The sequence below is a fragment of the Coregonus clupeaformis genome, unplaced genomic scaffold (assembly GCF_020615455.1).
Source record: "Coregonus clupeaformis isolate EN_2021a unplaced genomic scaffold, ASM2061545v1 scaf0663, whole genome shotgun sequence".
Taxonomy (NCBI): domain Eukaryota; kingdom Metazoa; phylum Chordata; class Actinopteri; order Salmoniformes; family Salmonidae; genus Coregonus; species Coregonus clupeaformis.
The window spans coordinates 97184-169272 of NW_025534118.1; the positions used below are offsets into that span (position 1 = coordinate 97184).

General features: G+C 42.0%; 2 protein-coding genes, 1 long non-coding RNA gene and 1 pseudogene across 3 annotated transcripts; 3 read left to right on the forward strand and 1 right to left on the reverse strand.

Annotated features, from left to right (window-relative positions):
• Positions 1–7127: 7127 nt before the first annotated feature.
• LOC123485375 (zinc finger protein 501-like) lies at positions 7128–18417 on the forward strand. The gene is made up of 2 exons (XM_045216283.1): positions 7128–7324; positions 16893–18417. The coding sequence occupies exons 1-2, from the start codon at positions 7216–7218 to the stop codon at positions 18158–18160; spliced, it is 1377 nt and encodes a 458-aa protein (XP_045072218.1). The 5' UTR covers positions 7128–7215; the 3' UTR covers positions 18161–18417.
• Positions 18418–25351: 6934 nt separating this feature from the next.
• Positions 25352–33367, forward strand: LOC121546329 (gastrula zinc finger protein XlCGF57.1). Its single transcript, XM_041857528.2, has 2 exons — positions 25352–25443; positions 31160–33367. Exon 2 carries the CDS (start codon positions 31264–31266, stop codon positions 32530–32532), a length of 1269 nt encoding a protein of 422 aa, XP_041713462.1. The 5' UTR covers positions 25352–25443; positions 31160–31263; the 3' UTR covers positions 32533–33367.
• A 14958-nt stretch (positions 33368–48325) lies between these two features.
• Positions 48326–67276, forward strand: LOC121546336 (annotated as a pseudogene).
• LOC123485372 lies at positions 49203–57324 on the reverse strand. Its single transcript, XR_006658986.1, has 3 exons — positions 57223–57324; positions 56861–56917; positions 49203–49272 (listed from the first exon to the last, which is right to left on the reverse strand). It is a non-coding gene; the product is annotated as an uncharacterized LOC123485372 (long non-coding RNA).
• Positions 67277–72089: the final 4813 nt, after the last annotated feature.

Below are 72089 nucleotides of genomic sequence, written 5' to 3' on the forward strand. Positions count from 1 at the left end.
TCCAAAATAGTACAAGCACAACATCACTATTAATCATAAAACACCTCAAGTTTATTTGAAAATTCTAAAGAAAAAGAACACACAAACACACAATGCCTCAGTGATTCACATAACTGTTTCACAGATCACAGAACTATATCAGGATGTCATTTCTCAGGCAGAAATGTAGATACAAATAATGAAATCCTGTTCCCCAAACAAGTGCAAGAACCACAGAGTCAAGAATAGGTTAAATATACAAATAAAATAAAATCAATTAAAAACAATAGCACATCAACATAAAAACATATAAACATAAAGCTGGAGCCTGAGGACAGTGTGTCCAAAAGCACAACATCACTATTAATCATAAAACACCTCAAGTTATTTGAAATTCTGAGGACAAACAACACACAAACACACAATGCCTCAGTGATTCAGAGAAGTATATCACAGATCACAGAACTATATCAGGGTGTCTCATGCAGCACTTTAAGTGGGGTTGCATAGTTTATTTGACTCCTGATACCTGGCATCTTTTAGCTTTCACCAGCGCATCAATATCAGGCATCACATCCTGAGTGGCAGCCAACTTCAGGATGTGATTAAAGTGCTTGTGCGTGAGCCTTGAGCACAGCTTTGTTTTATTTATGCTCATTACAGAGAACTTGCTCACAAAGATATGTGGTTCCAAACATGCACAACAGTTTTGCAGCGAGGGCTGTCAAGTTGGGGTAACCTGGCAAGAGATTCTGATAAAATGTGTCCAAGCCAGCTGCGGCAAATTTGCCCTTCAAATCCGAGTCACACTGCAAGTCTATTATTTCAAGTTGGATGCTGAAGGGCAGATCAGAGGGATTCATGGTGAATGGCGAACAAAAAACGTTGAAGTCTTTCTCCAGTTCACCAAAAATCTGAAAGCGTTGCTCAAACTCCCTTAACAGTCCCGTTATTTTATCTTTGAACCGCTTCATGTCTGCCACATGTTGGGTCGCGCACACATTTTTCAGACAGGGGAAGTGAGCTGCATCACCACCGGCGAGTTGCGTCTCCCACAATGACAGCTTCAACTTGAAAGAATGTATGCTGTCATAATACTGCGTGGCAACTTTGTTGCGCCCTTGCAGCTGTTTGTTCAAGTTATTCAGGTGCTCTGTAACATCCACCATAAATGCAAGGTCCTGCATCCATTCTGCGGAATTAAATTCTAACACTGGTTTGCCCTTTTCTTCCATGAACTGTTCAATTTCTTTCGTAAATCAAAGAAACGCCTCAGCACAGCACCTCGGCTTAACCATCTTACCTCAGTGTGGTATGGCAGGCCATAGATGTGGTCTTTCTCTCTGAGAAGGCTGTCAAACTGACGGTGATTCAGGCTTCTGGATCGGATGAAATTAACAGTTTGGATGACCACCTTCATGACGTTATCCATCTTTAATGACTTGCAACACAAAGCCTCCTGTTGCAAAATACAGTGAAAAGTCCAAAAATCACGTCCTCCATTTGCAGATTGCACTTTCTCTCTGAACTTTGTCACAACGCCTGCTTTTTTCCCGATAATTGAGGGCGCACCATCTGTTGCCAGGCTGACAGCGCGGGACCAGTCCACTCTGACCCTGCCCAGCACGCTGACGAGTGCAGTGAAAATATCAGCTGCTGTCGTTGTATCTGTCATCGGCACCAACTCCACGAACTCCTCGGTGACGGTCAATGTGTCATCAACTCCGCGGATGAAAATGGCCAGTTGTGCAACATCTGTAATGTCTGTGCTTTCATCAATTGCAACCGAAAACGCAATAAATGACTTTACTTTTTGCTTCAACTGGCTGTCCAAATCCACTGAAAGATCGGAAATCCTGTCTGCAACTGTGTTTCTTGTCAGGCTGATATTTGCAAAAGCCTGGTGCTTTTCAGGGCACACAATCTCTGCTGCCTTCATCATGCATGTTTTTGCAAATTCACCCTCACTAAATGGTTTTGAAGCCACTGCGATTTCATTAGCAATGAGGTAGCTAGCTTTCACTGCAGCGTCACTGATGTCTCGGCTGTGAGTAAACACAGACTGCTGTTTCTTCAGACCCACCAACAGTTCATTCACCTTCTCTCTTCTCCGCTGTCCTTGAAAGTTGTCATATTTGTCGGCATGAAGACTCACATAACGAAGGTTATATTCTTTCAGCACTGCAACATGCTGTGAACACACCAAACATACAGCTTTCCCATTCAATTCCGTGAATAAATAGAAGGATGACAATTTTTCTTGGAACACTCTGCACTCTGCGTCCACTTTTCTCTTTTTTGACAGAGACATATTGGGGCAATGAGGGTGCCAAAGCACATAATGTTAAAAGTAGAAGCCGTAATAAATATCGCGGGCAAAACAAAGTAGCTCATCCGGACTGGCTGCACTTGCTTGACCTATTTGCTCTGCCCCGGTATAAACAGTTTGCGTCGTGAGGGAGCTTGTTCCACCCCAATGGTGGAACAAGCTCCCTCACGACGCCAGGACAGCGGAGTCACTCACAACCTTCCGGAGACATTTGAAACCCCACCTCTTTAAGGAATACCTGGGATAGGATAAAGTAATCCTTCTACCCCCCCTTACCCCAACCCCCCTAAAAAAACAACAAAAAACAACAACAAAAACATTGTAAAGTGGTTGTACTACTGGCTATAAGGTGAATGCACCAATTTGTAAGTCGCTCTGGATAAGAGCGTCTGCTAAATGACGTAAATGTAAATGTTAACACAATTGCTATTGCGCCATCCAGTGGACACAATTGGAACAGCAGTTTCTTTTATTGAAAAATTGCAGCTAATTTTTATACTTTACAAAATCATCTCACGGGCCGGATTAAACCCGTTTGCGGGCCTGATCCGGCCCGCGGGCCGGACGTTTGACACCCCTGATCTAAATTGATATTGTTTTATGATGATACCATCTATCTTTTCATATTTGTGCAAATCTTTCTAAAACAGAAAATGGACACAATTCAATGGATATCAATCAACAAAGAGGTAAGAATATGTGTGCTATAAGAATATGTTGAAGGCTGCTGTATTGGGCGCAGATGACTGAACTGCCCACTTCTGTGTCTGCAGGTATACAGACAAGGAGGCATACAAAGGTATGTCAGTTGGTATTGGCATGTTATGCAGATCACATTAACCATCCTCCTTCCTTACCTCGTCAATGAATAGGCCTCAACAAGGTATATGTATGAAAACCATTATCAAAACAGTTTTTTTTCATTTACATTCAAGACAAAAACCTAAGTATGAAAACTGTCACATGCATGTTTTGTTAATCATCTGTATAATTCGTATTTTTTGGATTTACAGACTTCCCTCCCTACACCTCTGATGAATATAACAGGAAACCTCTTCGATCACCATACACTGCCAAATCATTCTGGCTATGGATACGGAGAACATCAACACATTAACATCAACAATAGATAGCAGGGTAATTTGTATTATTCTACCACAAAGTATAATGGTTCTATTCTCCGGTCCAGTTGGAGGCAGTAATGCAACATTGTATTGGATTCCAACTACCGTTAAACCCCACCAAAGAAGAAGAAGGTACGCTAGCTAGAACAACAAGAGCTGCCAATTCAAAGTCAGGTGTCAAGGTAAGATCAAGATTTCTAAAATATTCTGTAACGTTTCCATAAGTAAACATTAGTAGTCGGATTATCTGTCCACCAGATCATGTGTAAACAATAGCCATTTGAGCTAACCTTAGCTAGCTTGCTTACTGGCCATTAAAATGACTACCCAAGCTAACTAGCTATCTATCATACCAAGCAACTTTATTTACATTAAAGACGCTGTTGTGAATGTTAACGTTATTTGTTATTAAGACAGCAATGTCAACTTTGTGATGTGTGAATTGTCCATCTTTAAGATGGCATAAATCTATTGGCAACCCTTAGCTAGTAAATTAGCATGGCTAGTTAGCTAGGCTGTTTGTTATCGAAGGCTGGCTAGTTAGCTAGTTAATTTAATTTCAGTAGCTAATCATTAACTAACTGGTCATTTAGAGATTACAAATAAAATGTCATTTTGGTTCGCCATTACTTCAAACAAACTTATTGCTGGTAATTTGGCTATCTAGCTAGATCGCTTCATCCTAGTGAGAAAGGTGACAGTAAAATTCGTCAGTACGATAAAGCTAACCCAACTAGGTCAACATTGCTAACGCTAGCTGTACGATCGCCACAGCAATGCTAGCTAGTGATATGGATTAGTAGATTGCTAGTGGATGGAATATTTAGTTCTATTCCTTTATTAACTAAGCTGTTCCAGTATTTTGTGAAACTCACCTTACATTTTTTTGTGCCTCTTTTGAATCCATTTATAGCCTTCCATGTCTGAACCCAAGTCCCCGGGTTCTTACTGTGGTCTTCCAGCACAGAGAAGCTCACAGTGGGGTCCAGAGATGGTCTTAGTGAAGCTGGAGGACTGTAGTCAACCACTGGAACTCAATGTGATAGTCAAAGAGGAAGAGGAGGAGAGAGAAGTCAAAGAAGAGGAGCTAGGGATTAAAGAGGAGGTGGAGGAGAGAGCAGTCAAAGAAGAGGTGGAGGAGAGAGCAGTCAAAGAAGAGGTGGAGGAGAGAGCAGTCAAAGAAGAGGTGGAGGAGAGAGCAGTCAAAGAAGAGGTGGAGGAGAGAGCAGTCAAAGAAGAGGTGGAGGAGAGAGCATTCACAGAGGAGGAGGAGAGAGCATTCAAAGAGGAGGTGGAGGAGAGAGCATTCACAGAGGAGGAGGAGAGAGCATTCAAATCAAATCAAATCAAATCAAATTTTATTGGTCACATGCGCCGAATACAACAAGTGCAGACATTACAGTGAAATGCTTACTTACAGCCCTTAACCAACAGTGCGTTTATTTTAAACAAAAAAAAAAAAAGTAAGAATAAAACAACAACAAAAAAAAGTGTTGAGAAAAACAAAGAGCAGAAGTAAAATAAAGTGACAGTAGGGAGGCTATATATACAGGGGGGTAACGGTGCAGAGTCAATGTGCGGGGGCACCGGCTAGTTGAGGTAGTTGAGGTAATATGTACATGTGGGTAGAGTTAAAGTGACTATGCATAAATACTTAACAGAGTAGCAGCAGCGTAAAAAGGATGGGGTGGGGGGCAGTGCAAATAGTCCGGGTAGCCATGATTAGCTGTTCAGGAGTCTTATGGCTTGTGGGTAGAAGCTGTTGAGAAGTCTTTTGGACCTAGACTTGGCACTCCGGAACCGCTTGCCGTCGCGGTAGCAGAGAGAACAGTCTATGACTAGGGTGGCTGGAGTCTTTGACAATTTTGAGGGCCTTCCTCTGACACCGCCTGGTATAGAGGTCTTGGATGGCAGGGAGCTTTGCCCCAGTGATGTACTGGGCCGTACGCACTACCCTCTGTAGTGCCTTGCGGTCAGAGGCCAAGCAGTTGCCATACCAGGCGGTGATGCAACCAGTCAGGATGCTCTCGATGGTGCAGCTGTAGAATTTTTTGAGGATCTGAGGACCCATGCCAAATCTTTTTAGTCTCCTGAGGGGGAATAGGCTTTGTCGTGCCCTCTTCACGACTGTCTTGGTGTGCTTGGACCATGATAGTTCGTTGGTGATGTGGACACCAAGGAACTTGAAGCTCTCAACCTGTTCCACTACAGCCCCGTCGATGAGAATGGGGGCGTGCTCAGTCCTCTTTTTTTTCCTGTAGTCCACAATCATCTCCTTTGTCTTGGTCACGTTGAGGGAGAGGTTGTTGTCCTGGCACCACACGGCCAGATCTCTGACCTCCTCCCTATAGGCTGTCTCATCGTTGTCGGTGATCAGGCCTACCACTGTTGTGTCGTCGGCAAACTTAATGATGGTGTTGGAGTCGTGCCTGGCCATGCAGTCATGGGTGAACAGAGAGTACAGGAGGGGACTGAGCACGCACCCCTGAGGGGCCCCCGTGTTGAGGATCAGTGTGGCAGATGTGTTGTTACCTACCCTTACCACCTGGGGGCGGCCCGTCAGGAAGTCCAGGATCCAGTTGCAGAGGGAGGTGTTTAGTCCCAGGATCCTTAGCTTAGTGATGAGCTTAGAGGGCACTATGGTGTTGAATGCTGAGCTGTAGTCAATGAATAGCATTCTCACGTAGGTGTTCCTCTTGTCCAGGTGGGAAAGGGCAGTGTGGAGTGCGATAGAGATTGCATCATCTGTGGATCTGTTGGGGCGGTATGCAAATTGGAGTGGGTCTAGGGTTTCTGGGATTATGCTGTTGATGTGAGCCATGACCAGTCTTTCAAAGCACTTCATGGCTACAGACGTCAGTGCCACGGGTCGGTAGTCATTTAGGCAGGTTATCTTAGAGTTCTTGGGCACGGGGACTATGGTGGTCTGCTTGAAACATGTTGGTATTACAGACTCGGTCAGGGACATGTTGAAAATGTCAGTGAAGACACTTGCCAGTTGGTCAGCACATGCTCGGAGTACACGCCCTGGTAATCCGTCTGGCCCAGCGGCCTTGTGAATGTTGACTTGCTTAAAAGTCTTACTCACATCGGCTACGGAGAGCGTGATCACATAGTCGTCCGGAACAGCTGGTGCTCTCATGCATGCTTCAGTGTTGCTTGCCTCAAGCGAGCATAGAAGTGGTTTAGCTCGTCTGGTAGGCTTGTGTCACTGGGCAGCTCGCGGCTGTGCTTCCCTTTGTAGTCTGTAATAGTTTTCAAGCCCTGCCACATCCGACGAGCGTCAGAGCCAGTGTAGTATGATTCAATCTTAGACCTGTATTGACTCTTTGCCTGTTTGATGGTTCGTCGGAGGTCATAGCGGGATTTCTTATAAGCTTCCGGGTTAGAGTCCCGTTCCTTGAAAGCGGCAGCTCTACCCTTTAGCTCAGTGCGGATGTTGCCTGTAAACCATGGCTTCTGGTTGGGGTATGTACGTACGGTCACTGTGGGGACGACATCATCGATGCACTTATTGATGAAGCCAGTGACTGATGTGGTGTACTCCTCAATGCTGTCTGAAGAATCCCGGAACATGTTCCAGTCTGTGCTAGCAAAACAGTCCTGTAGCTTGGCATCTGCGTCATCTGACCACTTTTTTATTAACCGAATCACTGGTGCTTCCTGCTGGAGGAGGTGGAGGAGAGAGCATTCAAAGAGGAGGCGGAGGAGAGAGCATTCAAAGAGGAGGCGGAGGAGAGAGCATTCAAAGAGGAGGTGGAGGAGAGAGCGTTCAAAGATGAGATGGTGGAGAGAGCAGTCGCAGAGGAGAGAGCAGTCGCGGAGGAGAGACTGGTCACAGAAGTGGAGAACAGGGAAGAGGAGGAAGAAGTAAATGGTAACACTGACCCAGGTAAGTTCAGTTGTGTAGGATGGAGAGAGGTTGGTGCATTGGCAGCCACAGGGGATTCCAGAACTATTATTGGGTCTTTCCACTAATCTGGTGCCTTTTTCTGAAGAGTAACTTGGTTTCATCTAATGTTAAAGGGGCAGTGCAGTTAAAAACGTGATGTTCCTGTTTTGAAAATAATTCCTGGACTTTCAGCCTGTTCAGGTGGGATGGAGGTTTTGGCCCAGATCATGGCCTCACAATCTGATATGAATGATCAGTCATATTTTATTTGCATATGTATCCTCCTACATTGAAGGGGTAAGCGGGGTTGGCTCTGTTTGCCAATCAGGGCTGTATATGTAAATCTTTTTTAATTTGTATCAACATGCCCACAAGATCAGACTGAACATTTAAATGTCATAAGGAGGGTCTGGGAAATCAATGATAAAAAAATATATTTGGAGTTATTTTCATTAAATAAACACACGCAGTGATTTATTAGACATACAGTGATGATTTAAAAGTACTGCATGGGGCTTTAACATTCTGGGCTCTGTTTTCAGCTGGCGGTTAGGAGGCCCAAGTGTCAAACACACGTTAGTTTGGAATTTCATCATGTAAGAACATGAGCACTGGCATTTTCCAGCCCTAACGCCAGGTTTGGCAATTTACCTGTCTAACATCAGCTGACTTGCTCTGAGGTGGGAGGGGTGACAATATTTGAGGCGTGTCCTTTAAAAACACATGCAAAATGGACAGTTTCATGCAGCACTAAAGGGAACGTTTATGACCCACAAACAGCAGGTCTTCTAGGTAATGCTGTTGATTTGGAGAGCGGAAGCGCAGCCTATCCAGCCATGACACACAATGCCCATGGAAGAGAGATGTTCAATTTATGCTGGTGAGTCTCGTATTTAGAAACAGCAAAATATTATTGGATCCCCTCCCATTTCGCTTAATTTGACTAAAAAACAAGCATAGCCTACCCTCCCCTAAATCATGGCTGGTTTAGCAGCATCACATACAGTGGCTTTCAAAAGTATTCACCCCTCTTGGCATTTTTCCTATTTTGTTGCCTTACAACCTGGAATTAAAATTGATTTTTGGGGGGTTTGTATCATTTGATTTACACAACATGCCTACCACTTTGAAGATGCAAAATATTTTTTTGTGTGAAACAAACAAGAAATAAGACAAAAAAACTGAACTTGAGCGTACATAACTATTCACCCCTCCCAAAGTCAATACTTTGTAGAGCCACCTTTTGCAGCAATTACAGCTGCAAGTCTCTTGGGGTATGTCTCTATAAGCTTGGCACATCTAGCCACTGGGATTTTTTCCCATTCTTCAAGGCAAAACTGCTCCAGCTCCTTCAAGTTGGATGGGTTCCGCTGGTGTACAGCAAATTTAAGTCATACCACAGATTCTCAATTGGATTGAGGTCTGGGCTTTGACTAGGCCATTCCAAGACATTTAAATGTTTCCCCTTAAACCACTCAAGTGTTGCTTTAGCAGTATGCTTAGGGTCATTGTCCTGCTGGAAGGTGAACCTCAGTCCCAGTCTCAAATCTCTGGAAGACTAAAACAGGTTTCCCTCAAGAATTTCCCTGTATTTAGCGCCATCCATCATTCCTTCAATTCTGACCAGTTTCCCAGTCCCTGCCGATGAAAAACATCCCCACAGCATGATGCTGCCACCACCATGCTTCACTGTGGGGATGGTGTTCTTGGGGTGATGAGAGGTGTTGGGTTTGCGCCAGACATAGCGTTTTCCTTGATGTCCAAAAAGCTCAATTTTAGTCTCATCTGACCAGAGTACCTTCTACCATATGTTTGGGGAGTCTCCCACATGCCTTTTGGCGAACACCAAACGTGTTTGCTTATTTTTTTCTTTAAGCAATGGCTTTTTTTCTGGCCACTCTTCCGTAAAGCCCAGCTCTGTGGAGTGTACGGGTTAGTGGTCCTATGGACAGATGAAAAATGTATGCACTCACTAACTGTAAGTCGCTCTGGATAAGAGCGTCTGCTAAATGACTAAAATGTAAAATACTCCAATCTCCGCTGTGGAGCTTTGCAGCTCTTTCAGGGTTATCTTTGGTCTCTTTGTTGCCTCTCTGATTAATGCCCTCCTTGCCTGGTCTGTGAGTTTTGTTGGGCGGCCCTCTCTTGGCAGGTTTGTTGTGGTGCCATATTCTTTACATTTTTTAATAATGGATTTTATGGTGCTCTGTGGGATGTTCAAAGTTTCAGATCTTTTTTTATTACCCAACCCTGATCTGTACTTCTCCACAACTTTGTCCCTGACCTGTTTGGAGAGCTCCTTGGTCTTCATGGTGCCGCTTGCATGGTGGTGCCTCTTGCTTTGTGGTGTTGCAGACTCTGGGGCCTTTCAGAACAGGTGTGTATACATACTGAGATCATGTGACAGATCATGTGACACTTAGATTTCACACAGGTGGACTTTATTTAACTAATTATGTGATTTCTGAAGGTAATTGGTTGCACCAGATCTTATTTAGGGGCTTCATAGCAAAGGGGGTAAATACAGATGCACGCACCACTTTTCCGTTATTTTTTTTTTTTATTCCACCAATTTGGACTATTTTGTGGATGTCCATTTACATGAAATAAAAATCCATTTAAAGTACAGGTTGTAATGCAACAAAATAGGAAAAATGCCAAGGGGGATGAATACTTTTGCAAGGCACTGTTGGAGCATCTTTTTATCCTGGCCAGTAGCCCAGTAGCCTGAATAAAGAGGGTTTAAATAGTTTACTGAGATTGCCTTGAAATATTTGCCTTAATGTTTTTCATTATTCACAATTCACATACCAGCGTACTTCATTTTGCTCATTTTGAGTAAGCTATCCAGCCCCATTTTCAAAGAGCGCTCCTGGTCCGATTACCAAAGTCACGGCGCTCCTCCAAACCATTCCATCCTCCTGTAATGCCATAAACTATTGATAGGAGAATAATATTTTTTTATAGACGTGCAAATGTTATGTGTAAAGGCATTTAGGCATGTTCACGGAGAAGCGATTTATGAGTTTATGTTTCTGACCCAATCCTATTTAGAAATATTGTTTTTGTTTGAAAAGGTAGATTGATTGTTTTCTGTTTCATTTTATTAAAACCCAAACCTATTAGAAAGGTTCACCGTTTATGGTGCAATGCAATCTTAAGATGGTTGAATGATGTTTCTAAAAACATTACATTTCCATATTGAAGCAATGCAATTAGAACAATGTGGACTGCAAACATGTTCAACATATTTAGCAAATATTGGGCATGCTATTTAACGAACTAGGCTATAACGGACTAATATTTAAATTGGAGTTGATGACAACGCAATAGATAAAAGACCTTAACTACACAACTTGAAGCAACCACATATTTAGCCATGGAGCACTTACTGATTGGCCAGTGAGGGGCCAAGCCTCGAACACCCACAACTTGTTTATTCATCAAAACCCAGCTATTTTGCTCCACCACAAGCTACTGGGCCCATAATTCCAGTTCTGAAAATTGCAAAAATATTTCTGACAACCCCCCGAAACTATAATTCTACCGCCAGCGCTAATATTTACCATTGCATTAAGTTTGTTAAAATAGAGCCCTCTGTCAAATTTGAAGTTTAGGAATGGCCTATTCAATGTCCAGACCTAATCCCAATTGAGATGTTGTGGCAGGACTTGAAAAGAGCAGTTTATGCTTGAAAAGTTAAAGTAGTTCTGGATACAAGAGTGGGCCAGGATTCCTCCACAGCGACGTGAGAGACTGATCAACAACTACAGGAAGGATTTGGTTGCAGTCATTGCAGCTAAAGGTGGCGCAACCAGTTATTCAGTGTAAGGGGCCAATTACTTGTTCTTACTTTGTTGTTAAATAAATAAAATAAGTATCACATTTTTTTTGGTTATTTGTACACTCAGGTGCCCTTTATCTGATATTAGGTTTTGGTTGAAAATCTGATAACATTCAGTATAAAAAATAGGGAAAATCAGAAAGAGGGCCAATACTTTTTCACGGCACTGTATGGGTAACAGGGTTGACATGTTGTGCTCAACCACTCAGTTTTCCACCACAAAACACCAGAAAATGGCCAAAAAGAGTAGAACCAGCTCACCTGCTTTTACACTATGATTTAACTATTACATGGTCAATGTTTCTTTTGATAAAATATTTCAAAGGAATAGTGTGTGTTATTTAAGCAAGGTTAACCCTCGTGTTGTCCTCCCAAATGCCTTACGCCTTTTGTCCTCTGGGGTCAAAAATGACCCCGCCTGGTTTGACTGTTTATAAAGCATACAGTATACATTTACAATCACTTCTCTGTTTCAACTTTTCAGTCAACTTTATTCCAACTTATTACCTGACATATAACACATGTTATAATTCATTTCCAAAACATTTTCAACTTCAAAACCTAACTTTTTAGTCTGAATGAGCCCTCAGTTGCATGCGAGGCAGGTAGTAATGGCGTGATCTTTGCAGATGTATGCATTGCATTTTTGGCACATTTTGGATGTTTTGAAATCACTTCGGCGAGGGCAGAATTTTCACCTACTCCTTTTGGGTAATGGGCGAGGAAGGGCTGGTCGGCATGAGGGAACTGGGAGAGGGGGAGCTGCTGCAGAGGTAGAGCTGGAGGAGACCTGCTGGATCTCCTTAACCAATTTGACAGCGGCTGACGTGCGGGGAATAACCTTGCATCGCTTGATGTGAGGTATCACCAGTTGTCGCCCAAGCTCCTCCATGAAGAGCCTTCTCTTGTTGTACTTTCCCTGATTCCAGGCTGGCTTGATTTCAGACCATAGGACAAAAGAGTTGTATGCAGACACGTCGAGAATGTTGTATAAGACAACGAGTGGCCAACGGGCTGTCATTCTTTTGCACGTGTACACACTGGTAACTTTGTCAAGGTTATCAACACCACCTTTGTTGTGATTGTAATCTTCAATGATTTTGGGCCTTTTGTCATCCCTGTTGCTCACAGCAGCATCCCGATGCAGAGTGCTCATCAGAAGAACATTTTTCTGTTTTTTGGGGTGATATGACACTAGAGCATGGGTCTCGGTGAAGGCAAACTTCGATGAGAACCGTGCCCGGTCCTTTTTGACACCAGAGCAGGGGGGAAGCTCAGGCTTATTCCTCCGTACTGTTCCCACCATGTACAGCTTTCTTTTCAGCAGCTGCAAGCTAAGAGCATGTGAAGTAAAAAAAGTTGTCACAGGTGATTGTTTTCCCCCGAGACCTTCTGTCATGTCAAGGACAACTCTCATGCCCTGATTTTTTTTCTGACTGCGCACCAGCCGGTTTGCAAGTGTACCTGCATGTTCCATGCATAGCTAGACCTGGCATCGCATGCTACCCATATTTTTATCCCATATTTCCCTGGTTTACTCGGGATGTACTGTTTGAATGGACAGCGACCTCTGAAGGGGACCAGGCGCTCATCCACAGTCACATCAGTACCTGGATCGTACATCAACGGCAGGAGAGACACCCACTTGTCCCATACATCTCGAATGGGAGCAAGTTTGTCTCGTGCACGGCGATTTTCTCTTGTGGCTTTATCATCAAATCTAATCACTCTTGAGATTTTATGAAACATCTTGAGTGTCATGGTAGCACGGAAAATTGTCCTACCAGACTCGGCATGCCATAAACTAGATGTAGCTTCCTTACTAGATCGGTACACGCCAGCAAGAATCAACACACCCACATATGCCTGCAAATCCATTTGATCCATCTTTCTCCACTTGTTGCCATAAACGCGCGCCCTCCTTGTTTGTCATGCTCAGCACTGCGTCTTCAATAGGCTTTGGCAGAAACAGGTCAAAAGTGGACTTTATGTCATCAATCCGAGACCTTGCATATGCAGTTGGACCATGGTGGCTTGTATCTCTCTCTGCTGTCAACATGCGTCGTCGGGTCACTGGGAGGGATGGAAGACCAGATCAATGTTTCATCCTTTGACTGGAAATATTCTTCCATCTCAGCTGGGTCCTCTTCCTCAGATTCTACCTCATCTGTTGATTCTTCGTCTTCATCATAATAGATGATGTCCTCCACTTCTGACACTTCTTCCATTTCAACTTCAGATTCTACCTCATCTGTTGATTCTTCATCATAATAGGTGCAGTGCTCCACTTCTGACACTTCTTCCATACCAGCTTCAGATTCTACGTCATCATCACGTTCATCCATTTCCTTATATTCATAATCATCTTCCATTTCTGCAGCAGGAGATGTGGGGGAATCTTCGGAGGTCCTCCTGGTCATTATTTTCTTTTATTTCAAAAATTATCTTGCAAGCCTCCTGTGCATTATAAAACTTCTGCCTCCTCATTGTGCTGCCTGTCTCTCTCAGACTAAAATGTGAAATGCCCAAACACCTGTGAGAAAATACTTTTTTTGTTGTTGTTGTTGTCATAACCATTGCTTGACCCCACACATCAAAGAAACATGATCAAAGATGTTTTGCCAAGCAGTATGTACTCTTTGTGCTGCGGGGTCTTTTTGACCCCAGAGGACAACAGAAGTTATTACATTTAGTAAAACACCCATAATTCAATCAAATTACTTCAAATTTGTTTGAATCATAAAGAGCATAGTATTAAACAACTACCGTTATTTTCAGACCAATTGATGAATAAAAAACATATTTTGTCGGCAAAAGATTTAATTTGGGGTCAGAATGACCCCAGGACAACAGGAGGGTTTTTTAAAGATAAACGTTTCGGCCTTCATCAGAATAATCACTCAAAGGGAAGTGCCAGTGTTATGTCTTTTCCTTTGCAATGATGATTTGTTTTTTAGGTTGCACCTCGACTCACGTTGGTTGAGCACCCTCTTCCTCTTTCCAAAACGAATAGTTTCACCATATTAAAACGAGAGTTCAGTTTTATGTAACAGGGTTTCCCTTAGAATGAGGGACAGACGTAAACTAATCACATGAAATAAATAATAATCTTCAGAAATGACTTTCTCAAAGCAACAAAATCACTTTACAATTATGGTTAAAATGTTGATACATTTTGGTGTTAGATGGGTTAAAATCTTCCTAGAAGTCACTGAGGGTGCACAAGAGTGATTTCGTCACTTCAGATTTATTGAATTTTCTGTGGTCTGTATTAAAGGGCACTTCATTTAATATAATAAGCTTTTAAAATGCAATATTGGTGCACAATTTCTACTTAAAATATCAAAGTGATGCAAAATGCACACTTTTCCTGGAACTACCCTGTTCTGTTTGTTTAAAGAGGCGGCAGTTAGCCTAACGGTTAGAGAGGTGAGCCACCAACCAAAGGATTGCCCGTTTGAATTCCGGGTCCTGGAGAGAAGTTGGTGGCAACGGGATTCCAAAACTATGGCTGGAAAAGATGTTGAAGTGAGCTGTCAACTGGAAGGTTGATGGTATAAAATCCTAGATGTCATCGCCCGCTGTTGTTCCTTGAGTAAGGCACTTAACCCCTCCACAACAACTGCTCCACAGGCGCCATAGTATGGAAGTCCCCTGCTCCAACCTCTCCTATCTCCAAATCTAGAATCCTGAGTTGCTACATCCATTTTTGGACATTGAAATGAATGATATATATACTCATTGATTCTTGAAGAATATAACTTAGAAATGGCTCATGAGTCTAGTTCAACGGTCGTTCTCCATCAGAACCAACATATAAGCTTGTTTTACTCCAATGTTTGTAAACAAACACTGTATAGGCGCAAAACATGTTGATATCATGGATGGTCAGTCCTTGCATCTTTAGATCTGTCTATTAATTTGAGAGTGGTTACATTTCTCAAAGCCCATCCCTCAGATCTTTACCGAATCAGAGATGGGGTGGTTCTTTGTCATTAGTTTAATTGAGGATTCTTGCTTCAAGACCAAGTGCAGAAAAAATTCTGTTTTTCCTGTGTTTTATATCATATTGTGCGACAGCTGATGAAACTAACATTGTAAAAGTGTGATTTTTTTAATACGTTATTTCCAGATAGTTGCTGGTTGAAAATACAATTTCCACAGGACCTTCTAATCAGCAGGCTTGCATGGGTGGGAGTTTAGGCTTGCCATGGTGATGTCACCATGTGGTAAATTGTGGCAAAGTTCTTGCTGGAGAAATAGTTTATTTTGGCTAAAAATCATTTTTTTCCCCAACTTCAATGGAAATCTACACTGAACAAAAATATAAACGCAACATGTAAAGTATTGGTCCCATGTTTCATGAGCTGAAATAAAAGATCACAGAATATATGCATATGCACAAATCATTACACAGGTGCACCTTGTGCTGGGGACAATAAAAGGCCACTCTAAAATGTGCAGTTTTGTCATGCAACACAATGCAACAGATGTGAAGTTTTGAGGGAGCGTGCAATTGCCATGTTGACTGCAGGAATGTCCACCAGAGCTTTTTCCAGATAATGTAATGTTCATTTTTCTACCATAAGCCGCCTCCAACGTGGTTTCAATTAATTTGGCAGTACGTCCAACCGGCCTCACAACTGCAGACCACATGTAACCACGCCAGCACAGGACCTCCACATCTGGCTTCTTCACCTGCAGTTTGCACAACTGAAGAATATCTGCACAAACTGTCAGAAATCATCTCAGGGAACCTCATCTGTGTGCTCATCGTCCGGTGTCGTAACCGACTTCAGTTGGCAAATGCTCACCTTCGATGGCCACTGCCACGCTGGAGAAGTGTGCTCTTCATGGATGAATCCCGGTTTCAACTGTACCGGACAGATGGCATGTGGACAAGCGGTTTGCTGATGTCAACGTTGTGAACAGCGTGCCAATGATGGCGGTGGGGTTATGGTATGGGCAGGCACACGCTACGGATAATGAACACGATTGCATTTTATTGATGGCAATTTGAATGCCCAGAGATACCGTGACGAGATCCTGAGGCCCATTGTCGTGCCATTCATCCACTGCCATCACCTCATGTTTCTGCATGATAATAAATGCATGTCGCAAGGATCTGTACACAATTCCTGGAAGCTGAAAATGTCCAAGTTCTTCCATGGCCTGCAAACTCACCAGACATGTCACCCATTGAACATGTTTGGGATGCTCTGGATCGACGTAATGACAGCGTGTTCCAGTTCACTCCAATATCCAGCAACTTCGCACAGCCATTAAGGAGGAGTGAGACAACGTTCCACAGGCCACAATCAACTTCCTAATCAACTCTATGCAACAGAGATGTTGTGCTGCATGAGAAAAATGGTGGTCACACCAGATACTGAATGGTTTTCTGATCCACATTCCTACCTTTAAAATTTTTTTTATCTGTGACCAACAGATGCATATCTGTATTTCCAGTCATGTGAAATCCATAGATTAGGGCCTAATGAATGTTTTTCAATTCACTGATTTCCTTATGAGTATAATTTTTGAATGTGCATGTTGTGTTTTATATTTTTGTTCAGTGTATTAAAGTAAGGTACCTAATTGTTACCCAATAAATGATTTGATATTGATATAAAAACGTATGCATTGGGCCTTTAAACAAGCATTTTAAAGACCATTTCAATGCTGTTCCTGATTGCAACCCCATATTTGTTCATTTTCCCACAGGAGAGAGCTCCAATCCAGGCTCAGATAGCGATCCCAGTACCACAGCATCAGGAAACCATAAACAACACAGACAGAGGAACTCAAGACAGAAACATCACCACTGCATGGACTGCTTCACTAGTTTCTATGAGCCAGAGGAGTTGAGAAGGCACACTTGTAGGCCCCACCCCTGCTCAGATTGCAGAGGCAGCTTTATTTGTCCAACTCACCTCAAATCAAAACAGGCTCAAAAAAGGAAGACGACATACCCGTGTGGTCAATGTGGGAAGATATGTGAAACACCAAGCAAACTCAAGACGCACCAGATAACTCATACAGGAGAGAAGCCATACCACTGCTCTGTTTGTGGGAAGGGTTGCAGTAATTCGGACCATCTAAAGACACACCAGAGAACTCATACAGGAGAGAAGCCTTACCACTGCTCCAAATGCGGAAAGAGTTTCAGTCAGTTATCAACTCTGAGAAACCACCACCTAACTCACACAGGAGAGAAGCCTTACCTCTGCTCTCATTGTGGGAAGAGTTTCAGTCAGTTAGCCAACCTAAATACACACCAGTTAATTCACACAGGAGAGAAGCCTTACCTCTGCTCTCAATGCGGGAAGGATTTCAGACATCCAAGAGAATTAAAGTCACACATGAGAACTCACACAGGAGAGAAGCCGTTCCACTGCTCCCAATGTGGAAAGAGTTTCAGTCAGTTATCAACTCTGAAAAAACACCAGCTAACGCACACAGGAGAGAAGCCTTACCTCTGCTCTCAATGTGGGAAGCGTTTTACCACATTATGTGAACTAAAGGCACACCAGATAACTCACACAGGAGAGAAGCCTTACCACTGCTCACAATGTGGGGATAGTTTCACCAGTTTATATTTCCTAAAGAAACACCAGCGAATTCACAAGGGAGGAAAGCTGTTCCACTGCTCCCCGTGTGGTAAGAGTTTCAGTCAGTCATCAACTCTTAAAAAACACCAGATAACGCACACAGGGGAGAAACCTTACCACTGCTCTCATTGTGGAAAGAGTTTCAGTCTGTCAGGAAACCTAAAGAGACACCAGGTAACCCACACAGTAGAGAAGCCTTACCGCTGCTCTCATTGCGGGAAGAGTGTCAGTCAGTTACAACACCTAAAGACACACCAGTTAATTCACACCGGAGAGAAGCCATACCACTGCTGTCAGTGTGGGAAGAGTTTCAGTCAGTCATCAACTTTGAAGAAACACCAGAGAACTCACACAGGAGAAAAGCTGTGTCATCAGATCTGAAGACACCAGCTTGTTCACATAGGGGAGAAGCCTTAACTCCACTTTCAATGTAGGGATAGTTTCACCAGTTTTATATATTTTTTTAAAACACCAACTAATTATGACTAACAATAACTTACTTGGTTAAATAACAAGGGGGGGGGGGGTGACTTGCAAAGGAGTGTGGCACCTGCTCCCTGTGTGCTTCTGTCACCAGGTGAAAAAACCTTTCCAAGCCAAACCTTCATATGATGACCGCTAACCGCTACACACAGTCTACATCATTGCCTACTAGAACTAACGTGTTAGTAAACCTGCTACAATCATGCAGTACAGTGTACAGTCAGAAAGCAGTTTAGCAGTTACACCGGCGGGCCCCGGTGGCAATAAATTAATAAAATCATAAGCTTAAGTTACCTTGACTTGGAAGAGTTCCAGTGTTGGATAGCCATAGCCAGCTAGCTAACCTAGCATCCCTCTCTGTTTAAGCCCGGTGTTTGAGTAGGCAAAACTAGCTAGCTGCTTTTGCTAGCTAAGTGAAAATGAAAAAAAAAAAAATACAACCAGATACAGCTAGGTCTCCCTCTCTCTCTCTTCTCCTTAATTTTGGAAGAAATTAATTTGTTAACTGTTCAACTGTTGTCTTTGTCTCTCTTTGAGTCAACTACTCACCACATTTTATGTACTATGTACTGCAGTGCTAGCTAATTGTAGCGTATGCTTTCAGTACTGGATTATTTATCTGATCCTTTGATTGGGGGGACAACATGTTCGTTCATGTTGCAAGAGCTCTGATAGGTTGGAGGGCGTCCTCTGGAAGTTGTCATAATTACTGTGTAAGTCTATGGAAGGGGGTGAAAACCATGAGCCTCCTAGGTTTTGTATTGAAGTCAATCTACCCAGATGTGGACAGAACCTAGCTGTCCTGCGGCTACTCCATGGTGTGCTGAGGCTACTGTAGACCTTCATTGCAAAACAGTGTGTTTTAATCAATTATTTGGTGACGTGAATATATTTAGTATAGATTTACCTAAAATGTTTCACTATTTAGATTTGTCTGAAATTCACTGAAGAGGTGGCTCCTCCCCTTCCTCCTCTGAGGAGCCTTCACTACTCTATGGGGTATAAACTTCCTTCTTAACCTCTGATGACACATTCTAACCAACACAAAATATTGTTTCCTACTATCAATAAAGTACATTTCTGTTTCAAAACTATACTGTAAGTCCTACATACACATGCTTAGTACTCTTAGAAAGGTAAGAACTGTGGGATTCAGAAACAATGTGACTACTACAGAGCCCGAAATACAGCAGATATTAAGAGGTTTGAAAGTCTAGGTTTGAGATCAAATATGTCACCAATTAGTGTTCCAAAAGGAATTTTTAGCAATCAGGGCTTTCCACTTAAGGAGTAAGAAAGTAATAAATAAGACACAGAAAGGTGAAGAAACTTCAAACTTGTTTTCCCATTCACTTTTCCTATTGTAAACGATGAGTTAGCTAAACGGCGAATGTGGAGGATGCATTCAAGGTAATGTGGATGGAGAAGGAAATGCATTGTGAAGGGGTCTCAGACCAACGCCTACGCACCTGCTCTACTGAGTCCCTGTGACTGGCACAGACATCCAAGCTGTCTGGTTCTGTGAAAAGAGGACGCTGCGCCTAACCACAGAAAAATCCCCTTCAGCTAGAAGATGCTTACTTCTCCCTCATCAAATGTAAAATGTCGCAAGATGATATTGTCCAGTTCCTGTATGAGAAGTCAAGTATCGGTCAAACCCATGTTTTTGAAGCTATTAAAATACTGACAAGATGATTGGCGCTTACGGGGATAGGTAGATGTATTAAGCTGTTAGGGGATGTCAAGCCAGGAAGGGTTGGGGAGGCTTTATAAGTTACAGGATGTCTTAGACACCTCTCAGAACTTGGGGAGAGCTATCAATATTGTACTCTGTACCAACTTCTGCCTGCAATTGCATTAACTAAAGAATAATCTGAATACTTTGACGAAGAGTCAGTGTTTCCTTCTTACCACCACATATTGATTTGAGCATCATTACACCTGATCATCAGTGGAAGAATTTGAGCCAACAATTGCTTTACAATGACCATCAGGGTGGATCCTTTCCATGCATACTAAATGGTTGCACTTTTGGTGACTTGACCTACATTGCATACTCTATGACTACGTCCATAGCACATGATTTATGGCCTTTATTGGGGGGGGGGGGGGTTCTTATGACATTCCCAGCAGTAAGATTTTAGTTAGATTTCCAAAACGACAAGGCCTGTAGCTTTCAGATGTCACTTTCTATTTTCTGATGTATTTTTTTTTTGGGGGGTGCAGTTAATATGTGGAACAGTAACCGTGAGTAACACATGACAGATGGTAATGATCACAGTAATGGAGTGAAAATGTAAAGGTAAAATAAATTATATAGTAATTAATGATGAATTAGATAATCAATCAATCAAAAATATTTTTAACAAATGAACATATTGTTAAGTGAAAGTGCTGAATAGTACCAGAGCTTAAACCCTTATAGACCCTAGCATGTCTTGGGGATCCCCTGTTATTGGTAATGGTGAGAGGTTAGCATGTCTTGGGGATCCCCTGTTATTGGTAATGGTGAGAGGTTAGCATGTCTTGGGGATCCCCTGTTATTGGTAATGGTGAGAGGTTAGCATGTCTTGGGGATCCCCTGTTATTGGTAATGGTGAGAGGTTAGCATGTCTTGGGGATCCCCTGTTATTGGTAATGGTGAGAGGTTAGCATATCTTGGGGGTCCCCTGTTATTGAGCTCAGGTGCATCCTGTTTCCAATGGTTCATCCTTGAGATGTTTCTACTACTTGATTGGAGTCCACCTGTGGTCAATTCAATTATTTGGACATGATTTGGAAAGGCACACAGCTGTCTATATAAGGTCCCACAGCTGACAGTGCATGTCAGAGCAATAATCACACCATGAGGTCGATGGAATTGTCCATAGAGCTCCGAGACAGGATTGTGTCGAGGCACAGATCTGAGGAAGGGTACCAAAAAATGTCTGCAGCATTGAAGGTCCCCAAGAACACAGTGGCCTCCATCATTCTTAAATGGAAGAAGTTTGGAACCACCAAGACTCTTCTTAGAGCTGGCCACCTGGCTAAACTGAGCAATCGGGGGAGAAGGGCCTTGGTCATATATATAAATATATATATTTTTGTGTGTGTGAGTGTAGTGTTAGATAGTAGGGTATTTGTTATTTATTTTTTCAAGCAAAGTATAAGGGAGTTATACTCCAGTCTAGTAGGTGGCGGTAATGCAACATTTATTGGATGCCAACCGCCGTTAAATCTCATCGAAGAAGAAGTTAAACCCCGGGATGACCCTGTAGGGGAGATGGAGGAGGAATGGGACGCTGACAGAAAGACGGCGGAACGTACAAGTGGATTCTGATTCCAATGGCGGTAGAATCAAGGAGAGTTGGAGTCTTGTTCAAAAGAATGGAAAACGGAGCCAAGTAGTGAACAGTGAAGAGAAGGTCCCTTCATATCTAGTAGGAGGACGGTTTGTTAATGAGGAAGTACCAATATTGAAGAATCCATTTGAGATATCCAAACTGGTGGAGAGAGTGTTGGGTAAATTGAAGGCTGTGAGGATCACGAGAGGTGTGCTTGTTTTGATATATTGTGCTTCTGCAGATCAGAAGGATCACGCGTTGTATCTCACCTGATTTGATAAGTTTGAAGTGTCGTGTGTGTCTCTTCGGAACAGGGCACCCCTCAAGGGGGTTATATCTGGCGTCTCGTGGGAAGTCGATTTTTGAACAGATTACAAATATTCGTTGTAAAGCTTTTGGTCATGTTTCAAGTGTTTGCAGAAGGGAGAAGCCAAGATGTCCAAGTAGTGGAAAATATAATATCATGCGTTATAAAAGTGAGGAAAATGTGACATGTTGCAATTGTGGTGGGAACCATGAAGCTACATCTTTCGATTGCCTGACAAGGGTGAAAGAGAATGAGGTGGCCAAAGTCAGGGCAGTCCAGAGCATTTCATATGCAGCAGCTGTTAAAAGGGTTGAGGGTTTGAATGGTTCTCTTGAAGAGTCCATGGTGGTGGATGGGCCTTCACTGCAGGCTGCAGGGGTTGCCTTTCACCAGCAGGACCCTGATATTTTAAAGGTTAAGAAGGTGGACTTTGTGGCCTTTATAGCTATGGTGATTAAATGGCACTGCCAAGGTGGACAGAAGGTCCAGGAAGATGGATATCATTGTGGATGTGGCAGAGCCATAGCTATAAAGCGGTGGAGTTACAGGGAATATTGTCACAAGCCGTACCACCCTCTCAGGCCCTAGAGCCTGAGAAATTGAGATTTGAAAGAAGGACGAAGTGGGAGTTTTGTTTTGTTTTTGTCAATGTACCTAATTTTATTTAGGTGAATTAAGTTAGTTTCCCTATCACATATGGATTTTCTTTTTAACTTGTTTAGGTTTTTCAACCCGTCCAGTTGGTGGCAGAAAATACACATTTTTGGGTTGTAGACTGCCATAAAACCCACAGAAGAAGGGGAGCTGGCGGAAGCAGAAGTGTCGTTTGAAGCTGAAAGCACGTCGAGTACAGTTAGCGAAAAAGATGAGTGGACAACAGTGAAGTCCAAGAAGGAGTGGTATGGTGTTGATATCATAGTAACCAGGAGTGGTATGGTGTTGATATCATAGTAACCAGGAGTGGTATGGTGTTGATATCATAGTAACCAGGAGTGGTATGGTGTTGATATTAAGTAACCAGGAGTGGTATGGTGTTGATATCATAGTAACCAGGAGTGGTATGGTGTTGATATCATAGTAAACAGGAGTGGTATGGTGTTGATATCATAGTAACCAGGAGTGGTATGGTGTTGATATCATAGTAACCAGGAGTGGTATGGTGTTTATCATAGTAACCAGGAGTGGTATGGTGTTGATATCATAGTAACCAGGAGTGGTATGGTGTTTATCATAGTAACCAGGAGTGGTATGGTGCTGATATCATAGTAACCAGGAGTGGTATGGTGTTGATATCATAGTAACCAGGAGTGGTATGGTGTTGATATCATAGTAACCAGGAGTGGTATGGTGTTGATATCATAGTAACCAGGAAGTGGTATGGTGTTGATATCATAGTAACCAGGAGTGGTATGGTGTTGATATCATAGTAACCAGGAAGTGGTATGGTGTTGGTATCATAGTAACCAGGAAGTGGTATGGTGTTGATATCATAGTAACCAGGAGTGGTATGGTGTTGATATCATAGTAACCAGGAGTGGTATGGTGTTGATATCATAGTAACCAGGAAGTGGTATGGTGTTGGTATCATAGTAACCAGGAAGTGGTATGGTGTTGATATCATAGTAACCAGGAGTGGTATGGTGTTGATATCATAGTAACCAGGAGTGGTATGGTGTTGATATCATAGTAACCAGGAAGTGGTATGGTGTTGATATCATAGTAACCAGGAGTGGTATGGTGTTGATATCATAGTAACCAGGAGTGGTATGGTGTTGATATCATAGTAACCAGGAAGTGGTATGGTGTTGGTATCATAGTAACCAGGAAGTGGTATGGTGTTGATATTGTGTGTGTGTATCTAAAGAGCAAAAGGAAGCATTGTGGCTCGCGGAATTCATTCTGGCTATGGATACGGAGATCATCAACACATTAACATCAACAATAGTCGGCAGGGTAATTTGTATTTTCCTATCACAAAGTATAATGGAATATGCTCCGGTCCAGTTGGAGGCGGTAATGCAACATTATATTGGATGCCAACCGCCGTTAAACCCAACCAAAGAAGAAGAAGTTACGCTACCTAGAACAACATGAGCTGCTAATTCAAAGTCAAGTGTCAAGGTAAAATCAAGATTTCTAACATATTCTGTAACTTCTATGAATAAACATTAGTAGTCGGATTATTTGTTCACGTCATCATGTGTAAACAATAGCCATTTGAGCTAACGTTAGCTAGCTTGCTTACTGGCCATTAAAATAGCTACCCGAGCTAACTAGCTATCTGTCTATCTGACATACCAAGCAAGGTTATCTTAACGACGCAGTTGTGAATTATACCGTTATGTGTTATTAAGACAACAATGTCAACTATGTGATGTGTGAATTGTCAATCTTTAAAATGGCATAAATCTATTGGCAACCCTTAGCTAGTAAGTTAGCATGGCTAGTTAGCTAGGCTGTTGGTTATCGAAGGCTGGCTAGCTAACTTGTTAATTTAATTTCAGGAGCTAATCATTAGCTAACTGGTCATTTAGAGATTACAAATCAAATATCATTTTGGTTCGCCATTGCTTCAAACGAACTTCTTGCTGGTAATTTGGCTGTCTAGCTAGATTGTTTCATCCTAGTGAGAAAGGTGACAGTAAAAAGCTAAAGCTAACCCAACTAGCTCAACATAGCTAACGCTAGCTGTACGATCGCCAAAGCAATGCTAGCTAGCTATATGTATTAGTGGATGGAATATTTAGTTATAATCCTTAATTAACTAAGCTGTTCCAGTATTTTGTGAAACTCGCCCTGTTTGTGAAACTCACCTTACATTTTTTTGTGCCTCTTTTGAATCCATTTATAGCCTTCCATGTCTGAACCCAAGGCCCCGGGTTCTTACTGTGGTCTTCCAGCACAGAGAAGCTCACAGTGGGGTCCAGAGATGGTCTTAGTGAAGCTGGAGGACTGTAGTCAACCACTGGAACTCAATGTGATAGTCAAAGAGGAAGAGGAGGAAGAGAGAGAAGTCAAAGAAGAGGAGCTAGGGATTAAAGAGGAGGTGGAGGAGAGAGCATTCAAAGAAGAGGTGGAGGAGAGAGCATTCAAAGAAGAGGTGGAGGAGAGAGCATTCAAAGAAGAGGTGGAGGAGAGAGCATTCAAAGAAGAGGTGGAGGAGAGAGCATTCAAAGAAGAGGTGGAGGAGAGAGCATTCAAAGAAGAGGTGGAGGAGAGAGCATTCAAAGAAGAGGTGGAGGAGAGAGCATTCAAAGAAGAGGTGGAGGAGAGAGCATTCAAAGAAGAGGTGGAGGAGAGAGCATTCAAAGAAGAGGTGGAGGAGAGAGCATTCAAAGAAGAGGTGGAGGAGAGAGCATTCAAAGAAGAGGTGGAGGAGAGAGCATTCAAAGAGGAGGTGGAGGAGAGAGCATTCAAAGAGGAGGTGGAGGAGAGAGCGTTCAAAGATGAGGTGGAGGAGAGAGCGTTCAAAGATGAGGTGGAGGAGAGAGCAGTAACAGAAGTGGAGAACAGGGAAGAGGAGGAGGAAGTAGATGGTAACACTGACCCAGGTAAGTTCAGTTGTGTAGGATGGAGAGAGGTTGGTGCATTGGCAGCCACAGGGGATTACAGAACTATTATTGAGTCTTCCCACCAATCTGGTGCCTTTTTCTGAAGAGTAACTTGGTTTCATCTAATGTTAAAGGGGAAGTGCAGTTAAAAAGGTGATGTTCTTGTTTTGAAAATAATTCCTGGACTTTCAGCCTGTTCAGGTGGGATGGAGGTTTTGGCCCAGATCATGGCATCACAATCTGATATGAATGATCAGTCATATTTTATTTGCATATGTATCCTCCTACATTGAAGGGGTAAGCGGGGTAGGCTCTGTCTGCCAATCAGGGCTGTGTATGTAAATATATTTTAATTTGTATCAACATGCCCACAAGATCAGACTGAGCATTTCAATGGCTAAAGGAGGCTCAGGGAAATAAATGATAAAAAATATATTTGGAGTTATTTCATGAAATAAACACACGCAGTGATTTATTAGACATACAGTGATGATTTAAAAATACTGCATGGGGGCTTTTACATTCTGGGCTCTGTTTTCAGCTGGTGGTTAGGAGGCCCAAGTGTCAAACACACGTTAGTTTGGAATTTCATAATGGAAGAACATGAGCACTGGCATTTTCAAGCCCTAACGCCAGGTTCGGCAATTTACCTGTCTAACATCAGCTCACTTGTGCTGAGGTGGGAGGGGTGGCAATATTTGAGGCATGTCCTTAAAAAAACACACAAAATTGACAGTTTCATGCAGCGCTAATGGGAACGTTTAAGACCCACAAACAGCAGGTCAGTTGATTTTGAGAGCGGAATAACAAAAATATTTCTGACCCCCCGAACCTGTAACGCCAATTGAGATGTTGTGGCAGGACTTGAAAAGAGCAGTTCATGCTTGAAAAGTTAAAGCAGTTCTGCATTACAAGAGTGGGCCAGAATTCCTCCACAGCGACATGAGAGACTGATCAACAACTACAGGAAGGATTTGGGGCAGTCATTGCAGCTAAAAGATGGCACAACCAGTTACTGAGTGTAACGGGGCAATTACTTTTTCACACAGGGGAATTGGGTGTTGCATGTCTTTGTTATTACATAACCCCAAAAATTTGATACTTATTTTATTTATTTGTAAACTCAGGTGCCCTTTATCTGATATTAGGTTTTGGTTGAAGATCTGATAACATTCAGTATAAAAAATATGCAAAAATAAAGAATATCAGAAAGGGGGCCAATACTTTTTCACCGCACTGTATGGGTAACAGGGTTGACGTGTTGTGCTCAACCACTCAGTGTTCCACCACAAAACACCAGAAAATGGCCAAAAAGAGTAGAACCAGCTCACCTGCTTTTACACTATGATTTAACTATTACATGGTCAATGTTTCTTTTGAAAAAATATTTAAAAGGAATAGTGTCTGTTTTATTTAAGCAAGGTTAAAGATAAACGTTTCGGCCTTCATCAGAATAATCACTCAAAGGGAAGTGCCAGTGTTATGCCTTTTCCTTTGCAATGATTTATTTTTTAGGTTGTACCTCGACTCAGGTTGGTTGAGCACCCTCTTCATCTTTCCAAAAGGAATAGTTTCACCATCTTAAAACAAGAGTTCAGTTTATGTAACAGGGTTGACCTTAAAATGAGGTAGAGACATAAACGAATCACTAATCACATGAAATAAATAATAATCTTCAGAAATGACTTTCTCAAAGCAACAAAATCACTAGGGCTTTACAATGATGGTTAAAATGTTGATACATTTTGGTGTTAGATGGGTTAAAATCTTCCTAGAAGTCACTGAGGGTGCACAAGAGTGACATGTCAAAATGCTAAATTTCGGCACTTCAGATTTATTGAATTCTCTGTGGTCTGTATTAAAGGGCACTTCATTTAATATAAGAAGCTTTTTTTAAATGCAATATTGGTGCACAATTTCTACTTAAAATATCAAAGTGACGCAAAATGCACACTTTTCCTGGAACGACCCTGTTGTGGTTCTGTTTGTTTAAAGGGGCGGCAGGTAGCCTAATGGTTAGAGAGGTGAGCCACCAACCAAAGGATTGCCCGTTTGAATTCCGGGTCCTGGAGAGAAGTTGGTGCATTGGTGGCAACAGGGGATTCCAAAACTCTGGCTGGAAAATATGTTGAAGTGAGCTGTCAACTGGAAGGTTGATGGTATAAAATCCTAGATGTCATCACCCGCGGTTGTTCCCTTGAGTAAGACACTTAACCCCTCCACAACAATTGCTCCACAGGCACCATAGTATGGAAGTCCCCTGCTCCAACCTCTCCAACCTTTGTCTTTCAGGGATAAAGTGGAAGTAGACATTCTTGAATCTACAATCCTTAGTTGCTACATCCATTTTTGGACTTTGAAATTAATGATATGTACTCATTGATTCTTGAAGAATATAACTTAGAAATGGCTCATGAGTGTACAGTGAGGGAAAAAAGTATTTGATCCCCTGCTGATTTTGTACGTTTGCCCACTGACAAAGACATGATCAGTCTATAATTTTAATGGTAGGTTTATTTGAACAGTGAGAGACAGAATAACAACAAAAAAATCCAGAAAAACGCATGTCAAAAATGTTATAAATTGATTTGCATTTTAATGAGGGAAATAAGTATTTGACCCCCTCTCAATCAGAAAGATTTCGGGCTCCCAGGTGTCTTTTATACAGGTAACGAGCTGAGATTAGGAGCACACTCTTAAAGGGAGTGCTCCTAATCTCAGTTTGTTACCTGTATAAAAGACACCTGTCCACAGAAGCAATCAATCAATCAGATTCCTAACTCTCCACCATGGCCAAGACCAAAGAGCTCTCCAAGGATGTCAGGGACAAGATTGTAGACCTACACAAGGCTGGAATGGGCTACAAGACCATCGCAAGCAGCTTGGTGAGAAGGTGACAACAGTTGGTGCGATTATTCGCAAATGGAAGAAACACAAAATAACTGTCAATCTCCCTCGGCCTGGGGCTCCATGCAAGATCTCACCTCGGAGTTGCAATGATCATGAGAACGGTGAAGAATCAGCCCAGAACTACACGGGAGGATCTTGTCAATGATCTCAAGGCAGCTGGGACCATAGTCACCAAGAAAACAATTGGTAACACACTACGCCGTGAAGGACTGAAATCCTGCAGCGCTCGCAAGGTCCCCCTGCTCAAGAAAGCACATATACAGGCCCGTCTGAAGTTTGCCAATGAACATCTGAATGATTCAGAGAACTGGGTGAAAGTGTTGTGGTCAGATGAGACCAAAATCGAGCTCTTTGGCATCAACTCAACTCGCCGTGTTTGGAGGAGGAGGAATGCTGCCTATGACCCCAAGAACACCATCCCCACCGTCAAACATGGAGGTGGAAACATTATGCTTTGGGGTTGTTTTTCTGCTAAGGGTACAGGACAACTTCACCGCATCAAAGGGACGATGGACGGGGCCATGTACCATCAAATCTTGGGTGAGAACCTCCTTCCCTCAGCCAGGGCATTGAAAATGGGTCGTGGATGGGTATTCCAGCATGACAATGACCCAAAACACACGGCCAAGGCATCAAAGGAGAGGCTCAAGAAGAAGCACATTAAGGTCCTGGAGTGGCCTAGCCAGTCTCCAGACCTTAATCCCATAGAACATCTGTGGAGGGAGCTGAAGGTTCGAGTTGCCAAACGTCAGCCTCGAAACCTTAATGACTTGAAGAAGATCTGCAAAGAGGAGTGGGACAAAATCCCTCCTGAGATGTGTGCAAACCTGGTGGCCAACTACAAGAAACGTCTGACCTCTGTGATTGCCAACAAGGGTTTTGCCACCAAGTACTAAGTCATGTTTTGCAGAGGGGTCAAATACTTATTTCCCTCATTTAAAATGCAAATCAATTTATAACATTTTTGACGTGCATTTTTCTGGATATTTTTGTTGTTATTCTGTCTCTCACTGTTCAAATAAACCTACCATTAAAATTATAGACTGATCATGTCTTTGTCAGTGGGCAAATGTACAAAATCAGCAAGGGATCAAATACTTTTTTCCTTCACTGTAGTTCAACGGTCGTTCTCCATCAGAACCAACATATAAGCTTGTTTTACTCCAATGTTTGTAACCAAACACTGTATAGGCACAAAACATGGTTAAAACTATCATGTTGATATCATGGATGATCAGTCCTTGCATCTTTAGATCTGTCTATTAATTTGAGAGTGGTTACATTTCTCAAAGCCCATCCCTCAGATTTGTACCGAATCAGAGATCTGGTGGTTCTTTGTCATTGGTTTAATTGAGGATTCTAGCTGTAAAGAGTGTAGGCAAAATAATGTTTTTCCTGTGTTTTATATCATGTTGTACCACTGCTGATGAAACTAACACTGTAAACGTGTGATTTCTAATCAGTTATTTCCCGATAGTTGCTGGTTGAAAATACAATTAACACAGGACCTTCTAATCAATAGGCTTGCATGGGTGGGAGTTTAGGCTTTCCATGGTAATGCAACAGATGTCTCAAGTTTGGAGGGAGCGTGCAATTGGCATGTTGACTGCACGAATGTCCACCAGAGCTGTTGCCAGATATTTTAATGTTTCATTTCTCCTCCATAAGCCGCCTCCAACATAGTTTTAAAGAATTTGGCAGTACGTTCAACCGGCCTCACAACCGCAGACCACGTGTAACCACGCCAGCACAGGACCTCCACATCCGGCTTCTTCACCTGCGGGATTGTCTGAGACCAGCCACCTGGGCAGCTGATGAAACTGTGGGTTTGCACAACTGAAGAATTTCTGCACGAACTGTCAGAAACCGTCTCAGTGAAGCTCATCTGCGTGCTCGTCATCCTCACCAAGGTCTTGACCTGACTGCAGTTCGACGTCGTAACCGACTTCAGTGGGCAAATGCTCATCTTCAATGGCCTCTGGCATGCTGGAGAAGTGTGCTCTTCACGGATTAATCCTGGTTTAAACTGTAATGGACAGATGGCAGACGGCGTGTATGGCGTCGTGTGGGCGAGCGCTTTGCTGATGTAAACTTTGTGAACAGAGTGCCAATGATGGCGGTGGGGTTATGGTATGGGCAGGTATAAGCTACGGACAATGAACACGATTGCATTTTATCGATGGCAATATGAATGCACAGAGATACCGTGACGTGATCCTGAGGCCCATTATCGTGCCATTCATCCACCGCCATCACCTCATAATGCAAGGATCTGTACACAATTCCTGGATGCTGAAAATGTCCCAGTTCTTCCATGGCCTGCATACTCACCAGACATGTCACCCATTGAGCATGTTTTGGGATGCTCTGGATCGACATGTATGACAGCGTGTTCCAGTTCCCGCCAATATCCAGCAACTTCGCACAGCCATTGAAGAGGAGTGGGACAACGTTCCACAGGCCACAATCAACAGCCTAATCAACTTTATGGGAAGTTGGGCAAATGGTGGTCACACCAGATACTGACTGGTTTTCTGATCCATGCCCCTACCTTTTTTAAAAGGTATCTGTATTTCCAGTCATGTGAAATCCATAGATTAGGGCCTAATGAATGTTTTTCAATTTTTGAAATTGTTGCATTTATATTTTTGTTAAGTGGATTAAAGTAAGGTACCTAAATGTTACCCAATAAATTATTTGATATTGATATTATGAACGGCTGCATTGGGCCTTTTAAACAAGTCTTATAAAGACCATTTCAATGTTTTTCCTGATTCTAACCCCATATCTGTTCATATTCCCACAGGAGAGACCTCCAACCCAGGTTCAGACAGTGAGCCCAGTTCCACAGCATCAGGAAACCATAAACAACACAGACAGAGGAACTCAAGACAGAAAAATCACCATTGCATGGACTGCTTCACTAGTTTCTATGAGCCAGAGGAGTTGAGAAGGCACACTTGTAGGCCCCACCCCTGCTCAGATTGCAGAGGCAGCATTTTATGTCCAACTCACCTCAAATCAAAACAGACTCAAAAAAGGATTACGACATACCCGTGTGATCAATGTGGGAAGATATGTGAAACACCAAGCAAACTCAAGACGCACCAGATAACTCATACAGGAGAGAAGCCATACCACTGCTCTGTTTGTGGGAAGGGTTGCAGTCATTCAGACCAACTAAAGACACACCAGAGAACTCACACAGGAGAGAAGCCTTACCACTGCTCCCAATGTGGAACACGTTTCAGTCAGTTATCAACTCTGAGAAAACACCACCTAACTCACACAGGAGAGAAGCCATACCTCTGCTCTCATTGTGGAAAGAGTTTCCGTCAGTTAGCCAACCTAAATACACACCAGTTAATTCACACAGGAGAGAAGCCATACCACTGCTGTCAGTGTGGGAAGGATTTCAGACATCCAAGAGACTTAAATTCACACCAGAGAACTCACACAGGAGAGAAGCCTTACCACTGCTCCCAATGTGGAACACGTTTCAGTCAGTTATCAACTCTGAAAAAACACAATCTAACTCACACAGGAGAGAAGCCTTACCTCTGCTCTCAATGTGGGAAGAGTTTCACCAGGTTATGTGAACTGAAGGCACACCAGATAACTCACACAGAAGAGAAGCCTTACCACTGCTCTCATTGTGGGGATAGTTTCACCAGTTTATATTTTCTAAAGAAACACCAGCTAATTCACACTGGAGGAAAGCTGTTCCACTGCTCCCAGTGTGGGAAGAGTTTCAGCCAGTCATCAACGCTGAAGAAACATCAGATAACTCACACAGGGGAGAAGAAGTTCCCATGCCATCAGTGTGGGAAGAATTTTGGTCATTCATCAACTTTGAAGAAACATCAGATAACGCACACAGGAGAGAAACCTTACCACTGCGCTCAGTGTGGAAATAGTTTCAGTCTGGTGGGAAACCTAAAGAGACACCAGCTAACCCACACAGTAGAGAAGCCTTACTGCTGTTCGTATTGTGGGAAGAGTGTCAGTCAGTTACACCACCTAAAGACACACCAGTTAATTCACACAGGAGAGAAGCCATACAACTGCTTTCATTGTGGGAAGAGTTTCAGTCAATCATCAACTTTGAAGAAACATCAGGAGAAAAGCTGTGTCATCAGATCTGAAGACACCAGCTTGCTCACAGGGGAGAAGCCTTAACTCTACTATCAATGTGGGGATAGTTTCACCAGTTAATATTTCCAAAAAACACCAACTAATTATAACTAACAAAAACTTACCTGGTTAAATAAAGAGGGGGAAAAATAACTTGCAAAGGAGTGTGGTACCTGCTTCCTGTGTGGAAAGCTTCAGTCAGTCATCAAATTTGTAGACACCATTTAACTCGCACAGTAGAGTAACCGTACCACTGCTCTGTTTGAGGAAAAGGTTCAGTCACATAGGAGACGTAAAGAAACACCAGCTTACTCGTACTGGAGAGAAGCTTTACCATGTTCTGGAGTTGTTTGAATATTGTTTATTGAAATAAAGCTGGTTTGATAACGGTTTATTGTGAACATATCAATATTTCAGGAATCACCAAAAAGGCAGCACTGCAGAGAAAATGCAGTTTTACAGAAACTGTATTGATTTAATTGGTGATTAGGGGACATGGTTTGTCATTTTCAGTATTTCCACTAAACAGCTGTCTGTTTGGGACTGCAATACTTCTATAACAGCAGACCTTCAGCAGCAGACATCCAGATGATTTTCCAGAGGACGCGGCCACAACGGACAATTCAGTGAAGTTGTATTTGCATTTGCCGTTATGGAATCCATTGCTAATATCTGTCCATAGAGAATCCTCAGTAATCACAGACATCATATCCATAGCTAATATCTTCTAGTAGGATTTCTATAATCTTTTTTTTCTTCCTAAAGTTAAAAAAATAAAATGCAATTTAGTCACAAATATCTGCAACAAAAACTTCTAAATGGCAGAAAATAACCAAAAATGAATAAACATATTGTATTTCAATTACCAAGCTCAGTCTCCTGTCTCACTTTATTATGGAGGGTTGAAGGTTCATTATTTCTGGTGCTTTACAGGTAGGCTATACTGTAAGTATAATATACAGTCTAAGGCAGTGGCGGTCGGTGCTGTTTAAGATGAGGATTATTATTTTTTATGAGCATGGCCTTATTTCTATTACAGCATATTGGATGACTGTCATTCATATTCCATTCACCCAGGTCAATGTAACATCGATAGGTTTAGGCTACTACAACATTTAATATGTGGAACAGATAACATGTGGAACAGTTAATGTGGAACAGATAACATGTGGAACAGTAACCGCAAGTAACACATGACATATGGTAATGATCACAGTAATGGAGTAAAAATGTAAAGGTTAAAGCAATTATATAGTAATTAATGATGAATTAGATCATCAATCAATCAAAAATATTTTATACAAATGAACATATTGTTAAGTGAAAGTGCTGAATAGTACCAGGCCTTAAACCCTTATAGACCCTAGCATGTCTTGGGGATCCCCTGTTATTGGTAATGGTGAGAGGTTAGCATGTCTTGGGGATCCCCTGTTATTGGTAATGGTGAGAGGTTAGCATGTCTTGGGGATCCCCTGTTATTGGTAATGGTGAGAGGTTAGCATGTCTTGGGGCTATGATCTTTGTACCATTTATATTTATCTTGTCTCGAATGAAAAGTTCATGTTTTGCTATCTCCCAAAAGAAATGCCATCTCTGATGAGAGACAGGCTCCTCTACATCTTGCGTTACAAACACTATACTTGTCCGTTCAGTAGCAGGGTAAGACTTTGTCTTGGGGATCCCCTGTTATTGGTAATGGTGAGAGGTTAGCATGTTTTGAGGGTATGATCTTTGTGGCTCTGTAATTTTCACTCACCATTATTCACGATTTGTTCAGCATGATCTGTAACCATGGTAGCATCCACATTAATGTAAAAGTGTTTAGAAACATATTCTATTCTTATTTACAATAAAAGTGACTCCAAAATTAAACAATACATTATTTACCATTTATTTCTGTTGGGCACAAAATAATCAGAAACACAACTAAAACAAACTGCAAATGCATCCAACAAGTTTGTAGAGTCACATGCTTGATGTAGTCTTTGCATGCTAGTAATATAGGACCAAGTACTAAACCTTTGACTATTTTAATACACATAAGTGATTTTGTCCAAATACTCATGACACCTTCAAATGGGAGGACTAGATACATAAAGTGCTTCCATTTCTAAATTGTAAAACAGATATGTATGCGTATTTTTTTGCCTGCCATTACAAAGGTTACTTAACCTCGTACAACCATCCGGAAGTCTTGCGAGTTTACATTCTGTTTCGGTACACGGATTCCAGCGGTAATCAGTCTGGGCCTGGTTTCCCAAGAACAATGGAATCTAAGCCTTGTTCACATTACCCATAATGTTGATCCCTTTTGTATTTTAAAGTATTGTGGTGGCAGCATCATGTTATGGGTATGCTTGTCACCGGCAGGGAAGTGGATTATGAACAGGTTCTGAAAGAGGAAACATTAACTACGGTACTTGAGAAAGGAATGTTTGCTAGAAAGTCACAGTCTGTATGCCACATGAATGTAGCTATTAGAAAGCTATTGGGGTGATTCCTCTCGAAAATTTAACAAAAATTGATTTTCATGACATTTAATCCATAGAAGGGTCCTTTGGAGGAAGGATTGTTGACATATATTTGACATTTGTATCTTAAAGCATAATTGAGAATAACTAATTGAAGTTGGAACATTCAGTAAAGGCTGAACGGAACATGACGAGAGGCGGGGGTGTGTTGTGTACTTCCATTCAAGTTGATTGGCGAAGTTACATTTAAATTGTTGTCATATTGGCTTAGATGTGATGGTAGAAAGACTTGAATTTAACATAGAGCATTGATTAAAGCCTACTTAAGAAGCCGGTGGCCGCCCTGATTCTGATCCAACAAATTACATACAACATTATTGAGATAATTGCGAAATTAAAGTTGACTGTTTGACGTATTATGACTTTTTGGTACATGGCCCTGTCTGTGGGATAAATTGCAGGAGTATAAAGCAGAGGCTCCTATCATCAGGTCTTCAGTCATCCCAGATATAACAGCTGCCATAGAGGTCAAGGCTATTATCAAAGCAGCAGTTAAACTGGACAACCTTCTATTCAACTCATTCACTGGCTGACAGGAACACTCCATTTTTCCCATGATTTAAATCAGTCTTCCAATTGTGCGACTGAATGTGAAGTATTTTATTTCTAAATCATTGGTGAGGTCATCTAGTGGATTGGGCGGTCACATTTCCTTTCTCTTCCAAAAGGCTTGGCTAGGACGAGTCCCCTGCTCCCCCAGAGACGCTTGTGTTCCAACAGCTGCAGCTGAAGGGAGGGTGTGGGATTCCCAGTTTTATTGATGTTCTCTGTTATGGACTTCACTTTTCTTGTCCTTGACTGTGTGTTCCTGCAATTTCTGTTGGTTTTACATTTGAAAGTCTAAAAATGAAGCTGTCCAAAAAGAAGCAGGTATTTGACTGGTCCGTTTAATAATGGCTATAACAGGTATAAGTCTGTTCCATATATGGTCATATCCTCTGGTGCACAGCTCAAATGGCATCAGATCTGCCAATATAGCAAAACCAAATTACCTTAGATATGTTGCTGTGGAAGCTGGATGTATTTCTGACACACCCGTTTCTGAACATGGCCATATTGGGATTGTAAATGATCTGTTGCTTTGGCACGCTTCTTGTACCTCTGCTATCGACTGTATGGGATCAAATTGGAGTTTAAAGAACCGCTCAGCAGATGTGGTTTGATACCATCTCTATGGCGGAGGGTCATAAAGCAATCCTAAACGACTTTAGGCTGCATGTATTTCTGACACCCAGTTTGGAACATGGCCATGTTTGGAAAAGGTCACTGTCAGGGGGGTAATCATTTTGGAGTTGTTTGTCTTAAGATCTTTAAAGCTGAAAAACACAACAGCTCCACATTTGATCCAAGTGTTTATCCTTGTAAATGTATTAGATTAATATTAAATTTAACCCTCCATTAACTTAACACTGCATGCTGAAAGGTGAAGACCTCATACCTACAGTGGGGAAAAAAAGTATTTAGTCAGCCACCAATTGTGCAAGTTCTCCCACTTAAAAAGATGAGAGAGGCCTGTAATTTTCATCATAGGTACACGTCAACTATGACAGACAAATTGAGAAAAAAAATCCAGAAAATCACATTGTAGGATTTTTAATGAATTTATTTGCAAATTATGGTGGAAAATAAGTATTTGGTCACTTACAAGCAAGCAAGATTTGTGGCTCTCACAGACCTGTAACTTCTTCTTTAAGAGGCTCCTCTGTCCTCCACTCGTTACCTGTATTAATGGCACCTGTTTGAACTTGTTATCAGTATAAAAGACACCTGTCCACAACCTCAAACAGTCACACTCCAAACTCCACTATGGCCAAGACCAAAGAGCTGTCAAAGGACACCAGAAACAAAATTGTAGATCTGCACCAGGCTGGGAAGACTGAATCTGCAATAGGTAAGCAGCTTGGTTTGAATAAATCAACTGTGGGAGCAATTATTAGGAAATGGAAGACATACAAGACCACTGATAATCTCCCTCGATCTGGGGCTCCACGCAAGATCAGACCCCGTGGGGTCAAAATGATCACAAGAACGGTGAGCAAAAATCCCAGAACCACACGGGGGGGACCTAGTGAATGACCTGCAGAGAGCTGGGACCAAAGTAACAAAGCCTACCATCAGTAACACACTAGCCGCCAGGGACTCAAATCCTGCAGTGCCAGACGTGTCCCCCTGCTTAAGCCAGTACATGTCCAGGCCCGTCTGAAGTTTGCTAGAGTGCATTTGGATGATCCAGAAGAGGATTGGGAGAATGTCATATGGTCAGATGAAACCAAAATAGAACTTTTTGGTAAAAACTCAACTCGTCGTGTTTGGAGGACAAAGAATGCTGAGTTGCATCCAAAGAACACCATACCTATTGTGAAGCATGGGGGGTGGAAACATCATGCTTGGGGCTGTTTTTCTGCAAAGGGACCAGGACGGCTAATCCGTGTAAAGGAAAGAATGAATGGGGCCATGTATCGTGAGATTTTGAGTGAAAACCTCCTTCCATCAGCAAGGGCATTGAAGATGAAACGTGGCTGGGTCTTTCAGCATGACAATGATCCCAAACACACCGCCCGGGCAACGAAGGAGTGGCTTCGTAAGAAGCATTTCAAGGTCCTGGAGTGGCCTAGCCAGTCTCCAGATCTCAACCCCATAGAAAATCTTTGGAAGGAGTTGAAAGTCTGTGTTGCCCAGCGACAGCCCCAAAACATCACTGCTCTAGAGGAGATCTGCATGGAGGAATGGGCCAAAATACCAGCAACAGTGTGTGAAAACCTCTGAAAACGTTTGACCTGTGTCATTGCCAACAAAGGGTATACAACAAAGTATTGAGAAACTTTTGTTATTGACCAAATACTTATTTTCCACCATAATTTGCAAATAAATTCATTAAAAATCCTACAATGTGATTTTCTGGATTTTTTTTCTCAATTTGTCTGTCATAGTTGACGTGTACCTATGATGAAAATTACAGGCCTCTCTCATCTTTTTAAGTGGGAGAACTTGCACAATTGGTGGCTGACTAAATACTTTTTTTCCCCACTGTATACTGTGGAACACAGAGGGATCCGATACAGGCCAGCACATTATTCTGACCTTATTAGTCAACCATGAGGTCCTCACATTGCTGACACCGTAATATATTTAAAGCGAGATATGTGATCTGGGAAATAAGATCTGTATTAACTGAGCCAAGATTGGTTGTTTTGTGGATCCATGCCATAGCATGTGACATTTCATTTCCAGATTTAGATTTTTACTGGCTGTGACATTTTAATGGATTGAATCATGGAGGAAAAAAATGCTGATGTGAGCTAAGGCTCTGGGGTGTCTCAGGCAAACTCCTGCCTGTGGTGATAAAACTACTTTGCGATCATTTAAAGCACCCTTAAAATGTATTGGATCAAGAGTTACTATCCTTTCCTCCCAAGGCCCTGATAAAATACATTTAAAATGTCAATAACAGATTTATAATGAGAGTTTACTCAAGTGCTTAATGACATTTGTCAGTTAATAACAGTATATAAGGGGCCTGCAACTCCTGTTCTGGACAGCCCATCCACATGGTGTGCAGGTTCTTGTTCCACCCCAGCTCTAACACAGTGGGTTCAGCTAAATCAGAGAGGAAGTGGCGAAGTGAGAGGTTTTACTCCTCTCAAAATATGCCCACGAACATAAGTCCACAATGAGAGAGTGTTGAATTTGGTCAACAAAAAATTGAATTGATCATTTGCTACGTAAGGCTTATTTGATCTAATAAAAGTTTTGTAATGGTTAGGTTGTTGAGAACGCCCTGATATAAGTGGACGCATGTGGCATTTCAGTTGTGCCTGTTGTCATAGAGATAGATAGAGGACTCATCATGGATGTAACTTGTTTTAGCATGGACATTGCCATTGAGAGCTTCCACCATTTTAAAGTAGTCAACTGGGTGGGGATTCCTATGAGTTGGGAGCCATCAGCCAATGAAGAATAATACAACTGATACTTTAAAATAGATATAGCCTCAATGACGCTGTGCATGCTGTCACAGATGCTATAATGACACAGATAGATGTATGTATATATGTTAATTCTTACATTCATGCCCTCAGTTTAGGCTAAATGCTATTGCTCCTTTCTTATGTTTATCCTGGTAGTCTCCTAAATGTGTAGCTATATGTTACGTCCATTCCCTTTACCTGGTCACCTGGTACTACCTGGTCATTCATTCACCTGTGTTCCTAATATGTTTCCCTCTTGTTTCCCTTCCAGACCACCACATCCTTCCACAACCTAACCTTCCTACCAGCCTTTCAAGCCCCAACTCTTAAACCTCAAACCTTAATGAAAATCCATTCCAAACCCTCTCCCCATGTGCTCTGGGTTAGTGTTCAAATGTGTTTAATAAATACCCTAAACCTGGATTCCTCCTCTCCATCTCCTCAATGCATTATTCTTGCCGATTCGCCATGTTGGCAGCAACAATCCTAAACCAGTCAGTCATATAGAAAACGTCCTAATACAGTTTGTTTTAGAAACTCATAATCCTAAACATCATCTTTAATTTAGCGATTAATTTCTTGAAATCAGGTTCAGTATGTTAGAAATACAATTCAGTTAATTCAGGAAGTAAACTGAAATTCAAATGTTTCACAATACTTTTAAATGACTTATAATTTTAGTTCACTTCCTGAATTGACCTGAAATGACCCCAGCCCTGATCTCGATACAGTGTTCACTGCATTGTGAGGAGACCCATGGCTGTAAAGTCAGTTGAGGTCTTTGAGGCAAAAATCACAGTTGTCTCGTTGGGTATGACAGCTGTACATATTCCTCTGTCACGGATCTAAGGTCCGTTTTATCCCAGAGGGTATCTTCTGCCCAGAGTAAATAATATAATAATATGCCATTTAGCAGACGCTTTTATCCAAAGCGACTTACAGTCATGCGTGCATACATTTTTGTGTATGGGTGGTCCCGGGAATCGAACCCACTACCTTGGCGTTACAAGCGCCGTGCTCTACCAGCTGAGCTACAGAGGACCACAGTAAGTTTGGAGCTTAGAGAAACATGTCCCTCAAATAAAAAAACACAAGTCATATATCACGCAAGATCTTTGCACATTAAAATCAATATCATACATGTTTAGTCTGCATGGTGCGAATGTTCTCTCCACCCACAAACACGTCAAGTAAATATCTGGTCTAATAACAGTGGCATCGGTGCCAGTATTAGGCTGTGTTGGCAGATATACCAAACAATAAACCTTGGCTGCAGTGAAGACGAGAGCACAGTCCAAGAAATGAAAAGGCCTTGATGGGGTCCTTCCAGATAGCCAGCTAGTATCCAGTAACTCCCCCATATGGGGCTTCTTTTACTGATGTACTCGGTGGACACTGATGTACTGGGTGGACACTGATGTACTGGGTGGACACTGATGTGCTGGGTGGACACTGATGTGCTGGGTGGACACTGATGTGCTGGGTGGACACTGATGTACTGGGTGGACACCGATGTGTTGGGTGGACACAATGTACTGGGTGGACACCGATGTACTGGGTGGACACCGATGTCCTGGGTGGACACTGATGTGCAGGGTGGACACTGATGTACTGGGTGGACACTGATGTGCTGGGTGGACACTGATGTAATGGGAGGACACTGATGTGCTGGGTGGACACTGCACCCCAAACAAACAGGGTGTATTCAGTGAGGTGAAATGTTCTGAACATTGCTGATAGAAATGTATTGACTAGAGCTGACATGATTCCCTATTCTATCTGACAGACAGTCATACCTGTTCTTCACAATGCATTTCTTTGTTTTTATAGTAAATAGTGAATGTAGATTATGTAAATCAGCTAAGGAGTTAGGTAGTTAACTGTTAGCTATGCTGATGTAACAATGTAACTACTCTTTACCTGATTGGAGTTAGCTAGCTAACTGTTAGCTATGCTGATGTAACAATGTAACTAGTCGTTACCAGTGATTTGAGTTAGCTAGCTAACTGTTAGCTATGCTGATGTAACAATGTAACTAGTCGTTACCAGTGATTTGAGTTAGCTAGCTAACTGTTAGCTATGCTGATGTAACAATGTAACTAGTCTTTACCTTATTGAAGTTAGCTAGCTAACTGTTAGCTATGCTGATGTAACAATGTAACTAGTCTTTACCTGATTGGAGTTAGCTAGCTAACTGTTAGCTATGCTGATGTAACAATGTAACTACTCTTTACCTGATTGGAGTTAGCTAGCTAACTGTTAGCTATGCTGATGTAACAATGTAACTACTCTTTACCAGTGATTTGAGTTAGCTAGCTAACTGTTAGCTATGCTGATGTAACAATGTAACTACTCTTTACCTGATTGGAGTTAGCTAGCTAACTGTTGGCTATGCTGATGTAACAATGTAACTAGTCTTTACCAGTGATTTGAGTTAGCTAGCTAACTGTTAGCTTTGCTGATGTAACAATGTAACTACTCTTTACCTTATTGAAGTGAGCTAGCTAACTGTTAGCTATGCTGATGTAACAATGTAACTAGTCTTTACCAGTGATTGGAGTTAGCTAGCTAACTGTTAGCTATGCTGATGTAACAATGTAACTAGTCTTTACCTTATTGAAGTTAGCTAGCTAACTGTTAGCTATGCTGATGTAACAATGTAACTAGTCTTTACCTGATTGGAGTTAGCTAGCTAACTGTTAGCTATGCTGATGTAACAATGTAACTACTCTTTACCTGATTGGAGTTAGCTAGCTAACTGTTAGCTATGCTGATGTAACAATGTAACTACTCTTTACCAGTGATTTGAGTTAGCTAGCTAACTGTTAGCTATGCTGATGTAACAATGTAACTACTCTTTACCTGATTGGAGTTAGCTAGCTAACTGTTGGCTATGCTGATGTAACAATGTAACTAGTCTTTACCAGTGATTGGAGTTAGCTAGCTAACTGTTAGCTTTGCTGATGTAACAATGTAACTACTCTTTACCTTATTGAAGTGAGCTAGCTAACTGTTAGCTATGCTGATGTAACAATGTAACTACTCTTTACCTGATTGGAGTTAGCTAGCTAACTGTTAGTTATGCTGATGTAACAATGTAACTAGTCTTTACCAGTGATTGGAGTTAGCTAGCTAACTGTTAGCTATGCTGATGTAAAAATGTAACTAGTTTTTACCAGTGATTGGAGTTAGCTAGCTAACTGTTAGCTATGCTGATGTAACAATGTAACTACTCTTTACCTGATTTGGAATTTATTCTGCTGCTAACATCTGTGTTCTAGGCCTACTAAAACAGTCCAACCCTTCCCTGTCCCTGACCGTGAGAGACGACGTACAACTCAAAAGGTAGCGAGGCGCCGGTAGCTTCTGCTTGTGCAGCAGGAGGAGGACGGGGACAGTGGGCCCTCGCCTGGGGGGGGTGGAGGAGGATGAGTGCAGTGGGCCCTCGCCTGGGGGGGGAGGATGAGTGCAGTGGGCCCTCGCCTGGGGGGAGGAGGAATTTTACAAGATTCAAAAATGAGAAATTGGCTAGTTTGATCTGCAATTCATTACAGAACAGGAGAGAAAATATATGTATAAAATGTATTAATGAAAAAAATGCTACCAATCTGAAAGGGCAGTTCTCATAGGAGGACCGAGTTTGGGAAACCATGGTCTAGTTGGGTAATTATTTAAAGAATAATGTGTAAATATTGTACAATCCAGGTGTGCAAAGTTCTTAGAGACATACGCATAAAGACTCACAGCTGTAATTGCTGCCAAAGGTAATTCCAACATGTATTGACTCAGGGGTGTGAATACTTTGTAAATTAGATATTTTTGTATTTCATTTTCAATAAATGTGCTAAAATTTCTAAAACATGTTTCCACTTTGTCATGGAGTATTGTGTGTAGGTGGTTGAGACAATTCAGGCTGTAACACAACAAAATGTTGAATAAGTCAAGGGGTATGGATACTTTCTTCAGGCACTGTATCATGCAAGATCTTTGCACATTCAAATGTCATAAACATTTAGTCTACATGGTGCGAATGCTCTCTCCACCCACAAACACGGCAAGTAAATATCTGGTCTAATAACAGTGGCATCGGTGCCAGAATTAGGCTGTGTTGGCAGATATACCAAACAATAAACCTTGGCTGCAATGAAGATGAGAGCACAGTCCAAGAAATGAAAAGGCCTTGATGGGGTCCTTCCAGATGGTCAGCCCCCTGCTCAACTACTGCATCCGTCAGCTATAGGGCTTCTTGTACTGATGTGCTGGGTGGACTCTGCACCCCAAACAAACAGGGTGTGTTCAGTGAGGTGAAATGTTCTGAACATTGCTGATAGTAATTAATGAATAAGTATTGAATAGAGCTGACAGGATTCCCTATTCTACCTGACAGACAGTCATATCTGTTCTTCACAATACATTTCTATTTGAATGTTTCACCCTATTGAACATTAATTTATGTGCACCATATTAGACACAACAAACATTTAAACAACTATTTGAATGCAGGTTTGAAAACAGAAGAGGTGATCGACATTGAAAAATGTGAAATGCCTGACTTGAAAGAAGAACTTGCTCAATTACATGTATAAAAAATAACTTTAACTAATGTCTCTGCTGATGGTGACTCCTTCACAAGTTGCTAGAGCTGTCTTTTAGGAAGATATACAAACTGTTATGTAAAGGATTAATCAGGGCCGGTCCTTGCAGTTCTGCCACCATAGGTGAGACCAAGAAATGCAGCCCCTCGCAAAAATAGAATCGTCCCAGTAAGCAGAATGTCTTTGAAAAGATGTCTAAAATACTTATATTCCAGACGTTGAAGTTAGGTTCAATTTAGGTGAAAATTTGAAAAGGAATTTTCCGTATGTTTAAAATACATATTTTCCAGAACGTTGAAAAGGCATATTTTACAGATGTTGAAAATATGTATTGTCCGGATGTTGAAATCAGGTTCATTTTTCGTTTTCAATGAAAGTTGAAAAGAAACAAAATAATTGATAGATGTCTGTGTTTGGGCCAAATCAAGGCTGGTCCAGACCAGACTAAATCTGAACCAAACATAGCCGTCTATGATTGGTTCAGATTTGGTCCGGAGCAGACCAGAAACCAATGTCTGTGGATGTGGAAATCAAGGCCAGTCTGGAACTGCACCAAAAAAAGAAGTCCAAAAGACATCAAACTTCGGTCCCTGCCTACTGAGGTGTAGCCTACAGTGTTGCCTGAAATTGAATTTTATGAATGCCCATATATGTACAATTGAAGTAGGAAGTTTACATACACTCAGATTGGAGTCATTAAAACTAGTTTTTCAACCACTCCACAAATGTCTTGTTAACATTTTAACATTTACATTTTAGTCATTTAGCAGACGCTCTTATCCAGAGCGACTTACAGTTAGTGAGTGCATACATTTTTCATACTGGCCCCCCGTGGGAATCAAACCCACAACCCTGGCGTTGCAAGCGCCATGCTCTACCAATTGAGCTACAGGAGGCCTTGTTAACAAACTATAGTTTTGGCAAGTCGGTTAGGACATCTACTTTGTGCATGATTTTTCCAACAATTGTTTACAAATTATTTCACTTATAATTCACTGTATCACAATTCCAGTGGGTCAGAAGTTTACATACACTATGTTGACTGTTCCAGAAAATGATGTCATGGCTTTAGAAGCTTCTGATAGGCTAATTGACATTATTTGAGTCAATTGGAGGTGTACCTGTGGATGTATTTCAAGGCCTACCTTCAAACTCAGTGCCTCTTTGTTTGACATCATGGGAAAATCTAAAGAGTCAGCCAAGACCTCTGAAAATAAATTGTAGACCTCCACAAGTCTGGTTCATCCTTGGGAGCAATTTCCAAACGCCTGTAGGTACCACGTTCATCTGTACAAACAATAGTACACAAGTATAAACACCATGGGACCACGCAGCCGTCATACCGCTCAGGAAGGAGACGCGTTCTGTCTCCTAGAGATGAACGTACTTTGGTGCAAAAAGTGCAAATCAATCCCAGAACAACAGCAAAGGACCTTGTGAAGATGCTGGAGGAAACAGGTACAAAAGTATCTATATCCACAGTAAAACGAGTCCTATATCGACATAACCTGTGGTCCTCTGTAGCTCAGTGGTAGAGCACGGCGCTTGTAACGCCAAGGTAGTGGGTTTGATCCCCGGGACCACCCATACACAAAAAAAAATAAAAAATGTATGCACCCATGACTGTAAGTCGCTTTGGATAAAAACGTCTGCTAAATGGCATATTATATTATTATAACCTGAAAGGCGGCTCAGCAAGGAAGAAGCCACTGCTCCAAAACTGCCATAAAAAAGCCAGACTACTGTTTGCAACTGCACATGGGGACAAAGATCATACTTTTTGGTCTGATGAAACAAAAATAGAACTGTTTGGCCATAATGACCATCGTTATCTTTGGAGGAAAAAGGGCGAGGCTTGCAAGCCGAAGAACACCATCCCAACTGTGAAGCACGGGGGTGGCAGCATCATGCTGTGGGGGTGCTTTGCTGCAGGAGGGACTGGTGCACTTCACAAAATAGATGGCATCAAGTCAAGGTATTGGAGTGGCCATCACAAAGCCCTGACCTCAATCCTATAGAAAATTTGTGGGCAGAACTGAAAAAGTGTGTGAGAGCAAGGAGGCCTACAAACATGACTCAGTTACACCAGCTCTGCCAGAAGGAATGGGCCAATATTCACCCAAATTATTGTGGGAGGCTTGTGGAAGGCTACCCGAAACGTTTGACCCAAGTTAAACAATTTAAAGGCAATGCTACCAAATACTAATTTAGTGTATGTAAGCTTCTGACCCACTGGGAATGTGATGAAAGAAATAAAAGCTGAAATACATCATTCTCTCTACTGTTATTCTGACATTTCACATTCTTAAAATAAAGTGGTGATCCTAACTGACCTAAGACAGGGAATTGTTACTAGGATTAAATGTCAGGAATTGTGAAAAACTGAGTTTAAATGTATTTGGCTAAGGTGAATGTAAACTTCCGACTTCAACTGTAGTAAGTCTACCGTTTGTAAAACACCAAAAAACGACATCCGGACTGGACCAAAAAAAAAGACATCCAAAAGAAGTTGGCTCGTACTTGTTGGGATGTAGCCGACCATGTCGGCCAGCAATAGGATTTTATAAATGCCCATCACTGTGGTAGGCCCACTGTTTGTAAAACAGGCCGTTACATTGGCTTTATTAGTCCTGATTCCTGTGACTAATCAATTTGGCTATTTAAGCTCTGAATATCAACTACCCAACTTTATCAGGAGTCATCATGAGCCTATTTGCAATGTGTTTACACAGCGGGAAATGCAAAAGTATTTTATTTTTTGCTATGATCAGCTTGTCAAAACCACTGATCATGACAATGGGGTGAAACTCCTGTGATTGTCCATTGCATATTGTCCATTTTACTTTGAACAGTCCTGTTTATATGATATGTTTGTTAACATTACAGATCATTTTGAGCGCCATTTAGGTTGGCTATTTGATCGGAGAAACCTGCATGATGTAAAAAGTGTCTGTCTCATTACATTGTCATACATTTTATCTCCAGCCTGTAGGCTACAGAAAAGGCCACATACTCTTTCTACCATATCCTATATCTGCTACATGATTTATGTTAGATAAACATTTTTATGGAACGTTGGTGGAGTGCTGTCTCTCCAACAGCACCCTGGAGAGGCGCGCTGGGAATGGACCAGCAAAATATTTTGCACCCCTGCAAAAGTGGGGGTGCAACGCTCACCTAAAAAGCCCATATGCCACTGGTTGAGAGACATTGTCATGGTTTTTGGGCAGAATGATGTGAGGTTTTATGTGTTGCTGGAGGTACATCCTGGTCAGTTTAGAAAATGCCGCCCTCGTCAATCTGCAGCCTAATCCTGCCTAATGGGATTCATTGAAATGTAATGTAAATGTAAATGTAAAGGAATCTGTTACTTTATTGTAACTATTCCCTAATAATTTTATATCAGTTTTATTCAAGCCAGCTCAGCTGCTAAGCGGTTTACTTCAGAGTGTAATAAAAGTCTGAGGCAGTTATATCGCTGTCAGCAATATGGATAAGATGGTTGAAATACTGGTATGGTGTTATGTAAGTCATAAGAATCCTACTGGACTATTTTAGCCAACTGAAATGTGAGACAAATAAAAGCTCCTCCTGAATCTTCATTAGATCAAATTGTACATAAATACACATTAGATGTAATAGTTTTATAAGCTGTTATTGAAAGCCTAAAATCTGTTCTAGTTTTATTTAATATGGTTCTACCAGAGTAATTAATCAAACTAAGCAAAGCACGAGGTAAAGGCCAACTCTGTCACAAGCGTGAGGTGAGGAGACAGTTCAGATGTCTTGTGTTTACAAGCTAAATAATATTAATAATAGGTGAACATATATAAAAAGTTGTTGATGAGGATTAATGCCACTAAAATGGAACTAAATAAGGTCAGATTAGAATTCATGAAAACTATTTTAGTGGTAATGGGGCAACATGGACTCACACCATTACAGTATTTGAGGGTCAGTGGTAGTAACATTGGAATACATTTGATAAATCAAACTTCTGATATTGTTATAACTATTAGTAATGAAATCTCTCTTATGAAAATTCAGTGAAATTCAAGTCAGAGAAAAATATGACATTAAAAAGTCATGTAATGGGAGTGTGGTGCTCCTGGAAGTGGGAGGTGCTAGTTAGGGACAGACACACAGGTCTGGGGGGGAGGTCTCTCCTACAGTCCATGTCCTTCCCCAGAGTGGTCCATAATTAACTTCTGCTTGGTTGGCACTTCCAACCAGATATAAGGAGGCTGGGGCCCCAGCATCCATAAGTCAGATACCTTCTTCCTCTTTGGTAAGACCTCTCCACCTCCTTAGATTTTTACATTTGTCTCATCTTTAATTTTTTACATTTGTCTCATCTTTGTACTCAGTGGCATTAGCTTAATGCACTGTTTGAATTGAGTTCTGCATGTCTCTTGTAAGATTCGACAATATGTAATCAAGTGGCATTGGTTTTAAATGTAGTTTTGAAATGTGTTTTACTTTAAACGTTTTAATTCAAATCTGTAACTTCTATTTACGGTCAAAAGTGGTGCTCCTGCATTTGTATGTAAATTGAGGGTGTGCTCTAGAATGTAACTGGGTTTTCAGGGGTATATATTTGAATTATTGACAGAATGTGAAGTAAAGTGAGTTGCCACTAGGGAAATAAAAGTTATCAGTTCCACGTGTAGTTGAATTTGACATGGCAGTAATGATTGAGTTAAATGTTTTCTAGCCCTTCGGGGGCTAAATGATCAGGCTTTAGATATGTGTGTTTTCACAACACCCTAATGTTTGACAGGGTCCTCTAAGAAGTACACATTCATCTGTAGAAGGGGAAAAAGAAGGTGAGACATGGTTTGAGTCTTCACATAAAAAGTGATGAGAATATTCTGAGAGATATCGCTCATCTAACTCTGTTGACTGGGGAGGAAGCACCACAGAGTCAATCATGTTTCTTGTTTCATCTCTTTCCTAGTGATCCGTCACCATGAGTACGGACGCTGAGATGGAAATCTACGGCAAGGCTGCCATATACCTCCGCAAGTCTGAGAAGGAGAGGATGGAGGCACAAGCCACGCCCTTTGATTCAAAGAACTCCTGCTATGTGACAGACAAGGCGGAGCTGTACCTTAAGGGTCTGATCACTGCCAGGGCAGACGGGAAGTGTACTGTAACAGTCACCAAACCTGACGGCACTAAGGAGGTAAGCCTGATCTGAAAAGTATTCAAGTTCAAGTTTGTGCAATTACTCTATTTATTGAAAAATCATCTAAGTTATATGAAAAAATGCCAATAGGCAATAAGACATAATTAACAAAAGATAGATTAAGAAGCATTTAATTGTTTTTTTTGTGAGCAGTGTATATCCTTAAAACACATCATTTTTATTGACTAGTCAAGAATCACCAGTCATCTGTCAGTGGCTGATAACAAAGTAGTTGATTAAATGTGGATATGCATTATTTAAATGATTCAACTTGGATTTCATGAGCAAACCGCCTTCAGTCACGTCCACTTTGATCTGTATGTAATCTAGATTTCTGACTGTTTCAGGAAGGAAAAGAGTTCAAAGATGCAGACATCTACGAGATGAACCCCCCTAAGTATGACAAGATTGAGGACATGGCCATGATGACCTACCTGAATGAAGCCTCTGTGTTGTATAACCTCAAAGAGCGTTATGCAGCATGGATGATCTATGTAAGAAACCTGCACATACAAACACACACATACAGTACCAGTGAAAAGTTTGGACACACCTACTCATTCTAGGGTTTTTCTTTATTTTTACTATTTTTCACATTGTAGAATGATAGTGAAGACATAAAAACTATGTATACAGAAGATAGCCCTATTTGGTAAAAGACCAAGTCCATATTATAGCAAGAACAGCTCAAATAAGCAAAGAGAAATGACAGTCCATCATTACTTTAAGACATGAAGGTCAGTCAATCCGGAAAATGTGAAGAACTTTGAAAAGGTTCTTTTTTTTTTTTTGTCATTTAGCAGATGCTCTTATCCAGAGTGACTTACAGGAGCAATTAGGGTTAAGTGCCTTGCTCAAGGGCACATCGACAGTTCTTCATGTGCAGTCGTAAAAACCATCAAGCGCTTTGATGAAACTGGCTCTCATGAGGGCCGCCACAGGAAAGGTAGACCCAGAGTTACCTCTGCTGCAGAGGATAAGTTCATTAGAGTTACCAGCCTCAGAAATTGCAGCCCAAATAAGTGCTTTAAAGAGTTCAAGTAACAGACACATCTTAACATCAACTGTTCATAGGAGACCGAGTGAATCAGGCCTTCATGGTCAAATTGCTGCAAAGAAACCACTACTAAAGGAAACCAATAATAAGAAGAGACTTGCTTGGGCCAAGAAACACTGATTTTTGGTTCCAACCGTTGTGTCTTTGTGAGATGCAGTGTAGGTGAACGGATGATCTCCGCCTGTGTAGTTCCCACCGTGAAGCATGGAGGAGGTGTGATGGTGCTTTGCTGGTGACACTGTCTGTGATTTATTTAGAATTCAAGGAACATTTAACCAGCATGGCTACCACAGCATTCTGCAGCGATACACCATCCCATCTGGTTTGGGCTTAGTGGGACAATAATTTGTTCAAAAGGAAAATGACCCAACAAACCTACAGGCTTTGTAAGGGCTATTTGACCAAGAAGGAGAGTGATGGAGTGCTGCATCAGATGACCTGACCTCTACAATCCCCCAACCTCAACCCAATTGAGATGGTTTGGGATGAGTTGGACCGCAGAGTGAAGGAAAAGCAGCTAACAAGTGCTCAGCATATGTGGGAACTCCTTCAAGACTGTTGGAAAAGCATTCCAGGTGAAGCTGGTTGAGAGAATGCCAAGAGTTTGCAAAGCTGTCATCAAGACAAAGGGTGGCTATTTGAAGAATCTCAAATATAAAATATATTTTGATTTGTTTAACGCTTTTTTGGTTACTACATGATTCCATATGTGTTATTTCATAGTTGTGATGTCTTCCCTATTATGCTACAATGTAGGAAATAGTTAAAATCAAGAAAAACACTTGAATGAGTAGGTGTGTCCAAACTTTTGACTGGTACTGTATATGAACAGAAGAAATACACACATACAGTACTATACATAAATTAATGGTAGAAACCAAACCAAATCAATACATAGTACACCCACATCCTCACATAAATCCAGATAAAAGTCCATCTGACTTTATTAATCCCCTAATTTAATTTAATAACTTTCATCCAGACCTACTCTGGACTCTTCTGTGCAACGGTGAACCCCTACAAGTGGCTCCCCGTGTACGACGCAGAGGTTGTCAACGCCTACAGAGGGAAGAAGAGGGTGGAGGCTCCACCCCATATCTTCTCCGTCTCTGACAACGCCTTTCAGTTCATGCTGATTGGTACGAGCTCTCATGGATGCTTGGATGCATGGATGGAGGGGTGGATGGATGGATGGATGGATGTCCATGATTGCATATGGATCTCAAAGTCCATAAGTGTTTATGGATGGATGGATGAATGGAAGTGAAAATATGCTTTAGAGAGGTATCTACTGTTTTCTAGTCTAGGTAATAACAGTTTGCTGGGAATATCTGTTTTCACTACCATTGAATGGAAAATGTTCCAAAATGAAATGCATGATGATGCCATGAATGAAATAATGTCCCCATAATGTTGCTTGAGTATGATAAGCAATATGTTTTTTGGTTACAGATAAGGAGAACCAGTCCGTCCTGATTACGTAAGTTGTTTACAAAAATGTCACTTTTAGAAATATGTTGGATCACTTCCCACTGGGCACACACTGGTTAAATCAACGTTGTTTCCACGTCATTTCAATGAAATTACGTTGAACCAAAGTAGAACAGACGTTGAATTGATGTCTGTTCCCAATGGGATGAAAATAAATGACGATTAGGCTTAGTAATAAATATTAGTTCATTTATATTTTTGTCATTTAGAATCCAGAGTGACTGCATACATTTTCATACTTTTCCCCCGTGGGAATTGAACCCACAACCCCGGCATTGCAAGCACCATGCTCTACCAACTAAGCCACACAGGATTTTCTTATGTTAGAAAACAGGTCAACAGTGTATTTTTCTATGCTTTCTTAATGAAAGCCAATCTGACACTCAAAAATGTACCTAAACTCCCTCTTTCTCTGTCATATAAACCAGTGGAGAATCCGGTGCAGGAAAGACTGTCAACACCAAGCGTGTCATCCAGTACTTCGCCACCATTGCAGTGTCTGGAGGAGAGAAGAAGAAGGAAGCAGACCCCAGCAAAATGCAGGTAGGTTGTTCTCATGTTTGCCTTTTTAACACATTTCAAGCAATCAAGACAAAAATACTTTACCAGTTTCTGAGCAACTTGTGTTTGTTTCAATCAGGGGTCTCTTGAGGATCAGATCATTGCAGCTAACCCTCTGCTGGAGGCTTACGGTAATGCCAAGACAGTGAGGAACGACAACTCGTCTCGCTTTGTAAGTATGAAGGGCATACTGTGGAAGTGACCTTATATTGGAAAAATTTAAATAGTTCCCTATAGTTATGTCAATAGATGTCCAACAAACTGTAACATTTAAAGGGGTCTATATTATTTGTTGACCTATTTCTAACCCCCATGCTCTACTATAGGGTAAATTCATCAGGATTCACTTCCAAGCTGGTAAACTGGCTAAAGCTGACATTGAGACCTGTGAGTTGGTTTTGATTGTTTCTCAATGCTTTCCTAAATTCACAGAATCTTTTTTTGGGATCACATATTCAAATTCTCTCTCTCTCTCTCTCTCTCTCTCTCTCTCTCTCTCTCTCTCTCTCTCTCTCTCTCTCTCTCTCTCTATCTCTCTCTCTCTCTCTCTCTCTCTCTCTCTCTCTCTCTCTCTCTCTCTCTCTCTCTCTCTCTCTCTCTCTCTCTCTCTCTCTCTCTCTCTCTCTCTCTCTCTCTCTCTCTCTCTCTCTCTCTCAGACCTGCTGGAGAAGTCCAGAGTGTCCTTCCAGCTGCCCGATGAGAGAGGGTACCACATCTTCTTCCAGATGATGACAGGCCACAAACCTGAGATAGTTGGTACGAAAAGAAGAGGTTCATGGGAAATTCTTCCCACCCCCATCTATGGAACTTATTAAAACTATTCATAGTCTACACTAATAATACTATTACAATGAGTACATCCAATGTAACAAGGCATCTAGACATGGGTCAGGTCTTTGGGAAATATCTATCAAGTAATGCACTATGATGCACTAGTCCACAAGTCTCAGTCCCCTATTTTGATGCTATTTATTATATACTACATGTATCCTTGAGTCCATCTATTGAGTAAAGGAGGGAGAGATACTGTAAAGGTAGGACAGCGAAATTCTAAGAGATTTAACTGACAAGCTGTTCTCTCTTGTCAACAGAAATGGCGCTCATCACCACCAACCCCTACGACTTCCCCATGTGCAGCCAGGGTCAGATCGCTGTGGCCAGCATCGACGACAAGGAAGAGCTGGATGCCACAGACGTGAGTCAAACAAAGGGTTAACCAAACTCTAGATATGGAATGGATAGGACCACTGAATGCACTGTGACATTCCAACTTGGTGGCAGCTGGGAATGTTCATGTATGTTTTTGTTTGATTCTAAATGCCTTGTGTTAGTTAGGAATGTGCCTCAAGGAACTCTTCATGCCTTTACACTTAGCCTTGAGGCTAATACATGTAAGACATCCACAAGAGAGCACCACTAAGTTTCCTGTGGAGCTGTGTAAAACTCCCTTTGTGCTGCCATCAACTAGTGTGTTGGCCAAGCGTTATCATGTGGAACAGAGAAGCCAGTCAAATCTATCCATCCCATTGTTCTGCAGTGAGCAGCACAGAACTGTAGTGTAACTGAGCAAACTACCGTTCAGTTCATCACTGTTGTACTTCCTCTTTAATGTCAGGATGCCATTACAATCCTGGGCTTCAGTAACGATGAGAAGATTGGCATCTACAAGCTGACAGGAGCTGTAGTGCACCATGGCAACATGAAATTCAAGCAGAAGCAGCGTGAGGAGCAGGCCGAGCCAGACGGCACAGAGGGTGAGTCCCACTCATAGATATACAATATGTAAAGCATTAGTCCCATTCCCAGTCCCAAACATAGAAATAGAACATGTAAGGCAGACAGTGACACAGTCAGGCAGGAGACCATTTCTAGAGAACAAATTCCAACCTCCAGAAATGATATGAAATGATGGATGTGGGTGAATCAAAACCTAACTCACAAAGAAGTTAGCCAAACTATTTTGTCAGTGTGACATTAGAAACAAGTGATCTTGTGTTTCTGATTCTGTTGTTGTTGGTTTTCTCTCCAGTGGCTGATAAAATCGCCTACCTGCTGGGCCTGAACTCAGCTGAGATGTTGAAGGCTCTGTGCTACCCCAGAGTGAAGGTCGGCAACGAGTATGTGACCAAGGGACAGACTGTGGCTCAGGTAAGGCGGCCAAACACAGCATCCACCATTCTCTGTGGACCGGAATTATTTTGAGGACAAGTGCATTGCTTTTGTTTTTCCCAAGCTCGTATCACCATATCACTAGACATGGTCAATATCTCCTGTATTAATTTGAGGTGTTATCATTGCAGGTTAATAACTCAGTCAGCGCTCTGGCCAAGTCTATCTATGAGAGGATGTTCTTGTGGATGGTCATCCGTATCAACGAGATGTTGGACACCAAGCAGCCAAGGCAGTTCTATATTGGTGTGCTTGACATTGCCGGGTTTGAGATCTTTGATGTGAGTATGAGACCACAACAAGACAATTAGTTGTGATTGAGATGGATTACAGCCTTGTATGATGAAATTATCTCTTAAAAAATTCCATCAACAGTACAACAGCATGGAGCAGCTGTGCATCAACTTCACCAATGAGAAACTGCAACAGTTTTTCAACCACACCATGTTCGTCCTGGAGCAAGAGGAGTACAAGAAGGAGGGAATCGTCTGGGCCTTCATTGACTTCGGCATGGACTTGGCTGCCTGCATTGAGCTTATTGAGAAGGTAAACTGTCTGTGAGGATTATACTGGACCGCAACAGCAAAGCTCATAGGGAGCGCTGTGTGAGACATTATCACAGTTTTACAACGCATCTGACTGTTGAGAACTCAATATGTTTCCTATTATGTGCCTCTAAATTAATACAATCCTATAATAGCATGTTTACTAAAGGAATAAATGTGATCCTAAATGTAAATATCACTAACTTGATATACATCTATTTTCGTAAAGCCATTGGGCATCTTCTCCATCCTTGAAGAGGAGTGCATGTTCCCCAAGTCTTCAGACACTACCTTCAAGGACAAGCTGTACTCCCAGCATCTTGGAAAAACACAGGCGTTTGAGAAGCCCAAGCCTGCCAAAGGCAAGGCAGAGGCCCACTTCTCCCTGGTGCACTACGCCGGTACTGTGGACTACAACATCACTGGCTGGCTGGAGAAGAACAAGGATCCCCTGAACGACTCAGTTTGTCAGTTATACGGGAAGTCTGGAGTCAAAATCCTGGCTGCCCTGTATCCCGCTGCCCCACCTGAGGGTAAGTATCAGGTCAAAATATTTAGCAAGGCACTAGCTACAACTCAGACCCACATTTTCTTTAAAATAGCTTTGAATGTATCACAATTGTATCACAATTTTCTCAGTGTTTATCACTGGGTTAATTTATTCATGCTCTCGGTTAAAGTGGCAATTTGTAACTTTTTGGGCAGCCCCACCAAATTCACATAGAAATGTGAGTTGTAGATCTCTCATTCTACTTGAAAGCAAGTCTTTAAGTTTTGTTTTTGCATCTTTTACTTTCGGTTTTGTACACCAGCTTCAAACAGCTGAAACAACAATATTTTTGGTTATAGAAAATATATTTCACAGCGGTTTAGTTGGTACAATGATTCTCTAAACTATGCTAGTTAATTTTTTTTACATAGGTTTTAGCAACCAGGAAATGGCGGAGAGATTTCTGCATAGTGCAACTTTAATTTAATTATATAGTAGGTGTTATTTTACACAAATCTCATTGGTCGCGTTTGCATCTAGATAAGTGTGATAAGTTAACCAGAGATTCTCTGGTTTATAATTAATGTGCTTGCTGAAGACAAGACCACTCTAGATTTCTTACATACTCTTATTATTATTCTATTTATTCCACCCGCTCTAGGACATTTTATTTTCTAGTTATCTTGAACTTTTCCCCATTTGAACAGATACAAGCAAGAAAGGAGGCAAGAAGAAGGGTGGTTCCATGCAGACTGTGTCCTCCCAGTTCAGGGTGAGCTTTTGAAAGTTGTATATTCAGTCCTTCAAAAGGTGCCTTGATTATCATAAATGATGTCTGAGAAAATGCTTTGTAACCCTCTTACAGGAGAACTTACATAAGCTGATGACCAACTTGAGGAGCACTCATCCTCACTTTGTGCGCTGCCTGATCCCCAACGAGTCAAAGACTCCAGGTACAAGAAATATTGAGTTAAATATGACATCTTATCAGTACAGTATCAGTGACTTTAACAATCCCAATCTTTAACCTGTTTATGAGTATTAAAAGAGACTTGGTTTGTTTTACCAGGTCTGATGGAGAACTTCCTGGTTATCCACCAGCTCAGGTGTAATGGTGTACTGGAGGGTATCAGGATCTGCAGAAAGGGCTTCCCCAGCAGAATCCTTTATGCTGATTTCAAGCAGAGGTACACACACTTAAACACAAATACGCAAATGCACACAATCCCAGAGAGATCTTCTCCAAGGGTTTCCCAGCATCAGAATAGTCTTACCTTATATGTATTACAGTCAGGTCCAAAATGACTGGCACTCTGGCTAAGATGAGCAGGAAAGACTGGTATCAAATGTATAATAAAGATACTGAACTATATTGTATGGTCAAACATTTGTGACAGTTATATTATTTTATACTAATACAATTGTTCAGAGAAAGAGAGTTAAAATAATATAATTTTGTTTGATTTGTTTAGTGTTTTTTTGCTCATCTTCATCAAGGGTGACCTCACTGTAATAATTATAATTATGACCTCACTGTATAACCAACCTATTACAGCTTGGCATACTTTAAAACTGTCTCCTCATTCAGGTACAAAGTACTGAATGCCAGTGTCATCCCCGAGGGCCAGTTCATGGACAACAAGAAGGCTTCTGAGAAGCTGCTTGGGTCCATTGATGTGAATCACGAAGATTACAAGTTTGGACACACCAAGGTCAGTCAAATACCCCAGCAAAAGCTGACAACGAAACACATTTTTAATGATAATTTAAACCCTTACCATATAAAATCTCTCCAGTTGATCTATCCATCCTTTTGTTCTTTCTTCTTCATTTAACTAAAGGAAAAGGTGGAAAAACATTGTACTGTTTTTTTTTTCTAAGTCATAGAAGTATAGAAGAGAAACTAAACTCATTATCATGTGCATTGTGTTAGAGTGGTATGGCTGCAGTTATCTGTATCTGTGGATATTATTAATCTACAACTGTACAATAACTAACAACTTAGAAACATCCTATCCCATGGTTTGTTTGTAACCATTGCAAAGTTAATGTTGTCAAATCAATCTAGTGGAGATGTTCCCCTCTTTTGATTAATCCCTTTCTATCTGTCACCATCTGTGGTTCCATTGACCATGTTAACCTGTGTCTCAGGTGTTCTTCAAAGCCGGTCTTCTGGGTGTCCTGGAGGAGATGAGAGATGAGAAGCTGGCCTCTCTGGTCGGCATGCTCCAGGCTCTCAGCCGTGGATTCCTCATGAGGAGAGAGTTTAGCAAGATGATGGAGAGGAGGTGAGGAATAGTGGACATCTTGGCAAAGCTTTCTGTCAACCACCTGTATCTAATGCATTATGATTACATGCTGTATATGCTGTGAGTTGTTCAGAATAAGAAAGTTCATCTTATAATGCTCTATTAAAGCTAGAATCCTTAATTGAAATATTAACAAAGAGGAAACCCCGCCTCTGTTTTGGTATACAGCTGTGGGATGGGCCTGGATCATTGCAACTATTCTCTAATTGGTTGACAGAGATATGGTGATAGTTTTAAGCTTGTTTTGAGTCCATACAGTGTTTGTTTCCATTTACATTGTTTGCAAACATTGTAGTAAAACAAGCTTATATTTGGGGTTAATTAATTTATAAATCCAAAATGTAGCAATTAAGGATTATATCTTTATAGCTTCAGTTTGGCATTTAGCAAGCTGTTCAATTGTCTTTTAAATGTGTGGTATTTACCTATTCATTCTTGAAGAACATAAAATGCCTCATGAGCTTAACATGCATGACCTGTTAATCGTTGCATCTAGAGTTCGGGGCGTTCCATTTGGTTGTTCTTCTAATCCCTGAATGTAGCTTTAAGCATGTCACTCACCATGCCACTATATCCTTTCTGACGACCAGAGAATCCATTTACACCATCCAGTACAACGTCCGCTCCTTCATGAATGTGAAACACTGGCCATGGATGAAGGTCTATTACAAGATCAAGCCCCTGCTGAAGAGGGGAGCGAGAGAGGAACATGAAGGAGAACTATGAGAAGATGAAGACAGACCTGGCCAAGGCTCTGGCCAAGAAGAAGGAGTTGGAGGAGAAGTTGGTGTCCCTGGTGCAGGAGAAGAATGACCTGGCGCTCCAAGTTGCATCTGTGAGTGAACAACAACCCTCATATGGGTACATTTACACACAAATGAATACACACATGAACACACACACACACTGTAAAGTATGTGGCAAACTCATAACATTTCAATTGCCAATGTAATATGCTGTATTTATTTCATGAATTTCAATTGATTTGCTCTGACCTCTTTGACTAAAGTGTATATTTTGATACACAAAGTGAGGCCGCATATCTTTTCTCCTGCTCTGAAACCAGGATTCAGAAAATCTGAACGATGCTGAGGAAAGGTGCGAGGGGCTCATCAAGAGCAAGATCCAGCTGGAGGCCAAACTCAAAGAGCTGACCGAGAGGCTGGAGGATGAGGAGGAGATCAATGCTGAGTTGACTGCCAAGAAGAGGAAGCTGGAGGATGAGTGCTCTGAGCTGAAGAAGGACATTGATGACCTGGAGCTCACCCTGGCCAAAGTGGAGAAGGAGAAGCACGCCACTGAAAACAAGGTCTAGTGTCTTACCATAGACAGTCTAACCAAACAATAATCCAAACAATAATCAACTCAAAACATAGCTTAACAGAAATGGAATTCAAGTTGTATTGTGGGTGCAGGAAAAATTAAGACACAGTGGAATTTCAGTTGCGGGGTACTCCCCACATTCATTGCATGTTCTGCTCCCCACTCATTAATGACTTCCACTCAGTACACAGGCATGGTGTACACTGCCATCTACTGTTGAATCTATAGTACAGTACTTGTTGACACATTTCTAATTTAAATTAATGCAATATATAACAAACTAAATCTCCCCTTTATGGTGAAGTATAATTAGGTTTGACCATTTTCAGGTTAAAAACCTGACAGAGGAAATGGCATCTATGGATGAGAGTGTTGCCAAGCTGACCAAGGAGAAGAAAGCCCTCCAAGAGGCCCACCAGCAGACACTGGACGACCTGCAGGCAGAGGAGGACAAAGTCAACACTCTGACCAAGGCCAAGACCAAGCTGGAACAGCAAGTGGACGACGTGAGTGGAGTTTGACATTTTGGCCATGATAGTGTGCAAGATGATATTATCTTCATTTGTTTAGATTTTAACAATATATTTGTTTTTATCTTATAGCTTGAGGGTTCTCTGGAGCAAGAGAAGAAGCTCCGTATGGACCTTGAGAGAGCCAAGAGAAAGCTGGAGGGAGATCTGAAACTGGCCCAGGAGTCCATAATGGACCTGGAGAATGACAAGCAGCAGGCTGATGAGAAAATCAAGAAGTAAACACAAACAAATGACTACAGTATCAGCTGCTATAATGGTTGTTCTTGATTAATTATGAATTAGCATTTGCATGTGATTCTTAAAAGCAACATGAATGGTATTAGACTCCTTTTACACTCTCAAACCTAATCCAACTCTGCAATCAACGTGTTTGTGTTTTTTAGGAAGGAGTTTGAGACCACTCAGCTCCTCAGCAAGATTGAGGATGAGCAGTCTCTGGGAGCTCAGCTGCAGAAGAAGATCAAGGAACTCCAGGTACAGTACAAGATCAAAGGATCTAAGCTCCAGACACACTGAATAATTTCCTGAAATAAACGGACACATTTGTCCATGTGACTTCTGATGGCTTGGTAGGTGTTTCTTGCTGACATTTCCTACCATTGTAAAGATGGTGCTTCCATCGAGTTAGATAGAGGACTCATCTTTGTGTCTGTGCCATTATGGCGTTTGTGACAGAATAGGCATCTCCGTTTTTTAAGTAGTCATTTTTGAACCCGATCGAAAAACCCAAGAACACTTGAGGCTGTAATCACTGCCAAAGGTGCTTCAACAAAGTAATGAGTAAAGGTTCTGAATGAATACTTATATAAATGTGCTATTTCAGTTATTTTTATTTTTTTATACATTTGCAAAAAAAATTAAAGAACCTGTTTTTGTTTTGTCTTTATGGGGTGTTGTGTGTAGAATGATGAGGGAAAAAATAAAATGTAATACATTTTAGAATAAAGCTGTAACGTATTAAAATGTGGAAAAAGTAATGCACTATTATTATTAAATTTTTTGAGAATCAATTTTTTCAACTGTATTGTAGTGTTAATCCCCCCTGCTTCTGCCCCCTGTTCTAGGCCCGTATTGAGGAGCTGGAGGAGGAAATTGAGGCTGAGCGTGCTGCCAGGGCTAAGGTTGAGAAGCAGAGGGCCGATCTCTCCAGGGAACTTGAGGAGATCAGCGAGAGGCTGGAGGAGGCCGGAGGCGCCACTGCTGCTCAGATTGAGATGAACAAGAAGCGTGAGGCTGAGTTCCAGAAGCTGCGTCGTGATCTTGAAGAGTCCACCCTGCAGCACGAGGCCACAGCCGCCGCTCTGCGAAAGAAGCAGGCCGACAGTGTGGCTGAGCTCGGGGAGCAGATCGACAACCTGCAGCGCGTCAAGCAGAAGCTGGAGAAGGAGAAGAGCGAGTACAAGATGGAGATTGATGACCTCTCCAGCAACATGGAGGCCGTCGCCAAGGCTAAAGTGAGTAGTGATGTTTTGGTCAAGCATTGTTGAGGAGTGTCAACTACATTACCATTCAAGTGAACTGAAGTTAACAGGAGTCCCATATATGAAGTAATGATCGTACATGTTTCACTAACAGGGCAATCTGGAGAAGATGTGTCGTACACTTGAGGACCAGCTGAGCGAGCTCAAGACTAAGAATGATGAGAATGTTCGCCAGGTCAACGACATCAGCGGACAGAGGGCCAGACTCCTGATAGAAAATGGTACCATCAACAATGAAATACAACCCTATGCTTTCCTTCAGTAGAACAAAATAACATGTGTTGGGGGCTGTATCCACATAATTTCTACTGTACTATTCACATTTTACATTTTAGTCATTTAGCAGACGCTCTTATCCTGAGCGACTTTCAGTTAGTGAGTGCATACATAATTTTTTTATACTGGCCCCCCGTGGGAATCAAACCCACAACCCTGGCGTTGCAAACACCATGCTCTACCAACTGAGCTACATCCCTGCCGGCCATTCCCTCCCCTACCCTGGACCAATTGTGCGCCCCCCATGGATCTCCTGGTCGCGGCCGGCTACGACTGGATTCGAACCAGGATCTCTAGTGGCACAGCTAGCACTGCAATGCATTGCCTTAGACCACTGCGCCACTCGGGAGACACCACCTAACATTGCCCTATGATACCTCCAAATACATTTTCAATCTTAGAGAACAGAGACCCTATTAACTAGATATCCCTCTATCCCTGCAGGTGAGTTTGGCCGCCAGCTGGAGGAGAAGGAAGCCCTTGTGTCTCAGCTGACCAGAGGAAAACAGGCCTTCACCCAGCAGGTGGAGGAGCTGAAGAGGGCGATTGAGGAGGAGGTCAAGGTAAGGGACCCAAAATGGACTCCACCGACCACAGTTTAGAGCCATATCTTCATATAGATGGTGACTATGCCACCCTTAGAGTCTTCTACTATGATTAGTTTGACTATCTCTCGAATCTCTCTTGGTCTCTTTCTCTCTCACAGGCTAAAAACGCACTGGCCCACGGTGTTCAGTCTGCCCGTCATGACTGTGACCTCCTGAGGGAGCAGTTTGAGGAGGAGCAGGAGGCCAAGGCAGAGCTGCAACGCGGCATGTCAAAGGCCAACAGTGAGGTGGCTCAGTGGAGGACTAAGTATGAAACTGATGCCATCCAGCGCACAGAGGAACTGGAGGAGGCCAAGTGAGTCGCACGCAACAGCAACAACTCAAATATAGGGTGTGGATGGTGAGGAGGGTAGGGGGATCTGAGAAAATGTTACGTCAAAATATATTGTAACATATGTTTCAAACCGAAAAACCACCCTCTGTTGTACAACAGGAAGAAGCTGGCCCAGCGTCTGCAGGAGGCTGAGGAGACCATTGAGGCGACCAACTCCAAGTGTGCCTCCCTGGAGAAGACCAAGCAGAGGCTGCAGGGAGAGGTGGAGGACCTCATGATTGATGTTGAGAGAGCCAATGCAATGGCCGCCAACCTCGACAAGAAGCAGAGGAACTTTGACAAGGTAAAAATGAAAACCTAATTTTCTGCTACATAATCAATTGAAGTATAATTGTAGCATGTTTCTGATTCAAAACTTTTCATCTATGACTTCTAATGAAAATCCCATGTGTTTCCCTAGGTTCTGGCAGAGTGGAAGCAGAAGTATGAGGAGGGTCAGGCTGAGCTGGAAGGAGCTCAGAAAGAGGCTCGCTCTATGAGTACTGAACTTTTCAAGATGAAGAACTCCTACGAGGAGGCTCTGGATCATCTGGAGACTCTGAAGAGAGAGAACAAGAACCTGCAACGTGAGCATTTGACAGCAATTCTATTTGGCTCATGTTTGACTAGTGTTTTGAAAATGGAGGGAACTGTAATCATCAAAACTACTATTACACCATTTCAGAGTTTTCATGTGCAGTATAAAAATATATAAATGGAACATGTAATTGCTATTGCTTTTAACAACCCAAGGAAGTTGAGGGCAATTAGATTTGTAAGACCGTATGAAGTGCGGTTAATTAATTAACTGTTATCATGATTAAATGTCAACTTCAATGCATTGGCGATATCCACTGAAAATCTCCCAAGTCTTAACTGCTCCTGTGTGTGTGTGTGTGCAGAGGAGATCTCTGACCTGACTGAGCAGATCGGAGAGACTGGCAAGAGCATCCATGAGCTGGAGAAGGCCAAGAAGACCGTGGAGACAGAGAAGTCTGAGATCCAGACCGCTCTGGAGGAGGCTGAGGTACAAACTACAGCTGTTTGATGGGAAAAGCAGTGTTACACTAGTCAATGCCAGCTACAGTCTAATGCTCCCTGCTTTGGTGTTCATATATATATATATATATATATATATATATATATATATATATATATATATATATATTTAATTCCTTGTACACATCCAAATATATTGAACAATTCACCTGACTGCTTCTGTTTGTCCAGGGCACACTGGAGCACGAGGAATCCAAGATTCTGCGTGTGCAGCTGGAGCTGAACCAGATCAAGGGTGAGGTGGACAGAAAGCTGGCTGAGAAGGATGAGGAGATGGAGCAGATCAAGAGGAACAGCCAGAGGGTGGTTGACTCCATGCAGAGCACCCTGGACTCTGAGGTCCGGAGCAGGAATGACGCCCTGAGGGTGAAGAAGAAGATGGAGGGAGACCTGAACGAGATGGAGATCCAGCTGAGCCACTCCAACAGGCAGGCCGCTGAGGCCCAGAAACAGCTGAGGAACGTCCAGGGACAGCTCAAGGTAAAGGGAATGTTAAAAAATCTGAACATGGAGAGGGATTTGTTTGTGAATCTGTAAAAAATAATAGAACAGAGGACTTGAATAGAGTGGACTATGTACTAAAGGTAGAGATATTGGGTAAACTCTTTCCAATTAACATTTCTATCACCAATCCTTTCGCCCCTACTTCCACTAAAACTTTAAAACTTTAAACTACTTCCACAAGTCCTAATGAACCTATGTCATTGTGAAATCCAGGATGCCCAAGTGCACCTTGATGATGCCGTCCGCGCCGCAGAGGACATGAAGGAACAGGCAGCCATGGTGGAGCGCAGAAACGGTCTGATGGTGGCTGAAATCGAGGAGCTGAGAGTTGCTCTGGAGCAGACAGAGAGAGGCCGCAAAGTGGCTGAGACTGAGCTGGTAGACGCCAGCGAGCGTGTTGGACTGCTGCACTCCCAGGTATGGGTCAAAAGCCATTTCCAATTAAACTCAACCAAGCATACTGTTTACACACCTGGAATTCGACATTGCTTGCTTTTAGATTTTCATAATTTCAGCCTTGTGACTCTCTTGTGAGTCAAACAAATTGTCATGTTTCCTCCTTCAGAACACCAGCCTTCTGAACACCAAGAAGAAGCTGGAGACTGACCTGGTGCAGGTGCAGGGAGAGGTGGACGACATCGTCCAGGAGGCCAGGAATGCAGAGGAGAAGGCCAAGAAGGCCATCACTGACGTGAGTCCTGGAATTACATCAACTTGATTTGTCCCCAAGGTCCAATTGTAGCTGGGCTGGTTAAGAACAACAAAGATCTCAGAGGAATGTTATGATTGGTGCCATTTGGTGCATAAATTAAACAAACTACTTTTCCAGGCGGCCATGATGGCTGAGGAGCTGAAGAAGGAGCAGGACACCAGCTCTCACCTGGAGAGGATGAAGAAGAACCTGGAGGTCACAGTCAAGGACCTGCAGCACCGCCTGGATGAGGCTGAGAATCTGGCCATGAAGGGAGGCAAGAAGCAGCTCCAGAAACTGGAGTCCAGGGTGAGCTAACAGCAGGATGGATTAGAGTGGATTGAAAGACAGATTGCTGGAAATGTATTTGATCATATAAAAATACACAGGATAATTGTTTAATGACTTTTTCTCTCAATAACCCAGTTAGATCAGGAGTTCCCAAACAGTTTTGCTTCGCGGACCCCTTTTGTGATAGAGAATTCATCAGGGACCCCCTCATAATATCAGAACACAACTCCTACTTTAGTTTTACTATGACTTCTGCAGTGCGTGGCTGGACTAATCAAGTCTCGGCCCCTGGGAAATAACATTTTAAAGTCACCTTTTGGCACCAGAAACAACATTCTGCAGTTTTAAAGCTAATTTCCTGTAATTCTACACATTTTGCCTTTGGGCAGAGAGAAAACCCACTGGGCACAGACGTCATTTCAACATCTATTCCACGTTGGTTCAATGTAATTTCATTGAAAATTACGTGGAAACAACATTGATTCAACCATTGTGTGCCCGGTGGGAATGTTGTAGTTTTAGAGCTAATTTCTTGCAATTCTACACATTTTGCCATGGGGCGGAGAGAACGTTTTAAAAGCTTAAATTACGGTGCATTTATATTTTTAAAAAAACATTTGGGGAATATGTTATACTTAAGTAGTGGTATTGAGAAGAATTGGAGCCAAGACCTTCGATATAAAAAAGTATTTATCCAGTTGCTTCATTCAGGCTTGTACAGTTGTCGTGGGAAGACTTCTAAACTGCAAATCTATTCAAATGTTATTGGTCACATACACATATTTAGCAGATGTTATTGCGGGTGTAGCGAAATGCTTGTGTTCCTAGCTCCAACAGTGCAGTAGTATCTAACAATTCACAACAATACACACAAATCTATAAGTAAAGAATGAGTTCAGGCAAGTAGGGGCCTCTAGTGGCCATACTGGTACTGCACCATACACTTAGAAAAGCAGTAGGGGCCTCTAGTGGCCATTCTGGTACTGCACCATACACTTAGAAAAGCATTCCAGAATGGACATAGAAATACAAGAAGAATTGAGTTGGAAGAAATGGATCATGGATAGAGTACTGTGGATACCAATATCACTGTGAGCCTCCCAGAACCACGTTGTGCGTCTAAGGGTGAAGAACGTAAATTGTGAATTACTAATATTACATTGTACTGTATTGCACTCTCTAAACTTTGTCCACAGATCACTGGTAGTTTAATCTGTTCTTGCTAGAAATATTCATAAAAAAATGTAAATGTAAATTCCCCTTTGGGAACCACTGACCTAGATAATGAAAAGTTGTTGTTATTATTACAGACCCCTTCAATTAAATGTTTAGAAGTACATAGGGACAGATAACAATTGTGCCTCCTTGACTGGGTAGAAGACTATACCTCTGGGTTACAAAGATTTGTTACATCGGATTTCACCACAAACAAATGCCTACGTTTATTTCTTCCACAAAGGTGCGTGAGCTCGAGACTGAGGTGGAGGCCGAGCAGAGAAGAGGTGTAGACGCAGTCAAGGGAGTCCGCAAGTATGAGCGCAGAGTCAAGGAGCTCACTTACCAGGTAAGAGAAAGTGCCTTCTTCACACACTTGACAGTAACACAGACAGGTTTGTGTATAAAACTATACTGATATTGATTCTTTGATCTTCTCCCACAGACTGAGGAGGATAAGAAGAACGTTAGCAGACTTCAGGACCTGGTAGATAAGCTGCAGTTGAAAGTGAAGGCCTACAAGAGGCAGGCTGAGGAAGCGGTGAGTCACATACTTAGTCAAATACTCTGAAAGCATAACTTCGAAGAAAACAAATTTCCCCTACAAAACTTAATGTCCATACAGTTTAGTTGAATAAGTGTTGCTACTTCACATTGCTGTACAGGGGGATGGTCTAGTGATAGTGCTGGAGGCAGCGGTTTGATCCCCTGTTCCGCCACTCACTTTCTCTGCTGTATCATCCATCTCCCTATATACATTGCTATCCTAAATGTATATTTTAATTTGCTACCTGAAGCATCAAACTTTAAATGCTGATGTTTCGCTCTCCCTGTCTTTTCCTCACCCAGGAGGAAGCAGCAAACCAGCACATGTCTAAGTTCAGGAAGGTGCAGCATGAGCTGGAGGAGGCTGAGGAGCGTGCTGACATCGCTGAGACTCAGGTCAACAAGCTCAGAGCCAAGACCCGTGACACTGGAAAGGTACAGAACTGCTGCTAAACCTATACCTGACTCATGTTCAAATATGACCACATCAACACCGCCTATGATTCGGTCTTCACAGAGGTCAACACAGACCTTTTACACTCACTCAACTGTATTTAAGATCTCTGAGAAGAACATTTTAAGGTAGGGCAACAACAACAAAAAACATTATTTCAAGTTAGTACCTCAAAATTGAAATCCAAGCTGAGCACTGAGCTTGAAAATGCTTGATCCATTATATTCTTTCCAAGTGTTCATATATTTAGCATGTTTGTTATTATTACTGATCCATTATATTCTATCCAAGTCTATCCATATATTTATCATGTTCATTATTATTACTGATCCATTATATTCTATCCAAGTCTATCCATATATTTATCATGTTCATTATTATTACTGATCCATTATATTCTATCCAAGTCTATCCATATATTTATCATGTTCATTATTATTACTGATCCATTATATTCTTTCTTTCTTCTTACAGGGCAAAGAAGTTGCTGAATAAACAAGACCAAGTCTTATCATTTTCCTGTGTTGCATAAAATATGATTTTCATGGTGAAATGTTGAGCATTGATTAAAAACATGTTGACCTACATACACTTCCTTCGTGACTGTGGACTTATTACTCAGCAAACAGCTTTTTCATACCATACAAATATTGTACTTTAATTAAAGGAGCAATCTGGGATTCCAACAACAACAACGTGGTCACATCAGCTGAGGGAGAAATGTAACCTCTCTCAAATTCATAGACTGAGCTATGGATGTAAGGACTGACCATCCAGAACATCAAAAAGATAGTTTTAATTCTTTACACTTGGAGGAATTGGCCAATATGGACAGGCCCAAATTTAAACGTTTCTAAAATAAAAAAAAGAGAAGCATATGCATAACCATGGTAACAGTTTAAAAGGGAACACTGCTCAGAGAAAGGTTCTCAGGAAACAACAGGATATTTGCATTTGAATTTTGTCACAGATTATGTGCACATTAACCTCTCGTGGAAAGACAAAATAACACATTTTAGTTCTCGGTTTAACCGATATGTGCAAATAAATGGGAAAATAAATGACAAAAGTGATATTGATTTATCATTAGCCAATTTGTATTTCCAATAGATTTTTGGCAGCTATACACCCCCATAATGATTAGAGTTCCTCTCCTACCTACTAGTGGTGAAATTCACATTATTACAGATATTATTACGGTCACGTTTCAGGAGAAGACCCAGGTCCAGACAGTGTTGAAGTAACAAAAGTTTATTACAAAAACAGGGGGCAGGCCAACGACAAGTCAAGGGCAGGCAGAGGTCAGTAATCCAGATCAGAGTCCAAAAGGTACAGAGCGGCAGGCAGTCTCAGGGTCAGGGCAGGCAGAGGTCAATAATCCAGGGTGGTGTGACAAGGTACAGAACAGCCGGGCCGGCCGGCAGGCAGGCTCAGGCAGAATGGTCAAAACAGGAACTTGACAAAGACAGGCGCAAGGGGGAAACTGCTGGTAGGCTTGTTGAAACAAAACGAACTGGCAACAGATAAACAGAGAACACAGGTATAAATACACTGGGGATAATGGGGAAGATGGGCGACACCTGGAGGGGGGTGGAGACAATCACAAAGACAGGTGAAACAGATCAGGGTGTGACATGGCCATTGGCTCAACTTACCCCAAGGCAAACATTTTGACTATATTAGCCCACACAGCTACAAGGATGCACTTTCATGCCAGATTTAGGACCTCATAGAGAAGCTTATAGAGACCCCAACTGATCTATAGAACAATCTTAAAATGATCTACTTTGGTTTAGATACAACCATCACGAAACCTAACATTTTTATTAATTTGACTTGGTGAAAATCTGTTTTTTTGGACCTAACTTGCTTACCACTTTTTCCATGTGGTTTCTACCTTCACAGACTCCATGAAATGATGAGCTCTTCCTAATTATTTGGTCAAATTATGAATTGTGTGTATGGGTTCTAGGAAACAACGGTAACTCAACGTGCCCCTTTGGCTCAACCTACCCCAATCTCCCCTACCACCATACTGTGCCACCATTATTTCATTCTGTTCCACTGTTCCGACCAGCAAAATAAAGTTCTGAACTGGTTCCAACCCAAATAAAGAACTGGTTTATATCCTTCCTTTCTGTTCCCTTTTTAACCTGAAATCAACCGTTTTTTACATTTTACACGTTTCTGAGTGACAGAGTGAGGGTTTCGCTCACGAATTAAGAAAACATTTTACGCTGGACCAGAGCTAGTTAGCTAACAAACTTGTGTGTGCAGAGCGGCACCAGATTACCTTTTTGTAGTTATTAAATCCAACGTGAAACGTGATAACTATGGTATCCTTAACTAGCATTGAAAAAGTTAATCCATTCTTCAGTTATAAAAAAACTCTCTCCCTGTCTTCTGAATCACTGTAGCTGTAGCCTATGTGTTATGACGTTAGGGCATAGTGTAGATAGAAACTCATCATAACACTATGCTTCGGAGGACAGGTAGCCTACACACACACACACACAGGCAAACGTTACTTTTACCCCTTTTCTCCCCAATTTCGTGATATCCAAGTAGTAGTTACAGTCTTGTCCCATCGCTGCAACTCCCTACAGACTCAGGAGAGGTGAAGGTCGAGAGCCATACGTCCTCCGAAACACAACCCTGCCAAGCCGTACTGCTTCTTGACCCGGAAGCCAGCCGCACCAATATGTCAGAAGAAACACCACCCAACTGGCGACAGAGCAGGCGCCCGGCCCACCACAAGGAGTTGCTAGAGCGCGATGGGACAAGGAAATCCAGGCCTGCCAAACCCTAACCAGACTGGGCCAATTGTGCACTGCCTCATGAGTCTCCCGGTCACAGCCGGCTGTGACACAGCCTGGGATCGAACCCGGGGCTATAGTGAAGCCTCAAGCACAGCGATGCAGTGCCTTAGACCGCTGCGCCACTCGGGAGGCCTACTTTGTTGTGTTTTCTGTGGGACTGTAAAAAAAAATGCCTGGAAAGTAAAATAACGTTATTAACGGGTTCCCATGCTTTTAAAATAACAGTTCTATTGGAGAACATTATAGATCACTTCCGTTCCCGGTTCTGTTTTCTGTTCCTCAAAACATTTATTTATTTTCCAGTTTTCGGTTCTGTTCACTGAACCAGTTCCAACCCCTGATGTAATATAGCTTGTACTAGCTAGGTAGCGAACAACTTTAGAAAACCACTCTGTAAAGTAGTTTGTGCTAACTAGCTATATGGAATTCACCCAGATCCACCTCAGAGCACCACGTATGAAGAGGAGGAGGAGATGGAAGGTAAAGAAAAAGAAAGGGAGGTAGAGAAGAAAGCAGACTAAAAGGAGGAGAGAGAAGTCACAGAGAAGTTGGAAGAGAGAGCAGTCACAGAGAAGTTGGAAGAGAGAGCAGTCACAGAGAAGTTGGAAGAGAGAGCAGTCACAGAGAAGTTGGAAGAGAGAGCAGTCACAGTGGCGGTGGAGGAGAGAGCTATCAAAGAGGAGGTGGAGGAGAGAGCTGTCAAAGAGGAGGTGGAGGAGAGAGCAGTCACCGTGGCGGTGGAGGAGAGAGCAGTCACCGTGGCGGTGGAGGAGAGAGCAGTCAAAGACGAGATGGAGGAGAGAGGAGTTACAAAGGTGGAGGAGAGAGGACTCAAAGAGGAGGTGGAGGAGAGAGCAGTCAAAGAGGAGGTGTTGGAGAGAGCTGTCAAAGAGGAGGTGGAGGAGAGAGCTGTCAAAGAGGAGGTGGAGGATAGAGCTGTCAAAGAGGAGGTGGAGGAGAGAGCTGTCAAAGTGGAGGTGGAGGAGAGAGCAGTCAAAGAGGAGGTGGAGGAGAGAGCAGTCAAAGAGGAGGTGGAGGAGAGCAGTCAAAGAGGAGGTGGAGGAGAGAGCAGTCAAAGAGGAGGTGGAGGAGAGAGCAGTCAAAGAGGAGGTGGAGGAGAGAGCAGTCAAAGAAGGGGAAGAAGAGAGACCTGTCGAAGAAGAAAAGGAGGACACCGACGTCAAAGAAGTAAATACATTAGAAACCTCACTCAGCAGAGGGTCTATATAAGAGCTCTGAGGGTTCTACTACAAAGTTGCTGTTTTTAATATTGTTTTTATATCATGTGAGAGCTCTGAGGGGTCTACTACAAAGCAGAATCAATGAGTTAGCCAGGCCTTGCCAAACCCTAAAGAACTACTGATTTTCAGGTTAATTAAGAAAGCTAAACTTCAATATGTTTTTTTTGGTTGTTGAGTCAATTAGACCATCCCAATTTCAAGCTTATCTTTCTAAAACATTTAAAGTTATTGATCCTGCTTTGTGGTAGACCCCTTAGAGCTCTCACATTATATAAAACAATATTAAAAACAGCAATAAAGTTCAGGATAAACACACACATATCACCTATAATGACAACCTGCCATTACATTCTATACGTGATCTTTACTATATACACAGGCACGCATACACACACACGACTGGAATAGAATATGACTGTATTGACTGTGCTATGGACTGAGTGTTGTTGTAGTTCCCTCTCTCTCCAGGTGGGCGAGCTGTGGGCTGACCTGGTACCTGTGGGCTGACCAGCCCCAGATCCCTCTCCGAGACCCACCTCCGCCCCCAGACATGGACCTCCCAGGACCGCAGGAGTGTTCTTCCCATGACCAACAGACATACTCAAACACATTCTCCCCATAACTGCCAGCTGGAATACAACTATAGCCCAGTCCAGAAGATAACTTCAACTAGACCCCATTGTGATTTTGGTGTTTGTAGATCTGAAGGAGCTGGGAAGGTGGAACACTTGTAATTGTCCTATTCAACAAACCCCTTCTGTTTAGTCCAGGATTAGCCTTAATCTGTGTATTGGAAACTGCCCCTTCAAATTGGTCATCTTGGTCAGGCATTATGACAGTAGTCAAAGAGGAGGTGGAGGAGAGAGTATGTATAGTATACTGTATGGCCTATGGAGCCTTGCGTGTTCTGTAAAAAACAAAATAAAAAACATTATTATTATATATGACGTATGATCTATCAACTGAGCCATACAGGAACAGATATTGTATATTAATGTAATCTTATCCAGCAGTCAGCTCCCTCTCTGAACCTATATGCGGTACCAATTGATCCTGGGAACACATATGTTGCTATTCATATTATTCACTGTCAGCATTAGGAGACATTTAGTTTGTTCTTCCAACCACAAGCTAGCATGATGTAAAACTGAATAAGAAGGTGTATTTTATTACCATACTGTTGTCATGCTTCTTAGTGCTAGGTTTGGGCAAACCATTACCATACTGTTGTCATGCTTCTTAGTGCTAGGTTTGGGCATTCCATTACCATACTGTTGTCATGCTTCTTAGTGCTAGGTTTGGGCATTCTATTACCATACTGTTGTCATGCTTCTTAGTGCTAGG

Excerpts from the sequence above, each read along its gene's own strand:
- LOC121546329 (XM_041857528.2), top strand. The coding sequence starts at position 31,264 with ATGGACTGCTTCACTAGTTTCTATGAGCCAGAGGAGTTGAGAAGGCAC.
- LOC123485375 (XM_045216283.1), top strand. The coding sequence starts at position 7,216 with ATGGTGGAGAGAGCAGTCGCAGAGGAGAGAGCAGTCGCGGAGGAGAGA. Across the intron at positions 7,325-16,892 it reads AAATGGTAACACTGACCCAG|GAGAGAGCTCCAATCCAGGC; the intron begins GTAAGTTCAGTT and ends ATTTTCCCACAG.